At 53.0% G+C, this 69,287-nt stretch overlaps 4 protein-coding genes and 2 pseudogenes across 4 annotated transcripts; 5 read left to right on the plus strand and 1 right to left on the minus strand.

Annotated features, from left to right (window-relative positions):
- Window positions 1-2,127: 2,127 nt before the first annotated feature.
- LOC142074926 (prostate-associated microseminoprotein-like) lies at window positions 2,128-3,320 on the plus strand. The gene is made up of 3 exons (XM_075135935.1): window positions 2,128-2,239; window positions 2,590-2,698; window positions 3,131-3,320. The coding sequence occupies exons 1-3, from the start codon at window positions 2,128-2,130 to the stop codon at window positions 3,318-3,320; spliced, it is 411 nt and encodes a 136-aa protein (XP_074992036.1).
- Window positions 3,321-5,192: 1,872 nt separating this feature from the next.
- On the minus strand, window positions 5,193-9,657 carry LOC142074968 (RAB6A-GEF complex partner protein 2-like). Its single transcript, XM_075135973.1, has 6 exons — window positions 9,627-9,657; window positions 6,839-6,988; window positions 6,610-6,759; window positions 6,078-6,205; window positions 5,642-5,819; window positions 5,193-5,416 (listed from the first exon to the last, which is right to left on the minus strand). Exons 1-6 carry the CDS (start codon window positions 9,655-9,657, stop codon window positions 5,193-5,195), a joined length of 861 nt encoding a protein of 286 aa, XP_074992074.1.
- Window positions 9,658-15,490: 5,833 nt separating this feature from the next.
- On the plus strand, window positions 15,491-25,755 carry LOC142074969 (non-lysosomal glucosylceramidase-like; annotated as a pseudogene).
- Window positions 25,756-32,067: 6,312 nt separating this feature from the next.
- LOC142074780 (avidin-like) lies at window positions 32,068-33,346 on the plus strand. The gene is made up of 4 exons (XM_075135651.1): window positions 32,068-32,148; window positions 32,280-32,490; window positions 32,883-32,999; window positions 33,297-33,346. Exons 1-4 carry the CDS (start codon window positions 32,077-32,079, stop codon window positions 33,344-33,346), a joined length of 450 nt encoding a protein of 149 aa, XP_074991752.1. The 5' UTR covers window positions 32,068-32,076.
- Window positions 33,347-36,973: 3,627 nt separating this feature from the next.
- On the plus strand, window positions 36,974-37,860 carry LOC142075108 (avidin-like; annotated as a pseudogene).
- Window positions 37,861-40,713: 2,853 nt separating this feature from the next.
- LOC142074970 (avidin-like) lies at window positions 40,714-42,830 on the plus strand. The gene is made up of 4 exons (XM_075135974.1): window positions 40,714-40,806; window positions 41,950-42,193; window positions 42,541-42,661; window positions 42,743-42,830. The coding sequence occupies exons 1-4, from the start codon at window positions 40,714-40,716 to the stop codon at window positions 42,774-42,776; spliced, it is 492 nt and encodes a 163-aa protein (XP_074992075.1). The 3' UTR covers window positions 42,777-42,830.
- The last annotated feature ends 26,457 nt before the right edge of the window (window positions 42,831-69,287 follow it).

The following is a 69,287-nucleotide window of genomic DNA, read 5'->3' on the forward strand; positions in this document are numbered from 1 at the left end:
ACCCAGGGAAGCAAAAGGCAGGGAAGGAGAGTGGCCGGGAGGGGGAAGAGTGGGACTGACAGGCTGCGAGGGACCACCATCCCCCAACGCACAGACATGGCACAGAGGGTGCTTCGCCGCCTGGGTCCCTCTGCAATGCGTCGAGGGGTGTTCTGACCCCCTTTCCTCCTCCTCTGCATTTACCCAGCAGACCGCTTTGATGAAATACTCGAAGGCCGTGAGCGGGCTGGTAACCTTTGGGAAACCATAATGGCCGAGCTACAGAAATCCCGGGAATGCCTCTCCGCATCCCCAGCGGAGCAGGGACAGTGCCCCTCCATGCGGCTGAGAGATGCTCTCGCCCCAGATTTTTGGCGCCCTTCTGGAAGCCTGGTCAAATTACGTGGGCCTCCAAATGAAACCCACTGCTTTTGTTTAACGTTTGCTCTACTCGGTGATGAAACAATGATGGATTATTTCATTGTGGTTGCTAGTGTGCCAGACTTCTTTTTCCAAACACACAATAGGAATATTAATTTACTGCTCTGACGACGAAAGCTTTTATCCTCCTTACATAGTAACAACTGCACCAGAGTGAGTTTCATTTGTCACTGATGATACACTTCACCATCCTGGCTCATGGCCCCACAGTTAGCAGGTTATTCACGGGTGCCCCGAGCTTCTCTGATTTATTATCAGCCTTTTCCAACTGATCTCACCCTCACTGCCATCTGGCCACCCTGCCCAGAGGGCACAGCAGCATCCAGGGCACTACGAGAGGGCTGGGGTAACTTTCCGAGGGGGAGGGGGGATGCAAAGCCAGGGCTGCTCCCTTGGAGGTGAGACTATGAGATGCAGGATGGGGATGCAACGGGACGGCAAGGGGGCCTAGAGCACCAGTGTGAAGGGACTATGCCTTCAAATCTGAAGGTGGCGAATCCAAAGTGGATAAAAGGAAGCTTTTTTTTTTTTCACTCCATGCTTAATTAGACTGCCACAGGAAAATGCTCAGGCCAAAATTTAGTGGGATTCAAGGAGGGATTGGGCATTTATGGGGATAACAAAAATATCCAGCTATAATAGCGGATGCCAACACAAATTCTGGAAGGAATATTAAGCCTCACGTGTCAGGGTGTAAACCTATCCCAAACTCTCAGAAAGTAGGGAGCTTAATGCAGGGGCAGATGACCCACATACGCTACTGCTGCCGCCTCGCTGCCAACACAGCCCCGTGCTGGCCGAGCTGCCGGCTGGACTGTCCCGGGAGCCCTGTTGTTTCCTGCTGCCGGCAGCGCCTCTGAAGAGGGCTGCGAATTTCTTCTGGCAATTCAGCCCTTCACTTGTAGCTCCCTGATCTCCTCCACCTTGCCCATCCCCTCGCTTTGCCCACTGATAACAGACTTATCACTTCAACCTGGAGGCAACCGCTCTGGGCAAGGGTCTGTGTGGATCACAGGCACGTCCCTGGGTGGTGTGGCATCTTCCCACAGTTTCTTGCTTCCAGCCAAGCCCCTCATTTCCCTCTCAGGTCACTTGTTGCCCAAATCTACCTTTGTCTCCTGTATTTCATCCCTTCTGTTCCCTGTTTCTGCCCTTGTGTCCCACACTGGTTATTAATGGGATGCCTGTGCTGCTCTGGTCCCTCACAGATAGGATGCTCCCAAGACCTCAGTTGCTGTGAGGGATCAGAGATGGCTCAGCACAACCAGAGGGGAGCCTGGAGCTCTCATCCTGGTCGGGGGCCAGGGGCTCCCATGCTTGCCGCTTGCATGCCCACCACCCTGCTGAGGGCAACCCCACTGGGGTCCCTTGGATCTCCCCTCGCTGTGGCACCTTGCACCCACAGGGGCTTCCAACTGGAGACATTTCTGGAGGGCATGAATCAGCTTTTCACAGCTTGTTAAAAATCTTGATCCTACCTCTTGTTTTCATGCCTTTCAAATCAGGAAATGAGTTTTACAACTTTTCCAGTGGGGCACAGCTGGTGGCCAGGATCGTAAAGCTGAACTTTATAAATATCTCTTGTTGGGATCAGGGGAAGAGCATTAAAAAGGCAGAGAGAGAGAGAGAGAAGGGAAAGGAGCAAAGGCAATAGAGAAGCAAGGCAACCTTGGCAGGACAGTGAAGCAACCCAGCTCAATGACGACCATGGCCATGCGAGTGCAGAAGACGGGGTGTGCTTGGGGCAGGCTTTGCCTGCTGCTCTCCCTCCTCCTCCAGCTGCCGGGCTCCCAGGCCAAATGCTACTTCCAGGCTAAAGGTAAGTGGGGAGGTGAACCGGGAAGATGCCGATGGGAAGAGGAGGCCTCAGCTTTCCCCGGGCTGCGTGCCTGCAAAGCATGGAAGAGACTGCACTGAGCTTAGGAGCACGATCGTGGGCCAGTGATGAGTGGAAGGAGCAGTCTATAAATCACAGAACAGCTCCCCAGGGCTCTGGCTGAGAAACAGCTCGCTGGGCCATGAAGAACTCCTGGCAGGAGCCTGGCTGGGGCCGAGCGCACAGGACTAGCAGCAAAGGGAGGAGGGCTGCCCATCTTTCCTCTGCTGCCTCCTTTCAGGGCTGCAGAGATGCAGGCCCGTGGGTGCTCATCGCCGCCATTTCCTTTGCAGCTCTCTGCAAGTACGAGGGGAAGCAGTTCTCCCTTGGGGAGTCGTGGCTGAGCACCAACTGCCTGCTCTGTACCTGCCTGCACCCCATCGGTGTGGGCTGCTGCGAGACGTGAGTGAGGGGCCAAGGGGCGCTGAGGGTGGGCTACTGCCAGCAATGCTGCCCTGCCACAGCACCTCTGCGCCTGCAGTGGGGAGGAGGTCATGTGGGTCTGGCAGCCGCACACGCAGCAGAGCAAATGTCAGAGCCCCTGAGGGGCTGTGGGGTGCCAGGCCCTGGGGGACAAGGGGCAGAGGTGGGCAGGAGCCCACCAGGGTGCTGAGGGCGGCAGGGTGAGTCAGGGAGCAAGGTACAGCAGGCAGCAGGGGCATCTCAGCATAGCGAGATGCCCAGACGTGCCAGGAGCTGTGGCCCAGCCTGCCCAAGCTGGCCTGGGAGACACCCTGGTGGGCTGGACTGGCAGCAGAGGAAGCCACCTGGCCCTGCCAGCAGCCCCCTGGCACAAACCAGGGGGAACTGATGGTGCTGTGCCCTCTCCTGCAGCACCCAGCACCCCATCGACTTCCCTGACTGGTGCGAGGCCCACTACAACTCACAGACCTGCCAGATCTCAGTGGTGCAGAAGGCCAACCCCAGCCTGCCCTGCGTGAAGAGCATGGAGCACGAATGGGGCTTGGCCGGCACCCCTGAGCCGCTGAGCAACAAGGTGCTGGGCGCAGGGCTAAGCAGATAGAGGCTCGTCGGTGCCCTGTGCCCCCCAGCATCACCTCCCTCCTCCAGAGCACACCTCCCGCATGCTCCAGACCTGCCCCATCCTGTAGAGATGTCACTGCCGCCACCTTCGAGGGAAACCACTATCCACACACTATGGTACTGAGTTAACATTTACACCCTAGCGCTGCCACGGTACGGCTTTGCTTCCACCTTCAGCTTCCTGAACCAAACCAGGGCCCCCCTCCCTGCGCAACTCCCTGTGCACCATGGGAACACAGATCCTACGGGATCTCCTCCCAGGCGGGCAGGAAAGCTCCAGCTACTAAAGAAAGGGCTACAGGACCAAATTAGCCTGCATTGCAGCAGTCTTGTACTCCCACATCCTGATGCGGGCTAAGCAGCTCCCTCCTCCCTCCAGGATCCCTGGCCCCCTGCACAGCAGCTGCTGGGAGCTCACTGGGGAGCACTGCAGCTCTTCGTGCAGGACCCACGCACCCTGGCCAGCCCCTTCTCTGCCCTGGAGCATGAGGGGCACAACCCACCTCTGGAACCACTAATGCCCCTGCTCCTGCAGCTCCTGGGGCTGAAGGGGGTCCGTGGCACTGCAGGCCAGCCCTGGGCAACACTGCAACGGAGCCATCCTGGGGCAGGCAGAAGAGCGCTGGGTGAGTGGGGGGAACCATTAGAAGGTGTCCCCAGGAGGAGCTCAGCCTCCCCCATGCTGGCTGCCCCATCCCAGCTGCAGGGGAGTGGGGTGGGGAGCCAGGTGCCCTGCTAGGGTTCAGGGAGCTGAAGCAATGCACCAGGGTGGAGCCAACCGCCCTGGCAGCCTGCCCCAGCTGGTGCCATGCCTGTGTTGTGCAGAGCCTTGTGTAGATATTTCTGTTCTTGCAATAAAGTTATTAAACAAATAGGAGGTCTCCAGCTTGTGACTGTCATGCAGGGCAGGCTGTGTCCAGCACCGGGAACGGTGTAGGAATAAGGCTCTTTGGAAGGCCAAGTTTTGCACATTCAGATGTTTATTAGATTTCCATGCAAAGAGGAAAACTCTTTGAAAGGTTTGGTAGAAATGGGGAGCTGGCTGTTGAGCAGGGAGATCTCTATCCCAGCTCCTGAATGCACAGCATGCATTCGGTCCAGCTCCCCAAGGATCCCAAGACTAGCAGGATGCCTTCGTGCCCAGGAGCGCAGGCAGAGAACAGCCCAGGCGCTCAGTGCTTCTCAGTTTTGGATCATCACTATCGTGCTGCCACAGCATGCAGCCACATCCAGGACACCAGCACATGTGGCAGCGCAGGGCTGGCCTGCCAGGACCTGCCTCCTCCGGGCGAGGGTAACAGGGGAGCTAGGCTGTGCGCATGAGACATCCTTCCCAAGAGGCAGGACATGTGCCAGGGCAGGAGAGCAGGCTCCCATCCAGCCCAGGTGGCCAGCGTGCCTCACCTGGACGCCAGACCTCTGCTTGAGGGGTCTCCGCTGTAGGGGCACGGCCTTCACCCAAGGCTGGTATGGGGCTTCACCAGAAGAGCTCCATTCTCCTTTCCCTGGGCTGGGCCCTTCCCTCTTGGAAGCCCCTCATGGGGTAAAGGCACGTCGGGCCGTTCCCTGGGAGGCAGATTTCCTTTTGGCAAGTGCTGGGACTCGCGCCTTCACCCAGGCAGGAAGGGTCCGGCTCCCAGCCAAAGGCTGCAGCACAAGACACCGCAGCAAGCACAGCGCTCCTCCACCCACAGGCAGGACAGACTCACCTGGTGTCCACCTGGGCGTCGCAGACGAACCCAGGGGGACATTGGGGTGCGCACCCGGCAGCGTGCCGGTGACAGTCCTGCCTGCCATTCCCACTGACAGCACACGCCTGCAGCACCACAGGCCCCTACCAGCTCTCCCCACTTCAGATGGTGATGGAGTTGGTGCTGGAGAACTGAGATACGTAGGAAGCCAGGATGGGGTTGGTGGGAAGGACTTTGATGGGCAAGTCCCAGCTGAAAGTGTCCACTTCAATCTGCTCCACCCCAGTCCAGGTGACGGCCTCCGACTGGCTCCCACGAACCCGGCAAGTCCCTGCCGACTCCCCAGAGGTCACAAACTCAAAGTGCAGTCTCCACTTCAGGGACACTGTGGGCAAGAGGAGGGTCAGCAGCCAACACCACAAGGGACAGGGACAGCAGCTGTCTCAGCACTGGCTGTCCTGGCAAGGGGACAAGCAAATAAGCCCACTCACGCAGGCCAGCTCCCTCCCACACAACACAGCCCTGTGGGGCAGTAAAGGCAGGACTGGGGACATTGCAGTCCTCCTGAAGAGACCAGCAGGGGCAGGTCCCTTCCCTGGTGGCCACTAACCAATGTTGGTGGTGAATCCTGGGGTAGAGCTGAGCGGGATGGGCAGGCTGAAGCTGCTCTGGGCCGTGTGCAGGCAGGCCTCCTGATGGCGGGCGTGTGTGCTGAAGGAGATGGGCTGACCCCGCCAGCACTGGAACTCCTCCTGGATGCTCTCCTCTGTCTGCAGGCTCACGGAGAACTGCAGGGCAATCGTCAGGGTGCTCACTCTCACACACTCGCACAGCCCTGGCCCAAAGCCCTGGGGCCTCTGTTTCCCAAATGAGCTCAGAACTGGAACCCTTCCCCACCTCATACCCCAAGGGGACCTCAGCTGGGTCCCACTAGAAACCCTCACTAGAAACCCCACAGCAGCCCAGTGCCACCTCAATCCCTTCTCCCACTCCCCCACCTGAAACCCCTGCCTCTCCCCACAGTGACCCTGAAGCCAGCACTAAACCTGCAGACACAGAATATCTCCTTCTGAGAAGTTAAAGGTCCCAACGACATCCTCTCCGATCTTATACACGGTCTTAAAGATGCAGAATGTCCCCACCTTCCCACGAGTGTTGCTGATGTTATACAGGTCTGTGGAGCAAGAAGGGGGGACAGGGTTGCAGCAGGATGAGGCTCTGCTCCATACAGCACTCTGGGTTAATCAAAGATCCCAGTAGAAATGACCCCACGCCTGCTGCTTGGGTGTGAAGGACAGGCCCTGGAGGTGGCATTCCCTTTGGGAAACACCTGCAATGAGCAAGAGCAAACCACACGCTGGATACACTGGGGAAAAGGTCTCTCTGGCTGAATTAGGAAGAGCCTGAGACTGGCAGGGAGAGCCTATGGGAAACTCTGATCCGAGCGGGCCCTGATGGAGCTGTTCCACAGCCCCAGTCAGAGCTTCGCTTTGCCAGCAAGAGATTTTTGCAGCGAGCACTGAGCTGTGCTTCATGCCCAGGTTAGGACAGCAGGTTCAAGCAGGGGAAATGACCTACGCAGGCTGCGTTGGGAGGTGGCCACCATGAGCAGTTCTGTCACCAGGTCCGCCAGGTGAGAGTCTTTCTTCAAGCCCTCCTCCTCCTCCTCCAGGAAGGGGTTTGAGGGCACCACGGCCTCATCCTGTGGGAACTGGTAATCCTCGAGCCCTGGGGAGAAGACGAGAGCATCACTGGGGCAGGGTGCAGCCAGGCCTGTGTCTGCAGGGAGAGCAGCGCATGGCCTTACCGTGCAGCACAAGGACACGGAAGGGTACACACAGGAGCTTGATGGGGGAGTTGACACGCTGGCAGCCGATGGTCAGCTTGTACACGTACTTCACTGACTGTCCCCGGAAAGAGGGAGGGCCGTCTATGGGCAGTGTCTCACAATACGAATCTGCAACAAGTGCAGAAAGGTTTGCTTTCCAAGGCCAAAAGGAAGTTCCTGGAGCTGTTGCTTGCAGGCTCCCTGCACTGATGGTTAGGAACAGCAGTGGGGCTGAGCTAGATAGTGCATGGTGCTTTCTGCCATCTCCTCTTTCCCACAGCAGGCCAAGCACATCCCTCGTTTCCCTGCACCAGTGCACTGCTCCTCACCTCACATCACATGTGCTGTCATCCAGACATTGCTTCCAGCACATACAACCGCACACACAAACTCTGCCTCAAAAGAATGTGAAAGATGTAAAATCCAGGAACACAAACACATAAGAGCTAAACTTAATCATCACAAGTTCAACCTGAATTTGCCTCTGCACACTTCCTTCACACGCTGCTTTCAAGATGTGGTCACACGCTGCGGTTTCCTCAGGGCTCTGCCCCATTCACGCACAAACAATACTGAAGGCAGAGAGGTGCTGATTGATACCTCATGTCTCTTTTGATATTCACTTTACACAAACCCCAAACTCAGCAACAAAAATTAGTTTCTTCCTGTGTTTTTCTCTGAAGCACCAGGTCTAAATGGCCAAGAAATAATTAAGAGACCTTCACAACAACCTGTGGCGTATCCCCCTTGACAGACTGATGACTTAGATCACAAAGCCTCTGACTCAGAGACCTCTGAGATGCTGGGGTCTGGCTTTACACTGCATTCAGCCCTCTCGAAGCCCCCTTGGCCACCACACAAACCCCAATGCTTCTCGAGGCAGTGCGAACACTTCTGCAGCTTTCCCAAACTGCACGCTGTATAAGGTAGGTGCAAACAGTGAACTGTGGAAAGTCTCCACCTCCCTAGCTTGCCCACCGTGACGCAGATACATCCTGCCAGAGGAAGGGCAGCATCCTGCTGTGAAACCACAGATCCTTCCCCATGTCTGGCACATTCTAAACATTGAGGCTTAGATTAAAAGCTAGGGTTACACTTTAAATATAACTTCTAGATTTAGAAAACAGGACCGGAAGGAAGTAAAAAGCCCATGCTAGTGCATAGCTCCCTGTCGTGGTTTAACCCCAGCCAGCAAAAATAAACTCCACGCAGCCGCTCGATCTCCCCACCAGCTCCGGTGGGATGGGGGAGAGAATCGGGAGGGCACAAGTAGGAAAAATCCCAGGTTGAGATAAAAACAGTTTAATAATTGAAATAAAACAAAGTAGAACAGTAATAATAACAATGAGAACAACAACAATAACAGAATACACAAAGCAGGCAATGCACAACACAACCGCTCACAGACCGCCGACCGCGTGTCACGAACAGGGAGCGAACCCCCCCACACACCTGGTTTTTATACTGAGCATGATGTCACATGGTATAGAATACCCCATTGGCCAGCTGGGTCCACCACCCCGGCTGTGCTCCCCCCTCCCGGTGCAAGCATCACCCAGCAACAGCCAAAGCATCAATGGGCCATCAACGCTCCTTTCACACTAAACCCAAAACACAGCACACCCCCCAAACTACTGGGAAGAAAGTTAACCCTGTCCCAGCTGGAACCAGGACAATATCCACCCCTTATTCTATACCATCTACATCATGCCCAGGTCTCACATTTTCCCATACATTCCAATTAGTCACCGCTACTTTTCCTGCCTTTTGATATATACACACACAGGGATATCATTCCCTTAGTCCATGGGCCATCCCTCTAAAACGTCCGTTGAGTTCATTTAGTCCATGACTTCGGGTTCCACCTGTCATAACAGTCTTGCAGGGCAGGAGAGATGGTGTGTGGTGTTGGACTCTTGCATGCGGAGGCCAGTTCTGGGCGCTCTTCCGGTTCTATCATCGTTGCAACTTGCTCAGTTTCATCGGAGTTCATCCTACATTAATCTGGGTGATTCTTACTGTAATACTGTTAATATGGCATATGGTAACCATAGAAGTGATGACATACAGTATTATATAGTAACTAACATAATACAATCCAGTTCATTGGCTATTTTCACCCAAAATTAAATCCCCTTGAGGTACACACCGGACTTCCCCATCCTTTTGCATCACCCACCAAGTGCACCCAGGTCCTTGAGCAAAAGCAATCCCACGGATGGGTTTTCCCTTGCCAGAGGCAGGAGTAACCCAGACTATCTTCCCCAGCATATTTCTTATGTGCATGACAGGGACTTTATCTCCATCTACAGTACGTAAGGGTATGGATTGGGCAGGGCCAGCTCGATTGAAAGATCCCCTGGTGTTGACTAACCAGGTGGCCTTTGCTAAATGTGTGTCCCAATGCTTGAATGTCCCACCACCCATTGCCCTCAGTGTTGTCTTTAGCAGCCCGTTGTATCGTTCAATTTTTCCGGAGGCTGGTTCATGATAGGGGATGTGATAGATCCACTCAATGCCATGCTCTTTGGCCCAGGTGTCTATGAGGGTGTTTCAGAAATGAGTCCCGTTGTCTGACTCAATTCTTTCTGGGGTGCCATGTCGCCATAGGACTTGCTTTTCAAGGCCCAGGATGGTGTTCCGGGCAGTGGCATGGGGCACAGGATATGTTTCTAGCCGTCCTGTGGTTGCTTCCACCATGGTGAGCACATAGCGCTTGCCCTGTTGGGTTTGTGGGAGTGTGATATAATCAATCTGCCAAGCTTACCCATATTTATACTGCAGCCATCGTCCTCCATACCAAAGAGGCTTTACTCGCTTGGCTTGCTTGATTGCAGCACATGTTTCACATTCATGGATAACCTGTGCAGTAGCGTCCATGGTTAAGTCCACCCCTCGATCATGAGCCCATCTATATGTTGCATCTCTTCCTTGATGGCCTGAAGTGTCATGGGCCCACCAAGCTATAAATAATTCACCTTTATGTTGCCAGTCCAGATCCACCTGAGCCACTTCAATCTTAGCAGCCTGGTCCACCTGCTGGTTGTTTTGGTGCTCTTCACTGGCCCGACTCGGGTACGTGAGCATCTACGTGACGTACTTTTACAACCAGGTTCTCTACTCGGGCAGCCATATCTTGCCACAGTGCGGCGGCCCAGATGGGTTTCCCTCTGCGCTGCCAGTTGTTCTGCTTCCACTGCTGGAACCACCCCCACAGGGCATTTGCCACCATCCATGAGTCAGTATAGAGATAAAGTACTGGCCATTTTTCTCGTTCAGCAATGTCCAAGGCCAGCTGGATGGCTTTCACATCTGCAAACTGGCTCGATTCACCTTCTCCTTCAGCAGTTTCTGCAGCTTGGCGTATAGGACTCCATACAGCAGCTTTCCACCTCCGATGCTTTCCCACAAGGCGACAGGACCCATCAGTGAACAGGGCATATTGCTTCTCGTTTTCTGGTAGTTTATTATACAGTGGGGCTTCTTCAGTACGTGTCACCTCCTCCTCTGGGGATATTCCGAAATCTTTCCCTTCTGGCCAGTTCGTGATCAATTCCAAGATTCCTGGGCAACTGGGGTTTCCTGTTTGGGCCCGTTGGGTGATCAGCGCGACCCACTTACTCCACGTAGCATCGGTTGCATGATGTGTAGAGGGGACCCTCCCTTTGAACATCCAGCCCAGCACCGGCAGTCGGGGTGCCAGGAGGAGCTGTGCTTCAGTACCAACCACTTCCGAAGCAGCTCGAACCCCTTCATATGCTGCCAATATCTCCTTCTCAGTTGGAGTGTAGCGGGCCTCGGATCCTCTGTATCCCCGACTCCAGAACCCTAAGGGTCGACCTCGAGTCTCCCCTGGTGCTTTCTGCCAGAGGCTCCAGGTAGGACCATTCTCCCCGGCTGCGGTGTAGAGCACATTCTTCACATCTTGTCCTGCCCGGACTGGCCCAAGGGCTACTGCCTGAACTATCTCCTGTTTAATTTGTTCAAAGGCTTGTCGTTGCTCAGGGCCCCATTTGAAGTCGTTCTTCTTCCTGGTCACGTGATAGAGAGGGCTTAGGATCTGACTGTAATTTGGAATATGCATTCTCCAAAAGCCCACCATGCCTAAGGAAGCTTGTGTTTCCTTTTTGCTAGTTGGTGGGGACATGGCTGTTATTTTGTTGGTCACATCCGTTGGGATCTGATGACGTCCATCTTGCCATTTTATTCCTAAAAACTGGATCTCCTGTGCAGGTCCCTTGACCTTACTTTGTTTTATGGCAGAACCGACCTTCAGAAGGATTTGGACTATTCTCTCCCCTTTCTCAAAAACGTCCTCTGCTGTGTTGCCCCACACGATGATGTCATCAATGTATTGCAGGTGTTCTGGAGCCTCACCCTGTTCCAGTGCGGTGTGGATCAGTCCATGGCCAATGGTAGGGCTGTGTTTCCACCCCTGGGGCAGTCGGTTCCAGGTGTACTGGACGCCCCTCCAAGTGAAAGCAAACTGTGGCCTGCACTCTGCTGCCAAAGGGATTGAGAAGAATGCATTAGCGATATCCATTGTGGCGTACCACTTGGCTGCCTTTGACTCCAGTTCGTATTGGAGTTCTGGCATGTCAGGCACGGCAGCACTCAGTGGCGGCGTGACTTCGTTCAGGCCACGGTAGTCTACTGTTAGTCTCCACCCTCCATTGGACTTTCGCACTGGCCATATGGGACTGTTAAAGGCTGAGCGAGTCTTGCTGATCACTCCTTGGCTCTCCAGTCGACGAATCAGCTCATGGATAGGGATCAGGGAGTCTCGGTTGGTGCGATATTGCCACCGGTGCACTGTTGTGGTAGCGATTGGTACCTGCTGTTCTTCAACCCTCAGCAACCCCACAACAGAAGGGTCCTCTGAGAGACCAGGCAAGGTGGACAGCTGTTTAATTTCCTCCGTCTCCAGGGCAGCTATACCAAAAGCCCACCGGTACCCTTTTGGGTCCTTGAAATACCCTCTCCTGAGGTAGCCTATGCCAAGGATGCACGGAGCCTCTGGGCCAGTCACAATGGGGTGCTTCTGCCACTCCTTCCCGGTCAGGCTCACTTCGGCCTCCAATACAGTTAACTCTTGGGATCCCCCTGTCACTCCAGAAATACTGATTGGTTCTGCCCCTTTATAGCCTGATGGCATCAGGGTGCACTGTGCACCGGTGTCTACGAGAGCCTGATACTCCTGTGGGTCTGATGTGCCAGGCCATCGAATCCACACAGTCCAGTAAACCCGGTTGTCCCTTTCCTCCACCTGGCCAGAGGCAGGGCCCCTCTAGTCCTGGTCATAGTATCCGTATCTCACTTCTTGCAAATGTGAGTTAAGAATTCCTTCGTTACAATCCAAAGTAAGATCAGCCCTTCTACTCTGTCTGGGGAACTGTTCATTGGAAACTGGACTGTCATGAGACAGGTTTTTCCTGAAAACTGGAGCAGCATTTTTCCTGGGAGAACCCCCTTGTGTGATTGTTTTTCCTTGCAACTCACGTACACGTGCCTCTAGGATGAAGGTAGGTTTTCCATCCCACTGCCCCATGTCCTCTCTGTGGTCACGCAGGTAAAACCACAGGGTGCCCCGTGGTGTGTACCTTCTGTATCCTCACTCTTGAGCAGAAAAACACTGACTCCTAATGGCTGAGATAATGGTCCATATAGGTGCAGAATAGGACATATCCTCTTTGAGTTGCTGGACCTCCCGGGACAGTTTCTCCACAGCTGAGACAAGGGAGGAGCAGGCAGTTGCTTCGTATTCCCCGAGTCTGCTAATCACGTCATCCACCATTGGTGCTTCTTCCTCTGTCCAGGAAAATGTTGCCAACGAACTGGCATACAACGCTGGTGCGCTCCGTGCAAACTTCCACCACATGGGTCGCATGCACTGGACGTCATCTGGACCTTTGGGCATTTGGTCGTTGTCCAGGTCACTATAAACCACCTCCAGCACGCCTAGTTCTCTCAGGTACTGGATACCTCTCTCCATGGTGGTCCATTTGCCTGGGCGATATATAACATCTTCCTTGAAGGGATACCTTTCCTTCACGCCTGACAGCAGTCGCCTCCAGAGGCTGAGGACCTGTGTCCCTTTTCCAATGGCTTTGTCAATGCCCCCTTCCCTAGCAAGGGATCCCAGCTGTTTGGCCTCCTTCCCCTCTAATTCCAGGATACTGGCCCCATTATCCCAGCATCGGAGCAGCCAGGTAACAATATGCTCGCCTGGGCGACGGCTGAAATCTTTCCACATATCTCGCAACTCACTCAGGGATAGGGATCGGGTGGTTTCCGTCTCGTTTATGAGTTCTTCCTCTTCCTCCTCCCCTCCTCGTGATGGCCCTGCTTTTCCATCACCCCTTTCTAAATGACCTGACTTCCGCTTACAATATTACTACTTCTGTATAGGCGTGACGGATACCAGCAAGGGTTGGTCCTCTGGTTCAGCTGTAGTGCCTGTTGCTGGGGTTTAGGTAGCTGCAGTGCCTGTCGCGGGGGTTGGAGTAACTGTAGTGACTGTTGCCGGGGTTTGAGTGGCTGCAGTGCTTGTGACGGGGGTTGGAGTACCCGCGGTGCCTGTCGTGGGGGTTTGAGTAGCCACCATGTCTGTTGCCGGGGTTGATCTCTGGACAGTATTCCTGAATAGTTGTTTAACCCTAAACAAGACCTGAACCACATTCAGGAGACATAGCAATATGATCATGCTTGTTTGAACATCCCAAGGATATTCAAAATTCTTAGGGAATATTGTGGACGTCTTCATGAAGAGGATAGAAGAAAAAGGACTTTCTGAAGTTATGGAAGGGAAGATGAACAAGTCGGACAAAGTGTCCCATCCTGTCTCCCCCTTAAATTCATTCTCCGAGGAGAAAAAAGTGTAATTACTAATAGTTTCTAAGAGGTGGTTCCCGAGGTACAGAGATGACGGCAGTGCCGAGTGCAGATACCAGATTAGACTCACAAACAATGATTTTATCACCTCATAAAACAGCAGCAAATGATAACCTTGGCCCAGTTCCAAATAATGATAAACAGCACAACCGGGAACATATACTGCAAGCAAGGTATTATATAACCCAACATTGAGAGCCAGCCCCACAACTTTGAGAGCCAATAAATCAGCATTGTGACCAATCAATATAATGAATGCTATGAATGCTTATAACAATTTTGCCTTAACACGCTTTGGTCAGATCTATCGTTATCTCAACCCTTTGTGCCCCACGTTGGGCGCCAAAAAGGACTGTTGTGGTTTAACCTGGCAGGCAGCCAAACACCACAGAGCCGCTCGCTCCCCCCCCCCCCCCCCCCGCCCCACAGTGGGACAGGGAGAGAATTGGAAGGGTAAGAGGGAGTAAAACTCGTGGGTTGAGATAAAGACAGTTTAACAGAACAGAAGAGGGAAAATAATAATGATAATAATAGAATATACAAAATGAGTGATGCACAATGCAATTGCTCACCACCCGCACTGACTGATAACCAAGCAGCGATCGCTACTTCCTGGAACATGCCTACCATTCATATACTGAGCATGATGTCACATGGTATGGAATACCCTGTTGGCCAGCTGGGCTAGCTGTCCTGGCTGTGCTCCCTCCCAGCTTCTTGTAGAGCATGGAAGCTGGATGTCCTTGACTAGTAGACTACTTAGCAACAACTGAAAACATCAGTGTGTTATCAACATTCTTCTCATACTAAATCCAAAACACAGCACTAGGAAGAAATTTAACCCTATCCCAGCAGAAACCAGGACACTGAGTTGAGATTTCTGCTGAGTAGCCAGGATGATGCCCAGCCACCTTCCCCGAGTTCCTGTTGCCAGATCCACGAGCTGGACCCTGTCAGATTTCTTCTAGCAGGCATTTAGCAGTCCTTGGGTTTTGGTGCTACCATCATTTGGTCTCCTCTTTTTACTGCGTGGGTTTTCTGAATGTCTCTGAAATTCCCTTGATACTTCTGCATCATCCTCTGTTGTTTGCTCACTCCCTTGGCAGAAGCCTTGAAGCAGGGTGGCAACTCCCAGCCCTTGCTGCTAACCTGTTATTATGACAAGATGACCATTTGCTTAATGTCTCTGCCAGCTTTTGAACAAGGATCATGCTGACAAACTAGTCATGCTGGCACTGGGTCTCTGCAAGATTTCTTGAAGCTTAAATTATGTAAAGCATTTACCTAAATATTTCTGGAAAATTAAGTTTCCTGCCTGCTCGCCAGCAGATGCACTCGGAGCTCTCCAGGCTGTTGGGATGTGGTTTTCCTTTGTGCGTGCCAGACATTATCATAGTCAGGATCTGCGCTTCTGTTAAAATTGTTGCTTTAATGAGTTTACCTGGTATATATGTCAGAACCAGCATGTAATTATCCAGCTGCCTCAGGGCTTTTCTTAAATACAGGCACAGTTCAAGCACCCTGCAAAAAGTTGGAAGTGATGACTGTCTCTAGAAAGTCACAGCGTCTCCGAGTGCAGCGCAGTTAGTCATGGGGTGCTCTGTCCCTCCCACTCGTGCCTGATGGCTTTTCCTGCCTGATTTGTTCCTCTGCTTTGACTTATTTTATTTTTTTTTTAATCCCTCCACCCATGGCAGGCATTTTTTCCTGCTTGCAAAAAGCAGTTACTTGTGTGCGGTAATGTCATCTCTTAACACTCTGGGCATGTACCCTCCAGGTTGCAAGGGGGCTGGGGCATGCCTGAATAGCCTTGTCCCCCTTGCATGTGGGAGCATCGGTGTCGTCCATCTGTGTGTGTGTCCCCCGTCTTCCCCCCGCTATGTCCTGTCCCATTTTCCCCCCCCTCCATAGGCTTCCTTGGTCACTTATGAATATTTTTTTTCCTGGCAGGTAAAAGTAGCCCAACAGAGAAGGGGGAGGTGATGGCAGCAGCGGTGTGTGCCAGCTGCAGGGTGCCTGCCCAGAGTCACAGGACGCTGGAGCTGGCCCTGGCTTGGGACATGCCCCGTGTTCATTTTGGCTCTAAGGAGAAGCTGCATCTCATGTGGGTGGGTTGTCTCTGCTGGGGCTTGGCTCACGTCCCCAAAGTCCCCTTCTCCCTGCTTCCGGGCTTGAGTGCTGCCTGGGGAGCCTTGTGCCACCCACTCCCTGCGGCCGTGGCCCTGCCAGCTCATGGAGGGGACCTTCTCCCCAGCCCCTGCTCCTCAACACCCCTGCACTAGCAGTCACTTTATTCTGGTGTTCATCATAGCCTAGCCCCTCTCCCGTGGCTGGGTGGGCTTCCCAGCCTGAGCCCACAGTGTACTGACCAAACCCCTGCTTGGCAGGCGGTACACCCACTTCTTTGGCAGCGGAGGCGATGCCGCTCCTGCCCTGTTGCGTCATGCCCTGATGCACTACGAGGAGTGGGAGAGGAAGATCAAAGCGTGGCAGAAGCCCATCCTGGAGAACAGGTAGGGTAGATGGAAGCACCTTCCCGGTGGCCTCCTGCGGTTGTCTGGGGGGTCAGGGCAGGAGCATTACCACCTTGGCCACTGGTTGAGTTTCCCTCTTGCCCACAGCCAGATGCCTTCCTGGTACAAGTCAGCCCTCTTCAATGAGCTGTACTTCGTGATGGATGGGGGGGACCATCTGGGTGGAGCTGCCCCTGGACTGCTGCACTGAGGACCTGCAGGGGCCAGCGGGGTCTGGCCTCTCCCACCTCCTCCCTGTCCTGCAGGAGTATGGAAGGTTTGCTTATTTGGAAGGTAACTTGCAGGGACATGATGGATTGTCCCAACTCAACCCTCCCTGTTGCTGTCACCAGGTGGTCTTTAACCTGCTGTGGGGATGCTTTTCACACCCTGATGGGTAGGGAGCAGCGCCATTCCCAGCAAAACCCCTTGTGGGACCAAGCCCTGTAGGGTACGGCATAAGGTCTTCTCCAGACCCCTGGGTGCTAGAGGTAGAGAATAAAAACCACTTCTAATGGGAGCCCCTGCCTGCGCCAGGAAAGGGCCCAGCCTCCCAGGCTGTGTGGGAGGGAGGACCTGCCCCTCCTTTACCCTCCCTGTGGCAGGTCTCCCATCCCTCACAGTCTCCCCAGTCCTTCCAGGCCAGGAGTACTGGATGTACAACACCTATGATGTCCACTTCTACACCTCCTTCACTCTTGTCATGCTGTGGCCCGAGCTGCAGATCAGCCTGCAGTATGACATTGGTGAGTGACTGTCTTGGTTTCGGCTGGGATAGAGTTAAAATTTCTTCCTAGTGCTGTGTTTTGGATTTAGTATGAGGAGAATGTTGATAACACACTGATGTTTTCAGTTGTTGCTAAGTGCCCTCCTAGTCCAAGGACAGCTCCCGTGCCTACTGACTGAGCTAGGTACACAAGATGGGAGGGAACATAATCAGGACAGCCAGCCCAGCTGGCTAATGGGGTATTCCATACCATGTGACGTCATGCTCAGTATATGAATGGTAGGCGTGATCCAGGAAGTACCGATCGCTACTTGGTTATCGGTCAGCGCGGGTGGTGAGCAATTGCATTGTGCATCACTCATTTTGTATATTCTATCATTATTTATCATTATTATTTTCCCTTTTTCTGTTCTATTAAACTGTCTTTATCTCAACCCACGAGTTTGTTTCCTCACTCTCACCCTTCTGATTCTCTCGCCGCCCCACTGGGGGTGGGGGGAGTGAGTGAGCGGCTGCGTGGTATTTGGGTGCCTGCCAGGTTAAACCACGACAGTTCTTTTTGGCGCCCAACGTGGGGCACGAAGGGTTGAGATAACGATAGATCTGACCAAAGCATGTTAAGGCAAAATTGTTATAAGCATTCATTATATTGATTGGTCACAATGTTGATGTATTGGCTGTCAAAGTTGTGGGGCTGGCTCTCAGTGTTGGGTTATGTAATACCTTGCTTGCAGTATATGTTCCCGGTTGTGCTGTTTATTGCTATTCAGAACTGGGCCAAGATTATCATTTTGCTGCTGTTTTATGATGTGATAAAATCGTTGGTTGTAAGTCTAATCTGGTATCTGTACTCAGTACTGCCGTCACCTCTGTACCTCGGGAACCACCTCTTAGAAACTATTAGTAATTACACTTTTTTCCCCTCGGAGAATGAATCTAAGGGGGAGACAGGATGGGACACTTTGTCCGACTTGTTCATCTTCCCTTCCATAACTTCAGAAAGTCCTTTTTCTTCTATCCTCTTCATAAATACATCCACAATACTCCCTGAGAATTTTGAATATCCCTAGGATGTTCAAACAAGCATGTTCGTATTGCTATGTCTCCTGAATGTGGTTCAGGTCTTGTTTAGGGTTAAACAACTATTTAGGTATATTGTCCAGAGATCAACCCCGGCAACAGACACGGTGGCTACTCAAACCCCCACGACAGGCACTGTGGCTACTTCAACCCCCACGACAGGCACTGTGGCTACTCAAACCCCGGCAACAGTCACCGCAGTTACTCCAACCCCTGCAACAGGCACTGTGGCTACTCAAACCCCAACAACAGACACTGCTGGTACTCCAACCCCCGTCACAGGCACTGCAGCTACCCAAACCCCAGCAACAGGCACTACAGCTGAACCAGAGGATCAACCATGGCTGGTATCCGTTGCCCCTGTACAGAAGAAGAAATCTTTGAAGCGGAAGTCAGGTCGTTTAGAAAAGGATGATGGAAAAGCAGGGCCATCATGAGGAGGGGAGGAGGAAGAGGAAGAACTCATAAACGAGACGGAAACCACCCGATCCCTATCCCTGAATGAGTTGCGAGATATGCGGTAAGATTTCAGCCGTCGTCCAGGCGAGCATATTGTTACCTGGCTGCTCCGATGCTGGGATAATGGGGCCAGTAGCCTGGAATTAGAGGGGAAGGAAGCCAAACAGCTGGGATCCCTTGCTAGGGAAGGAGGCATTGACAAAGCCATTGGAAAAGGGACACAGGTCCTCAGCCTCTGGAGGCGACTGCTGTCAGGCGTGAAGGAAAGGTATCCCTTCAAGGAAGATGTTATATATCGCCCCAGCAAGTGGACCACCATGGAGAGAGGTATCCAGTACCTGAGAGAACTAGGCGTACTGGAGGTGGTTTATAGTGACCTGGACAACGACCAAACGCCCAAAGATCCAGATGACGTCCACTGCACGCGACCATGTGGTGGAAGTTTGCACGGAGCGCACCAGCGTTGTATGCCAGTTCGTTGGCAACATTTTCCTGGACAGAGGAAGAAGCACCAATGGTGGATGACGTGGTTGGCAGACTCCGGGAATATGAAGAAAGTGTCTCCTCCTCTCTTGTCTCGGCTGTGGAGAAACTGTCCTGGAAGGTCCAGCAACTCAAAGAGGATATGTCCTGCTCCCCACCTGCACGGGCCAGTGTCTCAGCCATTAGGAGCAAGCGTCCCTCTGCTCAAGATAGGAGACATCGTGGGTACACACCACGGGGCACCCTGTGGTTTTACCTGCGTGACCACGGAGAGGACATGAGGCAGTGGGATGGAAAACCTACCTTCATCCTAGAGGCACGTGTACGTGAGTTGCAAGGAAAAACAATGACACAAGGGGGTTCTCCCAGGAAAAACGCTGCTCCAGTTTTCAGGAAAAACCTGTCTCATGACGGTCCAGTTTCCAGTGAACATTTCCCCAGGCAGAGTAGAAGGGCTGATCTTACTTTGGATTGTATCCAAAGAATGTTGATAACACACTGATGTTTTCAGTTGTTGCTAAGTGTCTTGTCAAGGACAACTACCCTCCAGGAAGCTACCAAGCTACTACCCCCCCAAGACTGGGAGGAGGGAACACAGCCAGGACAGCTGGCCCAGCTAGCCAACGGGGTATTCCATACCATGTGACATCATGCTCAGTATATGAATGGTAGGCGTGATCCAGGAAGTACCGATCGCTACTTGGTTATCGGTCAGCGCGGGTGGTGAGCAATTGCATAGTGCATCACTCATTTTATATATATTATTAATATTATTATTATTATTATTATTATTATTATTATTATTAGGTTTTTTTTTTTCTCTTTTCTGTTCTATTAAACTATCTTTATCTCAACCCACGAGTTTGTTTCCTCACTCTCACCCTTCCGATTCTCTCCCCGCCCCGCTGGGGGCGGGGGGAGTGAGCGAGCGGCTGCGTGGTATTTGGCTGCCTGCCAGGTTAAACCACGACAGTGACCCAGGAGACCTTGGCTTGACGCTTGCTGATGTCTTGACCTAGGGAAGAGATGGAGGATTTGGGACAGTGTATGCCATAGAAATCTGTGCTGTGGAGCCAGCATCCCCCTCCAGTTCCTCTGCTGGGCCCAGGACTTACAAGCCCCCAATGTTATTGCCTCTCAGCATCTCTCTGCCCAGCGCTGGGATGCCTTCTTGCCACACTGGGGGTGTGCAGCTGGCTCTGCCTGCACTGGGGGAGTCCCTGGTCTTACCAGCTCTCTCTATGCCCCTTGCAGAGAAGCATGGAGCTGTTTGCAGACCCTGATGCTTTAGGTGGGCTTGGAGGCTGCTCGGTGGTGGCCTGGCCAGCAGTGGAGCACAGCCCTTTGCTGGGCAGTGGGAGGGTGCTTGCTTAAGGGGGTGTGACAGTTGCATGTCCCCTGCTGAGGGGAGACTGGGAGCAGCCTGGTATCCCCTCAGCCCTTTGCAGAGGGCTGCGATCTTGCAGTCAGAGCCCCAAAGGGGGAGCCTGGTGTGCCGGTGCTGGTGGCCCTGCCCGTGCCTGTGCTTGGGGCTTGCTGCTGCAGTGCCTGCTGCCTTTCTAACATCCCTCGCTCTGTGCCCTCTCCAGCCATCACAGTGGTGAACGAGGACATCCAGCCCTGGCAGTACTTGATGTGTGGTCAGACAGCCCAGGTGAAGCTGAAGAACGCAGTGCCACATGACATTGAGGACCCAGGTGAGGGGTCTGGCCTGGCCTGCTGGGGGGCAGAGGGGGTGCAGGGCTGCTCGCACAACTTTCTCAGGGTAGCTAACTCTCAAGCTGTGGGAAAGGTATGGTGCATGGAATACGGTGATGTGGTGTGGTGGTGTGTTTTGTGGGTGTTGGTTGTGGGGTTTTTTTGGTTTTTTTTTGTTTGGTTTGGGTTTTTTGGTTTTGGTTTTGGTTTTTTTTGTTTTTTTTTTTTCTTCTTCTGGGAATGAAAGGCTTGGATGGCTTGGGGTGGTGATGGTAATGTAGACCACACTGCATGGAGCTTGCGCAAGGGAGATAGAGGGAAGCTGAGCAGTAGCAAGAAGGCTGCTCTTGCTAGAGATGGCACGGGGTGCAATATGTTATTTTAGTGGTGCTTGATCACAGCACCCTTAGGACCTTGCTCCTGGGTAGGGGAGGGGATGTTCGTTGCTTGCTGCCCTGCTGCATCCACTCTGTCCTTGCTTAGGTGATGAGCCGTGGCAGTGTGTCAATGCCTACCTGATGCATGACACAGCTGACTGGAAGGACCTCAACCTGAAGTTTGTGCTGCAGGTGTACTGCGACTACTACCTGACACACGATTCCCTGTACTTGCGGGACATGTGGCCAGTCTGCCAGGTACTGGGAGGAAATCAGACCATGGGAGATCAGACCATGGGGCATCCCCCCTCCCTGCTTCCCTTGGGAGTCGTGTGACATCCTGAGAGGATGGATGCTCCCAAGCAGAGCATGAGGGGGCAGCTGTGGGAGAGAGCTGCCGAGATGCTTAGGCTGTGTGACCATCTCCTGCCTCTCCTGCAGGCTGTGATGGAGTCGGAGCTGAAGTTTGACACCAATAACGATGGGCTCATCAAAAATGGTGGCTTTGCTGACCAGACATACAATGCACGGGTGGTAAATGGAGCCAGGTGAGCAAGAGAGGCAGATGGGGGTTGGAAATGGGGAGCGTGGGGTGGGGAGGTAGCTTGGAGCTGGGACCGCGGTCCCCGTCTGTTGTGGGAGCTCCATGCAACCCGTGGGGTGTCCCGCATTGCTGATGCTGCTCTCCTTTTGCTCTGGCAGCGCCTACTGCAGCGGACTGTGGCTGGTAGCCATCTGTATGATGTGCAAGATGGCAGAGATGCTAGGGGATGCCGAGATCCAGCAGAAATATGCCATCATCCTGAGCAAGGGCAAGGAGGCATTTGAGAGGATGCTCTGGAACGGTGGGTGCTTGCTGGTGGGAAACCACGCTTGGATGGCCATGCATCCCTTGAGAGGGGGATGGCTCTTCCTTGGGTCACAGAGCCTTGCTGGGAGCAGGGGAAAGAGGGGAGATGCCAGCCCTCCAAGCAGAGGGGAAGGAGCAGGTACCAGGGAGGGAACAGAAAGGGTTTGGGAAAGGAGAGAGAAGAGAGCCTTCTGGAAAAAGCTGCTGTGCTCCTGCCTCATTGGGAGGAGCGTAGGGACAGCACATGTGAGCTGGGGACCTAAACTATCGATTTTAAGCTGTTTCCTGCCTTTTTTCCAGGAAAATACTACAACCATGACAGCAGTGGGAGCAACACCTCCAACAACATCATGTCAGACCAGTGTGCTGGGCAGTGGTTTCTTGGGGCTTGTGGCCTAGACCAGGGGGAGTTTGAGGTAAGAGAAGGGGCAGCCTGGCGTGGGGTGGGGGCGAGATGGGACCTGTGCCTGGAGAAGAACAGCAGGGCTGGCACGTGGCATGGGTTAAACGTTAAGGGCTGGTGCGGGGGGCTCCAGCCTGCTCCCCTGTAGCAGTGCGTGCTTGGTCAGACACACATTGGTGCAACCCACCTTAAACCAAAATCTGCTCATGGAGAGGCCATGCAGCAGGGATGTGTAACTGCGGTCAGCTCTGGCATGCTTGGAGGAAGGTCCCACCGGGGTTTGCCCTCAGCAAAACACTATTTGTTTAAAAATAGGAGAAAAAGTGTATGAAACTTTACACGTGTTATTTGCTGCCCAGTTAAAGTCCTAAATGAATATCTAAGGGGAGTAAGGTTTATTTGGGGCCCTAAAGTCTGTTGCTCTTCAGTTACAAGAGAAGAATTGGCTGAAGACTCATCTTTTCTGATGGGGCAATAAGAGCAGCTGCTAGTGGTGTAACACCTGGAACAGAGCTGGGAAGTGGAGAGCCATCGTATGGATTATTTATGACTGATAGGCAATTGTCAGACCAAAGCTCTGTGGTGGTGATGGACAGGCAAACGCTTTGGGTGACTGAAGGAGGAGGGAATGACTTTCGGTTGAGTGAGGGTGATGGACCACTTCATTGTCTGTTGGTACCAGAGGGGAGCTTCAAGTAACCTTTCCTGGGAGCAGCTTGTGCTGGACGCTGTGGGATTTAATGAGAAATGGGTGCCTGGTCGTGCCCTCCTGCATTTATCCCAGTGTGGGTCCCTAGAGTGTGGGGACTGGGGCTGTGCCTGGGGCTCCAGACAGGATCTCACCCAGACCTCATGCAGCAATACCCAAATATCCCTTTTGGGGGGGAAACAGTAAACTTAGTGCAGTCCAAAAATCTTGTTTGCCTTTCCATAGCCTTGGACTTTCGTTGCTTAAGGTGTCACTCTTCTCTGTCTGGTGAGCTTTGAGCTTTTTCCACATATTTTGATCCCTTGCTTGGCTGGCAGCACTCCTGTTTGTAACCTCATTAATGCATTCTTGCTGCATGCACAGGTCAGTAATGAAATATGAAGTAAGAAAAGCCTGTGGCCCCAGTCCTGAAGAAACTATGCCCCAAAACCTTGTGCCAGAGAAGGCTGCTTCACACCGCCCCTCTGCTGACTCCTGCTCCCTAACAGCGCTTGGGCTTATCTCCAGAGCCACACTGGAAAAAGTTACTGTCGGATGCTTGGCTTTAGCATAGATAAAAGGGATCTGCTGCCTTTCCTTTGAGTCTACCAAAGCTGTCTGGTTAAACTGCCCAGCCTACCTTGGCAAGCTCCTGTCTTGTGTCATCACACCTTCCACTTCCTCTGGCTCTGATGGTACCAGACTTGCAAGAAAAGTCTGACACATCCCTGTGGTTGGGCTGTGCTGATGAGCTGGGAGCCACCTGAGTCTTCCTCTTCTTGCAAATGGATGTCAGGTTTGCTCTGTCCCAGCTCCACAACACTGCTCCTGGTTTGGTCACCCTGAAAAGTTCTTGTTACAGCTTTCTAGCCACTAGGTGGGCATAGGATGGAGATGAGCCAGCCCTCTTGCAACATCACCAAGTCTTGAGCTTTGTTTTTCTCACCGAGGCAGTGACTTCTGCTGAATTAACACTTCCTAGTTTTATTGCCAATAACGAAAGCAGAGGAAAAGCATTATTTACTTTCAGCTGTGCACAGAGGCTTTTCATCTTAATGCAGTCCTCACTGTGCTGCAGCTCCACTGCTTTTTGTTCAGCTGGCAGGCCTTCTCGTGCTCAGGTGGGTTTTTTTTTGTTTGTGGGGTTTCTTTTTTTTTTTTTTCCCCTGTTTTTGGCAAGAGCTTACTCAGCATGATACTTCAGTCTGTCCTCGTAACTGTTTTGAGCTCTTGGCCTTAGTTTGTTGAACAACTTTTTACTTCCTCCTGATAATCTCCTGAAATGGCTGTTTATCCAGCGAGCACTATTGACCTTTCACAAGTCTTTAACTTTTACTTGGGATAAAAGTTTCAAATCTCTCATATCAGATGCAGAAAACCATCAGGCATCCTGTGCATCTCAGTCTGACCTCTTCATCCCCAGGCTGCCCCTTCTCTCACCTCAAACTTGCCTTGGTCCAGGCCATGAACTCTTGCATCACCACCTAATTGCAAAATTTAAGGGATTAAAGTCCTTTTGAAATCACTCAAAACTAAGCCCTGTTTTTCTTCCCCTGAGCTGAAGCTGAATATTCCTCCCCCCTCAAGATTCTGAATGTTTACCCAAACAAACCTACCACTATCCACAACATCCACTTTCCAGCTGCAAGATGCATTCCCATGTCATCTCACCAGCTTTGCCATAATCCTTCCCTTTGGCAGGAAGATACCTCCAGCCTCACTGACCCCAGACCCTCCTTCAGCCACCTCTGGCCAGTGTCCCATCTCTTGTAGGCATTGCAATGCCTCTTGTAGCTGGTGCAGACAGACTGATGGGCTGAGAGAACAGCACAGTGGCTTTACCAGGAGAAAGTCTGGGCCTCAAATAGTCGTTAGCCTGAGAAACAAGCAGTGGTGACCATAAACCAAGACAAGGATGGTGTGGTTGGCTGGGTCCCCAAAGCAAACTCCCAAGAGATGTGGGGGTTTGGCCGGTGACTGAAGGCAAGAGGCTGTTTATGGAGACACACTAGTTGGATGAGCTATCAGCCTCCCCAGAAGAGACTGACTCTTTTCAGGGAAAGAGGCTTTTTTTACTTCCTCCTGCTATTTTCCTTAGGTGGCTATTTACCCAGTGAGCAACATTGACCTCTTTCTAATGAGAAGCTTAACCCTGTGCCCTGGAGACCCAGACTGAGGGCTCTGCATGAGTGCTAAGCCCAAAGTCCTCTCTTTCCATGCAGGTCTTCCCCAAGAGTCATGTGGTCAGTGTGCTCAAGACCATCTTTGAGAAGAATGTCATGAGCTTTGCTGGTGACACTATGGGAGCGGTGAATGGCATGAGGCCTGATGGGGAGCCGGGCACCTCCAGTGTGCAGTCCAACAAGGTATGGATTGTTGTGGTCTATGCCTTGGCTGCCACCATGATCCAGGAGGTGAGTGGCAATGCTGTGCCCCTCGGCATGTGCCATCTCCTTGCTTTCCATGGATGTGCTGATGGTCATCTTCCCCCTGCTGCAGGGTCTGGTGGAGGAAGGCTTTTGTACGGCAGAGGGCTGCTACTGGATGGTTTGGGAGTGACTGGGCATGGCCTTCCAGACACTGGAAGCCTATCAGCAGAAGAAAGTCTACTGCTCACTGGCTTACATGCAGCCCCTTAGCATCTGGAGTGTGCAGCTGGCCCTGGAGCGTAGAGCCAGCCGGGCACCAGCACGCATGCAGCCCCCCTAGGTCCCCATCCACCCTTGAGCCTGGTGGCACTGAGCAGGGCAGCAGGTGCAGCCGGGGGCCTTTCCTCCCCATCTTTGATAATACTCACATTGCTGTTTTCCTTCCCTACTTCCACTACACGCCCTTCACCTTGGGCCCCCTCCAGCCACCAATGCTGAGTACGAGGGGGGACCAGAAGTTGTGGGTGATGTCTCCTTGCCCTCACCTGTGAGAGAAGAGGGGTGGGATAAGGAGGTGCTGCTGGAGCCTGTACCTCCCCTTCCCCATTGCTCAGGGCTCTGATAGCCTGTAGGGCCCCCAGCCATCCTCCACAGGAGCCCTCTCTCCTGCAGTAAGCAGGCTTGGTAAGGTGGGAGCTGGCCTGCAGGGCCAAAAAATGTGTGTGTGAGGGTATTGGCATGTGGATGCTGTAGTTGTCCCTCTGTTGTGTGACACTGTCAATGCAAACTGACTCTGCCCCAAGGCACTGGCTGTGGGAGAGCCTGTGGCAGGTACAATACTCAGGGGACCCCTGACCCCAGCTGGTGGCAATCAGAGCCCAAGTACCAGATCCTGGTCTGGTGCTGTGGCACCCCCTCCCTGCTGGGGGTGGGCAGTGGAGCAGATTTTAGGGGATGAATCACTTTAAGTTCTTAATAAACTCTTGTCCAGCTGTCTGTCCTTCTTCTTGCATGTCTTCTCTGCCATGGGGGACTGTTGCTCTCCCTTTTCCTCCTGGGCTGGGCTGGGGGGGGGGGGCAAGCCCTAATGGCAGGCTGGCTCTTGTAGAGTTTTGCTAATGGGAGCAAGAAGTGGCACCATCCCCTGGGGGGTGGGGGGTGGGAGGGGGCCCTGCCCTAGGTTTGGCTACAAGCTCTTTCTGCCTGCTTTAGTTGCTCCCTGCCCATTAGAGCCACCAGCGTTCAAGGCTGGAGTGGGAAGCATCCTGTCCTTCCCCCTGTAACCATGTTGTCGTTCCCTGCCCTGCCCCCCCTCCCCAGCCCTTGCCTGCCCTGGGAGCTGGTGCAGGTAGGGCATTGCTACGGTGGCCTGGTGCTGTCAGCAGGCGATAAATGGCCTTTTCTTTGCTCCATGGGGGAGCATTCCTGCATGTGCCTGGGCTGAGGAATAATGTTATCCAGGAAGGGCAGGTCATCCCAGATGCGCACCACCCCCAGACCAGCTGGCATTGTCCTCCTGCAGCAGAGCCCACAGCTGGCAGAGAGGGACCAAGATGCTCGCCCTTGGGGTGGAGGATGTCAGCCTGGGCACCAGCTGGGCTGGGCTGCCTGCCTCCATTTGTCTTGTGTAGGCAGCCACTGGGGACGGTGACGTCCAGATCCAGCTGGTGAGGGACAAAAGCTGGTGCTGAAGCCAGCACAGCTTCTGACCGGGCTGGGTTTTATTGCTGTGACCCATCAGCATCGCTCCTTAACCCCAGGCGATAGGCTGCCTGCAGACTTTCTTTCAAAGGTTGGGGTGTTCAGTCTGTATCAAGGGATATTTCTGCTCTTTCCTTTTCTTTTGACTGTATCACATCAATAAAACTTGTATCTGCTTGGCTCAGCTTTTGGCAATTCTGCATGGGCATGGCTGTGAGCTGGGAGGACAATCTTTGGTTACAGATATGATTTTCTCTAATATTTGCCTGTATTACCATTTTTCAAGGCTGACTCAGTCCCAGCTTGAGCAGTGAGTTTAATTATTCATTAACCCTTTCTTGACCCCTCACATATACAAGCTTAAACCACAGCCTTGCCAACTTTTAACTTCTTCAGCACTTTCTGGTTTGGACTTAGAATCATAGAATCATAGAATCATTAAGGTTGGAAAAGACCTCTAAGATCATCGTGTCCAACCGTCAACCCAACACACCATGCCCACTTGTCGTGGTTTAACCTGGCAGGCAGCCAAATACCACGCAGCCGCTCACTCACTCCCCCCACCCCCAGCGGGACGGGGAGAGAATCGGAAGGGTAAGAGTGAGAAAAACTCGTGGGTTGAGATAAAGACAGTTTAATAGAACAGAAAAAGGGAAAATAATAATGATAATGATAGAATATACAAAATGAGTGATGCACAATGCAATTGCTCACCACCCGCGCTGACCGATAACCAAGTAGCGATCGGTACTTCCTGGATCACGCCTACCATTCATATACTGAGCATGACGTCACATGGTATGGAATACCCCATTGGCCAGCTGGGCTGGCTGTCCTGATTATGTTCCCTCCCATCTTGTGTACCTAGCTCAGTCAGTAGGCACGGGAGCTGTCCTTGGACTAGCAGGGCACTTAGCAACAACTGAAAACATCAGTGTGTTATCAACATTCTCCTCATACTAAATCCAAAACACAGCACTAGGAAGAAATTTAACCCTATCCCAGCCGAAACCAAGACACCACTACACCATGTCCCTAAGGGCCTCATCTACATGTCTTTTAAATACTTCCAGGGATGGTGACTCCACCACTTCCCTGGGCAGCCTGTTCCAAGGCCTGACCACTCTTTCAGTAAAGAAATTTCTCCTAATGTCCAATCTAAACCTCCCTTGGCGCAACTTGAGGCCATTTCCTCTCGTTCTATCACTAGTTACTTGGCAGAAGAGACCAACACCCACCTCGCTACAACCTCCTTTCAGGTAGTTGTAGAGCGCGATGAGGTCTCCCCTCAGCCTCCCCTTCTCCAGACTAAACAACCCCAGTTCCCTCAGCCGCTCCTCATAAGGCTTGTGCTCCAGACCCTTCACCAGCTTCGTTGCCCTCCTCTGGACACACTCCAGCACCTCCATGTCCTTCTGGTAGTGAGGGGCCCAAAACTGAACACAGTATTCGAGGTGCGGCCTCACTAGTGCCGAGTACAGGGGCACGATCACCTCCCTAGTCCTGCTGGCCACACTATTTTTGATACAGGCCAGGATGCCGTTGGCCTTCTTGGCCACCTGGGCACTCTGCCGGCTCATGTTCAGCTGGCTGTCAACCAGCACCCCCAGGTCCTTTTCCTCTGGGCAGCTTTCCAGCCACTCTTCCCTGTCGTGGTTTAACCCCAACTGGCCACTGAGCACCACACAGCCGCTCGCTCACCCCCCCCGCCGGGTGGGATGGGGGAGAGAATCAGAAGGGTAAAAGTGAGAAAAACTCGTGGGTTGAGATAAAGACAGTTTAATAGGGAAAGCAAAAGCCGTGCACGCAAGCAAAGCAAAACAAGGAATTCATTCACCACTTCCCATCGGCAGGCAGGTGTTCAGCCATCGCCAGGAAAGCAGGGCTCCATCACGCGTAACGGTTACTTGGGAAGACAAACGCCATCACTCCAAACGCCCCCCCTCCTTCTTCTTCACCCAGCCTTATATGCTGAGCATGACATCATACGGTATGGAATAGCCTATTGGCCAGCTGGGCCAGCCGTCCTGGCCACGCTCCCTCCCAGCCCCCTGCACATCTGGCAGGGCATGGGAAGATGAAAAGTCCTTGACTAGAGTAAACAATACCTAGCAACAACCAAAACATCAGTGTGTCATCAACATTATTCTCACACTACATCCAAAACACAGCACTATACCAGTTAATAGGAAGAAAATCAACTCCATCCCAGCCAAAACCAGGACACTTCCCCAAGCCTGTAGCGTTGCCTGGGGTTGTTGTGGCCGAAGTGCAGGACCCGGCACTTGACCTTGTTGAACCTCATACAGTTGGCCTCAGCCCATCGATCCAGCCTGTCCAGGTCCCTCTGCAGAGCCTTCCTACCCTCGAGCAGTTCAACACTCCCGCCCAGCTTGGTGTCATCTGCAAACTTACTGAGGGAGCACTCGATCCCCTCGTCCAGATCATTGATAAAGATATTGAACAGGACCGGCCCCAGAACTGAGCCCTGGGGAACACCGCTCGTGACCGGACGCCAACTGGATTTAACTCCATTCACCACAACTCTCTGGGCCCGGCCGTCCAGCCAGTTTTTTACCCAGCGAAGAGTGTACCTGTCTAGGCCGTGAGCCGCCAGCTTCTCTAGGAGAATGCTGTGGGAGACAGTGTCAAAGGCTTTACTGAAGTCCAGGTAGACCACATCCACAGCCTTTCCCTCACCCACTAGGCGGGTCACCTGCTCATAGAAGGAGATCAGGTTGGTCAAGCAGGACCTGCCTTCCATGAACCCGTGCTGGCTGGGCCTGATCCCCTGGTTGTCCCGGACATGGCTCATGAGCACCCTCAAAATGAACCTCTCCATAATCTTCCCCGGCACCGAGGTCAGGCTGACCGGCCTGTAGTTCCCCGGATCCTCCTTCTGGCCCTTCTTATAGATGGGCGTCACATTGGCAAGCCTCCAGTCATCCGGGACCTCCCCAGTTGACCAGGACTGCTGGTAAATGATGGAGAGCGGCTCGGCAAGCTCCTCCGCCAGCTCCCTCAGTACCCTCGGGTGGATCCCATCCGGCCCCATAGACTTGTGAGCGTCCAGGTGGCGTAGCAGGTCATTAACTTCTTCCTCTTGAATTATGGGGGGTTTATCCTGCTCGTCGTCCTTGTCTTCCCTGCCTGCCCATTCCCCCTTGCCTGCTCCATGCTGTGCCAGGGCTCAGGTGGGCACATGAAGTGGCATCGCAGGATTTAGCCGTGGTAATGATTGCCAGCCCCAAGCTGCTTCGCTGCCTGCCCTTTGGAGGATGCCTCGGGAGCGCAAATCCCACAGAGATACCCCAGCTCTTGGCTTGTTTTATTTTTGACTCTCTCCAGCTGAAACTGGTCAACAAATCCACCTCCTTAAGCACTGAGCTGATCCCTGCACCTGCAAGATACACCGCTGGGCTAGGGATTGTTAAATATAGGAAAAATAAAGGTTATGGGCAAATAGCAGCAATATTGTGTGTATGATGCTAAAATAAACCTACGGCTGTAAATGAGCTGTGGGTTGCCATCAGCAGCGGTGCCCACATGGGGACCTCGTGTTGCCCATCCCCATGCTTACCGGTGGCTGCGGGGTCTCTGCGGGAGCTCCCTGAGGCAAGGTGATGGCAAGGGTGGCTGCCCCTCCTGCCCCCGCACCCTTCCTAGACAGACCCTGCTTGTTATCACAAACCTCAACGCTCCAGGCAATGCCTGCCTGTGGAAAAACCAGCCAAAGCAAACAGCAGCTGCGTAGGAAAGCATACCTTGTTGTGCAGTTAATTCCTAAAACGGAGGGAAGCAAACACCGGGGCAGGAATTTCCTGCAGGCAGCCAGCTCGCTGGCTGGGGAGCTCCCACAGGCAGGGATACACGAGGGCTGCGGGACTCCTGCAGAGAGGAGAGGGGGGCATTGAGATGCCGCCAGCAGAAATGCGGTGCTCCCCAGCCCAGGTAGTGATGAATTTTACTGCTGGAGAGAAACCGGGGCTCAAACATGAAATTAAAGGGAAAACAAAAATTGGGAAGTATTTCTGAGATGCTGCAAAGAGTTGCCTTGTCTCCATTTTAAGAAAATGAGCATTTTCTGATGAATGGGGCTCCATCAGCTCTTGCTGTGATGACTGGGGGAATCAAAACACACATATTTTAGGAGACTGCCTTGAAAATCATTGAGGAATGGGTGAGAAAATCTGGTGTGAACCGAGCCACTTCAGCCTCCCCAGCCAGCAACAAATATAAGGGGAATTATATAAATACATACTTAAAGTTATTTAAGAATCCCTGTGTAAATACAATTTTTGTCAGCATTAAAATGCGATGTCCAAGATATTCAGGGAATGTTTGTTTTTCATAAACAAAATCATTTCCTTCCGACAAAACCCAGCTTGCCAAAACAGCAGCAAATCTTAACACCAGCCCTGGGCGAGAGGAGACCGGGCGCTTTGTAGCCTGACCTGTGGCCGCTTCAGTGCCAGGGGGGATAAAGCAAATCCCCAAAAGGAGCCCGGTGCTGGGTGGGTTTGCACAAGGATGCCTGGCGAGGAGGAGCGGGGTGAGGCCGTGTGCTGCAGCCAATCCTGGGGTGCATTGGGGTTAAGGCCACTTGGCACCCCTATGCACCCCGGGCACAGCAGTGGGGTGGCAAACAGGTGGCAGAAGGGACAACAGCCCCCAAGAGGGTTTTTTCCTGGCTGAGCATCTGTCCTGGTGGTCACCAACCTGCAGGAGCCAGGGCCTCCCCGCAAGGTGCCAGGGAAGCGTGAGCAAGGAGGGACAGTTTCAGCAGGCACTTCTGGGAATATCTGCCTGCAACCACCCTCTCATATGGCTGGGAACTGCAAATTTAGAAACACTCAGATTGCACAACGCCCTGGCCGGAGCTGCCACCTGCAGCCCTGGCAGCAAGGGAGCAGGTGCATTGGCAGAGCCCTGTGAGGAGCACATCCCCAGGTACGCCAGCTGTCTGCCTGCTGCAGAGATGGTGCAAGCAACTCCCTTCCTCCTGGTGCTCAGCCTGGCCCTGGTGGCTCCCGGCCTCTCTGCAAGAAAGGTAATGGCAGGGCTGGGATGTGCAGGGCAGGGCGGGCATGGGGGCTGCGGCTCCCAGGGGTGCCCGCTCCTGCCTCCCTGCCCGTGCCCAGGCTGCGCTGCAACACCGGCGCTGAGTCCCCTCCGCTTCAGTGCATGCTGATCGGGCGCTGGATCAACGACCTGGGCTCCAACATGACCATAATGGCGGTGAATGGAAAAGGCGACTTCACCAGGTCCTACCACACGGTTGTGATGGCCTCCACGAACAAGGTCCAGGTGTCACTGCTGCAGGGGTCCCAGCACCCCACAAACCAGAAGAGCCAGCACACCTTTGGCTTCACCATCAACTGGAGGTTTTCAGGTGCTTTTCATTTCCCTGCCCTCCCCTGTGGTGTCCCTGATACTCTTCTGCCCTCCCCTGCAGTATCCTTGATGATCCCCTGCCTTCCTCTGCGGTGTCCCCAGTGCTCCCCCATCCTTGACCCCGGAGCTCCTTGGCTGGTGTCACCTCCCAGTCCCAGGGCGCAGAGGATGCACCGGGGGCTGAAGCCCGCTGCTGTCCCCCCATCTCCAAGCAAGACCCCCAGCCCTCTGACCCCTCCTGCCTGCATTCCCCAACACCACTGTCCCCAGAGGACAGGGACAGCCCAGGTCCACCATCCCCAGCACTGGGGGAGGCTGCGGGGCCACGGCTCCAGCACTTCCCTGCTGCCCCGGCCACACTCCCCTCCACCTCCCGTCCCGTCCCTGCAGACTCCGTCACCGTCTTCACAGGCCAGTGCTTCGTGGATGAGGAGGGGAAGGAGGTTTTGAAGACCATGTGGCTCCTGTGGTCACGCATGGACAGCATCAAGAACGACTGGAAAGCCAATGTGAGCCCCCTGTCCCTGCCCTGTGCGGGTCCCCTGCGCATTCCCGGGGGGGGCGTTGGGGCTCTCCCACCCCATGGTGCTCAGTGCCTGGCAGAGCCACTGCCAGCCTGGGGGTACCCAGGGCACATGTGCTCTCGAGGATGGGATGCTCATGCACAGCCTCCCTGGGGGTCCTGCCAAGATGCAAATGCTGCTGGGAGCGAGACGGGGCTGGGGGGGCATTTGGCACTGGAGAGGGGTGCACCCCATGCAGGGGTGCGTTTCCCACCCTTATGTCTTGTCCCTCTGTGCCCCCGCAGGGTCGGCACCAACGTCTTCACCTGCCTGCACCCACAGAAGGAGTGAGGGTGGCAGCGCGGGTGTCCCCGGCCCCACCACCTGCTTCTCCCAATAAAGCTTTGCTGCAAACACCCACCCGGCTCCTGTTGTGTGGTGGCTCAGCACCTGCGCTCCCGCGTCCCCCCTGTGGCATCCCGCAGCCTCTCCTATCACCATCCCCGAGGCCCAGTGTGTGTCCCCTGCCGTGACCCCCCCATGGCCCCGGTTCCTCCAGTGGGCACTGGGTCCCTGTCACAGCCCCCACCACCCCACTGTGCTCCCTCAGGACCCCCGCCTTGCCCAGGGGAACAGGACCCTGCTCGTTTTGGTGCGGTGGCCCATCTCCTGCCGGGGTGGCCCTTGGCAGGAGGCCCGGCATTGGTGGCTGCTGCCCGGCTGCAGCCCCTGCTGCTATAAAAGGGGCAGAGCCCGAGCACCGTGTACGGTCGCCACCGCCACTGCTGCCATGGGGAGCCTCAGCTGCTGCCTCCTGCTCGCCCTACCGCTGCTGCCAAGAAGGTAAGGGCAGCCTGGGGGCAGCACCCAGCCAGGGGGCTGCCCGCTCTCACTGTGCCATGCCGTGCCGCACCATGCCGTGCCGCGCCATGCCGCGCCATGCCGCACCATGCCGTGCCGCGCCATGCCATCCCTGGAGTGCAGGGTGACCAGATGAGGGGCTGCACACTCTGGCTGTGCTGTGCTGTGCTGTGCTGTGCTGTGCTGTGCCATCCCTGGGGTGCAGTGTGAATGGCCAAGGGGCTGCCTGTTCTTGCTGTGCCGTCCGGTGCCACGCTGTGCCATGCTGTGCTGTGCTGCACTGTGCCATGCCATGCTGTGCCATGCTGTGCTGTGCTGTGCCACCCCTGGGGCGCAGTGTGCATGGCTGAGGGGGTTGCATGCTTTTACTGTGCCATGCCATGCAATGCTGTGCCATCCCAGCACTCAGTGTTTGTGGCCAAGGGGCTGCATGCTCTTGCTGTGCCGTGCTGTGCCATCCCAGAGTGTAGCATGTGTGACCGAGGGGGCTGCCAGCTCTGGCTGTGCTGTCCCCAGGGGTAGTGTTGGTCACCTACCCCTGGTATGGGGGGGGTAGAATCATAGAATTCATAGAATCATAGAATCATAGAATCATTAAGGTTGGAAAAGACCTCTAAGATCATCGTGTCCAACCGTCAACCCAACACCACCATGCCCACTAAACCATGTCCCTAAGCACCTCATCTACACGTCTTTTAAATACTTCCAGGGATGGTGACTCCACCACTTCCCTGGGCAGCCTGTTCCAAGGCCTGACCACTCTTTCAGTAAAGAAATTTCTCCTAATGTCCAGTCTAAACCTCCCTTGGCGCAACTTGAGGCCATTTCCTCTCGTCCTATCGCTAGTTACTTGGCAGAAGAGACCAACACCCACCTCACTACAACCTCCTTTCAGGTAGTTGTAGAGCGCGATGAGGTCTCCCCTCAGCCTCCTCTTCTCCAGACTAAACAACCCCAGTTCCCTCAGCCGCTCCTCATAAGGCTTGTGCTCCAGGCCCTTCACCAGCTTCGTTGCCCTCCTCTGGACACGCTCCAGCACCTCCATGTCCTTCTTGTAGTGAGGGGCCCAAAACTGAACACAGTATTCGAGGTGCGGCCTCACCAGGGCCGAGTACAGGGGCACGATCACCTCCCTGCTCCTGCTGGCCACACTATTTCTGATACAGGCCAGGATGCTGTTGGCCTTCTTGGCCACCTGGGCACACTGCCGGCTCATGTTCAGCCGGCTGTCAACCAGCACCCCCAGGTCCTTTTCCTCTGGGCAGCTTTCCAGCCACTCTTCCCCAAGCCTGTAGCGTTGCCTGGGGTTGTTGTGGCCCAAGTGCAGGACCTGGCACTTGGCCTTGTTGAACCTCATACAGTTGGCCTCGGCCCATCGATCCAGCCTGTCCAGGTCCCTCTGCAGAGCCTTCCTACCCTCGAGCAGTTCAACACTCCCGCCCAGCTTGGTGTCATCTGCAAACTTACTGAGGGAGCACTTGATCCCCTCGTCCAGATCATTGATAAAGATATTGAACAGGACCGGCCCCAGAACTGAGCCCTGGGGAACACCGCTCGTGACCGGCCGCCAACTGGATTTAACTCCATTCACCACAACTCTCTGGGCTCGGCCGTCCAGCCAGTTTTTTACCCAGCGAAGAGTGTACCTGTCTAGGCCGTGAGCCGCCAGCTTCTCTAGGAGAATGCTGTGGGAGACAGTGTCAAAGGCTTCACTGAAGTCCAGGTAGACCACATCCACAGCCTTTCCCTCATCCACTAGGCGGGTCACCTGCTCATAGAAGGAGATCAGGTTGGTCAAGCAGGACCTGCCTTCCATGAACCCGTGCTGGCTGGGCCTGATCCCCTGGTTGTCCCGGACATGGCTCGTGAGCACCCTCAAAACGAACCTCTCCATAATCTTCCCTGGCACCGAGGTCAGGCTGACCGGCCTGTAGTTCCCCGGATCCTCCTTCCGGCCCTTCTTGTAGATGGGCATCACATTGGCAAGCCTCCAGTCATCCGGGACCTCCCCAGTTAACCAGGACTGCTGGTAAATGATGGAGAGCGGCTCGGCAAGCTCCTCCGCCAGCTCCCTCAGTACCCTCGGTGGATCCCATCCGGCCCCATAGACTTGTGAGCATCCAGGTGGTGTAGCAGGTCGTTAACTGCTTCCTCTTGGATTATGGGGGGTTTATCCTGCTCACCGTCCCTGTCTTCCAGCTCAGGGGGCTGAGTACCCTGAGGATAACTGCTCTGACTATTGAAGACTTGAGGCAAAGAAGGCGTTAAGTACCTCAGCCTTATCCTCGTCCTCGGTGGCAACGTTCCCCCCCCCACATCCAATAAAGGATGGAGATTCTCCTTGGCTCTCCTTTTGTCATTAACATACTTGTAAAAGCATTTTTTGTTGTCTCTCACGACAGTGGCCAGGTTGAGTTCTAGCTGGGCTTTTGCCTTTCTAATTTCCTCTCTGCACGACCTAACGAGATCCCTGTACTCTTCTTGAGTTGCCTGCCCCTTCTTCCAAAGGTGATAAACTCTCCTTTTTTTCCTGAGTCCCAGCCAGAGCTCCCCGTTCAGCCAGGCCGGTCGTCTTCCCCGCCCGTTCTTCTTGCGGCACATGGGGACAGCCCGCTCCTGCGCCTTTAAGACTTCCTTCTTGAAGAACGTCCAGCCTTCCTGGACCCCTTTGCCCTTCAGGACTGTCTCCCAAGGGACCCTCTCGACCAGTGTCCTGAGCAGGCCAAAGTCCGCCCTCCGGAAGTCCATGGTAGCGGTTTTGCTGGCCCCCCTCCTTACTTCACCAAGAATTGAGAATTCTATCATTTCATGGTCGCTAAGCCCAAGCCGGCCTCCGACCACCACATCTCCCACCAGTCCTTCTCTGTTTGTGAACAGCAGGTCAAGCGAGGCACCTCCCCATTACCCCCAGCTCTGCCCTGCCCTGCCCTGCCATGGGAGGGAGAGGTGCTGGCCTAGCCGGTGCCTGTGCCACTGGTCCCAGCTGCCGTGCAGAGGGGTCGTGCCAGCCCCCAGACACACGGGGCAAGTGTCCTGACGCCCCAGCAAGCTGAAGTGGGGGGGCGGTCACGGCTTGGCGCTGCCCAAGGTGTCAGCATGACCCCTGGCCCCCAGTGCAACCTGCAGGGCCTGTGGAGGAATGAGCTGGGCTCCAACATGACCCTCTTGGCCCTGGACACAGCTGGGACCTTCTCAGGCTCCTACCACACCACCATGGCAGCCACCAACAAGTAGATCCTGGTGTCAACCCTGCAAGGGGCCCAGCAGCACCCCAGCACCAAGGGGCAGCCCACCTTCAGCTTCACTGTGCAGTGGCAGTTCACAGGTACAGCGGTGCATGGCACCGGCGGCATCCCGGGGCAGCCATCAAGCCCCTGTCTGTGCTGGGAGCAGGGTGCCCCCCGGCTGGTCCCCCATACCCCTTGTGGCACCCAGAGAAACCCTGGCTGCGGCCATGGACTGGCCACTCTTGCTCCCACCATGGGATGCGGCAGGGGGACATCTGTCTGTCTGGAGCAGGTGGCAGGGGTGTCTGTCTGTCTGGGAGAGGTGGCAGGAGTATCTATCTGTCTGTCCAGGGGACATGGCAGGGGTGGTACCCATCTATCTGTCCAGGCGATGTGGAAGCGATCCACCCAGGCAATGCAGCAGGGAGGTCCATCTGTCTGTTCGGGGCATGTGGTGGGGGTTTCTGTCTGTCTGCCAGGGGCAGTGGCCCAGATTCCCCTGTCTGGAGATGCAGGCTCTGAGCCCCCTCTGCCCCACTTGAACCCCTGCCAGACTCCACCACTGCCTTTGTGGGCCAGTGTTTTGTGGGCCACTGCAGGAAGGAGATGCTGGAGACCACGTGGCTCCTGTGGGAAGAGGTCCCATCCCACAGGGATGCCTGGAAAGCCACCAGGTGAGCCCTGCCCCTGCCCTGCCACCCTGCAGCCCTCCCTCCCCTCCTGCTGACATGGCTTCCCCACAGGGTCAGCACCTCTGTCTTCACCCACATCAAGTGATGGGGACGCATCAAGTGATGGGGATGGGGACCGGAGCCGCCTGCACCCTGCTGTCCCACCTGCGTCCCTGAGGCTCTCCGCTGCCCTGGCCCCAGGCTGGGCTCCTGCATGCTACCAGCATCCTGGCAGGGAAACAGAGCCTCGCCCTGCCCTGCTTCCTCCCAGTGCCTCCCAGCAGCCTGCTGGCAGGGCCCCCCTCCCAAATCTTGTTGCCCCTGCACAGGGGTCCCAGCCTTCTTCGGGCACATCCACCTGCTCCGGTGTGGGGTCCTCCATGGGCTGCAGGTGGATATCTGCTCCACCATTAACCTCCATGGGCTGCAGGGGGACAACCTGCCTCACCATGGTCCTCACCACAGGCTGCAGGGGAATCTCTGCTCCGGTGCCTGGAGCACCTCCTCCCCCTCCTTCTTCCCTGACCTTGGTGTCTGCAGAGTTGTTTCTCTCACATATTCTCACTCCTCTCTCCCAGCTGCTGTTGCACAGCAGTTTTTTCCTCTTCTTAAATATGTTATCACAGAGGCACTACCACCGTCACTGATTGGCTCGGCCTTGGCTAGTGGTGGGTCCGTCTTGGAGCCAGCTGGCACTGGCTCTATCGGACATGGGGGCAGCTTCTGGCATCTTCTCACAGAAGCCACCCCTGTAGCCCCCCCCGCTACCAAAACCTTGCCATGCAAACCAAATACACTCATTAGGAAAGAAAACAAACAAACATGTCAAACAAGGGCTCAATGCCCTTTGCATGGACTCGTCTAACATGTGAACTCACTAATTCATCACTTCAGCAACTCACAAAGTTTCTCACTCACAAGTTCCCTAATCCCTAACTCTCACATCCTAACTCAGGTGCCCGTGAGCACCCCAGGCAGGAGCCATGCGGGCAGGGAGAGGCACGAAGGACTTGGAGGGGGGATGCTGCCTGGGGGCTGCAGGGCTGCCGGGGGAAGAGACTGTCGGATGGGGCAGGGATTTTGGGGTAGCGAGCACACGGTGCCCTGGGCAAGTGTCAGGGCCTGTCCACCATCCCCTTCCTCTTGCAGGGTGCCCCTGCCTGCCCTTCCCCAGCCTTCCTCACCCTCTGCTCCTCTCCCTCCTTTCCTGCTGGGCTCCAGGGCTGCTTTCAGGCCTTCCGGCTCCTGAGGAGTGCACGGACCAGAGCCTGTCCAGGGTATGCCTTTACTGGCCGAGCCACAACTGGCTGAGGTGTCTGGTGGTTCAGCTTTTGATCAAAAGCCATTCCTGCATCCTCATCCTCACCCCTGTACCCTCATCCTCACCCTCTGCACCCTCATCCTCACCCCTCCACTCTCATCCTCACCCCCGCATCCTCATCCTCACCCCCGCACCCTCATCTTCACCTCCTGCATCCTCATCCTCGCCCCCGCATCCTCATCCTCATCCCTGCACCCTCATCCTCACCTCCTGCATCCTCATCCTCACCCCCACATCCTCATCCTCACCCCCACATCCTCATCCTCACCCCTGCATCCTCATCCTCACCTCCTGCATCCTCATCCTCACCCCCACATCCTCATCCTCACCCCTGCATCCTCATCCTCACCCCCACATCCTCATCCTCACCCCTGCACCCTCATCTTTACCCCTGCATCCTCATCCCTGCACCCTCATCCTCACCCCTGCATCCTCATCCTCACCCCTGCATCGTCATCCTCACCACTGCATCCTCAGGGCTCATTCTCATGCTCACCCTCCCCAAACGCCTGCTGTGGCTGTCACCAGAAGCATGAGCGGGTCCCTTGCAAACCTCTTCTCCAAATGGTCTGTGAGGTTAAAGCCTCGGGAGCCCAGCAGGAGTGGGAGGATGAGGCTGGGAGCCCTGGCAGGGGAGCTCACGGAGGACGCGGGGCCACTGAGAACCATGTGGGACCGGGGAGTAAAACTTCATTTCTGTCCTTTCATCACCCCCATGGCTGGGGGTGTCTCTTGGGGTCTCCTAAAAAGGCAGCCCACGGGATAGGAGATGATGTAAGCAGTCTGCTTGCTTAATTGTGGAACAGAAACAGAAAGCAAAACCACAAGGTTTACAGGAAGCCAGCACCTACAGTGCCATCGCTACTGCCCTTCCCCAAGCTGCATTTATCAGGTGCCCCAAACATCCCCCATCCTAGCCCCACTTCCCATATGGCCCCATCCTTGATCCTTCAGCAGCTGTCCTGCTCCCCCACAGGAACAGCCCACCCTGGCCTGCTCCTGCCCTGACGTTCACTGACCTTTTGCTCTCACCTGGTAAGTGTGACTGGGGCTCCCCACCTCCAGCCTACAACGCCCTGGGGTTTTCCTATTGTTGTTGGGGCAGGTTCGCTTCCTTCATCTGCTGAATCCCTGGAGATGCTGCAGAACACCACCTGTTCCCGCACACATACCCTCACCCTGCCCTCACAACTCCCTGTCCTTCTGTCCATCCCCTGCAACTACTAGGGGGTGGTTTGGGGTGTGGGGGCTCCTGCAGGGCAGGGGTGAAGCCCAGGCACAGCCCTCAGCCAGGGGCTGCCAGGACCCAGGCCAGGGACCCCCAGGCTGGGCCATGTCAGCAGGCAGCTCCAGTCATCCTCGTCTACATCCCCATCCCCGTGCCCATCCCCATCCCCATCCCCATCCCCATTCCCATTCCCATCCCCGTCCCTGTCCCCACCCTCGTCCCCGTTCATGCCCATCCCCATGCCCATCCCTATGCCCATGCACGTCCTTGTCCCCGTCCCAGTCCCTGTCCCTGTCCCTCCCGCCGGTGCCGGCCGGGACTTTCCAGGAAGGCAGCGGCGGGGCCGAGCCGGGCTATAAAGGGGAGGGTGGCCCCGGCACGGTACGCTCCGGTCTCGCCGCTGCAGCCCGATGAGCCACCGCCTCCTCTCCGCCCTCGCCCTGCCCGTCGGGGCGGCCCTGGCCGCGGCCGCGGCGAGGAGCCAGGTGGAAGCGGGGACACGCGTGGGAGCGCCTGCTGCGGGTGGCTGCTGGGGGACGCGCGTGAGAAACTCGGCCCCGGGGGAGGCTGCATGGGGGCACGCGTGGGGATCCCGGTGTCCGGGGAGGGACACGCGTGGGAGACCCACCCCGGGGGGGCACATGTGGGAGCTGCAGCGCTTGGGGGGGAGGGACACGCGTGGAGGACCCACCCGCGGGGGGAGTCCCCGGCAGCAGGGGGACCCTCTGCTCCAGGAGGGACACTGACGGGAGCTCCTGCCGAGGGAGGGGTGCTCCGAGGGGCAGCGATGCTCCGGGGTTATCCGTGTCCCCGGGAGGGATGTGCATGGGGATCCCTTCCCTGGTGCAGGGGGGCATGCATGTGGGGACCCCCGCCCCGGGGGACATGCAGGGGAATTGGGGCAGGGGTAACCTGGGGACCCTGCCCCGGGGGGGTGGCTTGCCCCTGCCCAGGGAGGTGCCGCGTGGGAGGGGACAGGGAGTGCTTGGAGCCGGAGCTGGAGCCTTGCAGGTGGACTGCTGCAGGGCACTGGCTGTGCCACCTCCTTGGCCACGCAAGAGCCTACCATGGACTTGAGGGCTCTGCCCATCCCAGTGGGCTCTCCACTCGTACCACACACTGGTGCTGAGCACAGCACACGTCCCCACAGGCACGGGCAGACGTGTCCTGGGGTCACACATCTCACCTGGCAGGGCTGGAGCGGGGGTCCTGCCTGTGTTCCTGCCTGTCTGGGACTCCTGCCTTTAGCTTTTTCTCTTCACCTCTCCCCTTCTGCTTGGCTTACTCCAGCTTTTGGCCCTCCTGACATGGCTGAGATGGCGTCAACTTTATAAATCATGTCTCTTAAAAACGAGTGCCTGAGCACTCGCAGGGCTCTGGAGAAACCCTGCTGTGCTGCTGCCCGCAGCTTGCCCCTGTGTTTCATTTCTTTTCCAAGCTCCTCTGCCAGGCAGCTGAGGTCCCCGGGCGGGGGGAAAGGCCTGTGTGAAGGAGGCAAAGGCAACCAACACCAAGTGGTGGCCAGGCTGCGAGCAGAAACACCCCGCAAGGAATGGCAAGGTGAGTGCTGGCACCCCGTGGGCATCGGGGGGGCACAGGCAGGGGGCTCAGCCCACAGGGCAGGGGTAGGCGCTGCGTGTGGGCAGCCCCTGGAGACACTCCCACTCGCTCCCTGGCGGTGCGACCTGACCGGCTGGTGGGAGAATGAGCTGGGCTCCAGGATGCACGCGTCCACGGTTGACAGCCAGGGTGACTTCTCCGGCGAGTACCACACCACTGTGTCGAGTGCCCAGAAACCCATCGAGCCATCCCCCCTTGTTGGGTCCCAGCACTTGGACGAGGATGGGCAGCGCACCTTTGGCTTCACTGTCAACTGGAAGAAGTTTTCTGGTCAGTAGCTGCAGTGGCAGCTGTGCCCAGATAGGGCAGGGGATGGGAAGGGAAGCTTAGGCAGGTCCCAGCACCCACCCCACATCCCTCTGTCCCCTCCTCTCCTGTCCCCAGTCTGTCCTTCCCTGACCTCTCCCCCCTCTGGCCGGTGTCTGCAGACAGCAGGAGACCTCCTGAAACACTGTTCAGGCATCAAAAGTTGCTTTGACAGCATGTCTGCCGCAGAGTGTTTCCCTGCAACCACTGGGACCCACCCGGGCTCCATGAGCATTAAACCTGCTGGCACTTGTGAAGCCCCAAAAGCAGCCGGGACCCCACTGGGATGCTAATGGCCGCCACTCCCCCAGACTCCACAGCTGTCTTCGTGAGCCAGTGCTTCGCTGGGACCGGCGGGGAGGAGGTCCTGCAGACCACCTGGCTGCTGTGGGAGAAGGTCAACTCCCTGCCCAGCAACTGGAAAGCCACCAGGTGAGCCACGGGACCCCTGGCCCAGCTGGGATGCATGCCCCTCTGCCGGCCAGGCACCGATGGGCTTCTGCTTCCCCACAGGACTGGCTGCAACATCTTCATTTGGATGGGCTGAAAGGAGGAAGGGGAAGCCTCTCGCCCTCCATTTAGCATTTATCACTCTCGCAACCCAGTGGAAAGCAGAGCAATTCCCGGCTCCAACCGGGCTTGGGGGACTGGGGGACCCCTTAGCAGCATCAGTGTGTACCAGCATCAGGGCTGTTATCAGCTCTGGAGGAAGATGCCCCCAAAAAAACAAATAAAATTAAAGTTTTTTCTTTAAACACAGCCTTGTGCAGTCTGTGGATATGTCCCGGGGAAGCTGGGCTAAAGCACTGCGGTGGGTGTGGGGCGAAGCTCTCACCCCATTACTCTGGGAAGAGACTGGCCCTGAGAAAGCCCCTTTTCCAGCCCAAAGGGGCTTTGCAGCTGCTGCAGATCACTGCAGGTTGCCAAAGAGAGAAGGGTAACCCATGTGGGTAAGGTAAGGACCAGGAAAGGTCTTTGGGAAGCCAGCACAGAGGAGAAGACAGTCTCTACACAGGCACACTTGCTGTCTGGTTTCTCCTGCCAGGTGCTCCTTCTGCCCCAAGAAAGTCTGACTTTATTTTCAGTTCAGATTAGCTGCTAGTGCCAAACAATGTGGCTCCAGCTCAGGACACGGTGTCAGGCTCCAGCCAACCCTAATTCCTGCTGGGGAGGATGGATTCCCTCCCCTCTGGGGGATCCTGCTCCCAAAGGGGCTCCCTCCTCCTGCCAGGCAGAAGCCTGGGGCACTGCATCCGAGAGGCGAGGGGGGGGACAGGGATGGCGCATCCCCAAAGTGACCCTCCGACACCAAGCGCGGGTCAGCACTGGCTCTTCCCTGCTCAATGCTGGACGAGCGTGTGTCCTGGTTTTGGCTGGGACAGAGTTAACTTTCTGGTGGCTGGGGGTGCTGTGTTTTGGGTTTGGTATGAGAGGAGCGTTGATGGCCCATTGATGCTTTGGTTGTTGCTGGGTGGTGCTTGCACTGGGGACTTTTCAGCCTCCCATGCTCTGCTAGGTGCAGGGGAAGCTGGTGGGGGGAGCATAGCCGGGGCGGTTGACCCAGATGGCCAATGGGGTATTCCATACCATGTGACGTCATGCTCAGTATAAAAACTAGTGGGGGGGCTCTTGCATCTCAGGACAGGCTGGGCGTTGGTCGGCGGGTGGTGAGCAGTTGCATTGTACATCGCCTGCTTTGTATATTCTGTTATTGTTGTTGTTATCATTGTTATTATTACTGTTCTACTTTGTTTGATTTCCATTATTAAACTGTTTTTATCTCAACCCGCGAGTTTTCCTACTTGTGCCCTCCTGATTCTCTCCCCCATCCCACCAGAGGCGGGGGGTGAGAGAGCGGCTGCGTGGTGTTCAGTTGCTGGCTGGGGTTAAACCACGACAGCGTGATTGGAGGGTAAGCTGGGGGGCCCTTCTGCACCCCGAAAAGCTGGCTAGGAGCACCCCCAGCTCTGAGGCAGCCCTTGGGCAGGCAGGTGTGGGGTCCCAGCTGTGCCCATGTTCCTGGCAAGCAGCGAGGGCTGCTCCGCACCGGCAGCACAGCACTGGTAGCTGCAGCACGTCCAGCCCCAAACCTATTCCTAGGGAAATGCGTGTGATTTACTGGAAAGGGGAAGCCTGGCAAATCCAGCCCCAAACCCCTGCCTGCTGGACTTTGTGACTTACTGTAAATGGGCAGCACCCGTGCTGCCTGAGTTACCCCTCCCAGCTGTAACGAATGATTTCCAGGAAACTCAGCTGCGGGTCTGAATCCGAAACTTGGTCCTTGAGCTGCCCGGTCCCAAAATAACCCCGGACAGTGCTGCATGCCCAGTGCTGGCATCCTGCCTGGGATTTGGGCAGCCCAAAGGCAGGAGTGGGCTGGCGGGGCTGCCACCTCCCACTGCTCCCCTGGCTTTCCTGCTGTGGATGCTGTGGGAGAGCTTTGCTAACAGCATCCGCGGCTTTAGCAAGTTTTCCACCTGCTCTTTGTGTTGGCCTGCCTTGTTGCAGACTTGCGCGTGGTTTGCTTTTCACATTTTCTCTTGTTGTAGGAATTATACAGCCACCACCTAGACCATGGTAGGAATTATGCCACTACCACCTAGACCGTGGTAGGAATTAAGCGGATGCCACCTCAACAGGGCTCGTCCCTAGGTTCCGCTTTAATAAAAGAATCAGAGTTCCTTCTTCTGCTATGTTTAATATCCAATAGTAGTTACAGCTTGAGCTGGGTGCCTCTCAAGAGGGACCCTGCCTGTGGGTTGTTACTGGATTTTATAGTCTCTATAGGTCGCTTGATTTCCTGATGGCACTTCTGCTCATCCAATCCTGTTCGCGGAGTCTGGGGTCTTCTCTTCTGATTTGCTCTTGCAGCCTCCAGACACCCTTTTTGTCTGTGTCTTGAGACATTTCCTTATCTTTTGTTACAGAATATCCTGTACTTAAAGTTTTACTTATACTTCCTTACCTACCAGTTACATTTTCATAGATAAAAACAAAGGTTAAAGTACAATTCATATGGCCTAAGGCTTCATTTACTTTAGTCACTAGTGCTAAGCTCTGGCACAAATTAGTCTCTCACTACACTCTCTTGGGTGCATCTCCCGCTTCTGGAGCGATGCTGCTGTTTCCTTCTTGGTGCCTCCCTGGAATTTCTCCAGCTTTTTCGGTTCCTTTACAGCCTTTCTAATTAGAGTGCCTTTACATCAGCCCTCTGCTACTGGATCCTTGGGTCCGTGCAGCCTTTTACATGCTTTCGAGGAACCTGGGGATTAGGAAAGAGGGCGGCAGAGGGGCCACGGGACTGTGCTCTCGCCCCGAAGCATGGCCAGCTCAGTGGTGAGGCATCCTGCTAAGCCTGCAGCTTTACCACACGCATCCTCCTGACTTTATTATCGCCTTCACGTCAACATTTCCCCGGGGCAGGGCTCCCAGGAGGCTCTGCAGCAGTCCTGGAGCACTCCAGCAAGGCGGCAGTGTTGACTGCGGTTTGAGCGGTCTGCAAACCCCTGCAGGCAGCCACGGTGCTGGTGAGAAATGCAGCGGGCACGGGCTGGCAGAGCTGTTTGCAAGGCCAGTCCCTATATGAGGGCACCCAGCAAGGCTGTGACACACCTAGCATCTCAGTTTTGGGGTGATAGGATGTGGTGTGCCGGGGGTGCTTGCGGGGGTTTGGGGGGCTGTGGCTGAGGATGCTTCCCTGTGGATGTTGGGCATTCATCAGCACTGGGTTTTACCCAGCTGCAAGACCTGCTCGCAGTGCTTTGCACGCTGCTCATGTCTACTCTGCCTCTCTGAGCCGCAAACCCAGCGCTATTCACCTCCTTCCAGCTTGGGCTCATCGGCACAGCAAAGCTGAGCAGCAGGGTCCCCTTCAGCCCCACTGCAGACCTCCCTCTGGGAGGAAAACCAGCCCTTGCTCCTGCATGGCAGGCCTTGGTCATGGTCGTTTATGCACTGTGAACGCCTTTGGAAGCACAGGGAGCTGGAGGAAGCAGGAAGCACTTTGCAATCACACAAAGCGTATCGCTGCTGCCATGTCTGTGTTGCACAGGTGCTCACAGGTAGTGTATCGGTTAAAAAAAGAAAAACTAATTTATTGGGGTCTTGGCATGGGGTAATGCTCACGTAGGGGATCAGTCGGTCACTCTCTGGATGGAGGAGGAGTCTCCATTGCAGGGGTCCTTGCAGCAGCACCTCCAGCGGGGTCAGGTGAGACTCCCCGAACCACTCCCTGTTCAGTTCTTCTCCGGCTATTGGTCATGCTCCAGTGCATACATGATCCATCGCTACTGCTTGTCTCAGCTACATGGGAAACAGCACTTACATGTCTTAACCGCATGCAGAAGACTGTCCTACGTGACCATTTCTGCAGGGACTGTTCCTAGCAACTGTTTACAAATGTCTCAACACTGAACATCTCAGTGTCCAATGTCTCAGTGCCCAACATCTGTCTCAATCCAGCTGTTGTCCCATTAAGCAGATGGAGCTGGGGATTTCCCAGGTCACCCAGGGACTCCATGGCTGGTCAGTACCAAGCCACGCTGCAGTGACAACAAAAGAATAAATCTGATTTTCAATCCTATAACTTCACTTATAAATGAAGTCCCGTAGCTCCTGCCCCCTCTGCCGTGTCCGCGTGGTCATCGCTCCCGCCAGCCCCCCGGTCAGGACTGCACACCCTGCTCTGCTCCTCTGCCTCTCTCCTTCGCCAATCTCTGGCTGCAGTCTTGCTGAGCATGGACCATCATGCTGGGAGGATGGAGGAGCTCCTCGGCCAGGTCCCCAGGCCTTCCTGGGGCTGACTGGGAGCCGGGGCACGCTCCCACAAAGCCAGGCGGCACCCAGTTCAGCAGCGAGCTCCCACTCCTGAGGACGATGGGCAGGCTTAGCATTGCTCTCCTCCTCATCCTGACCACAGCATCCCTCAGTGCCGCGTTGCAGCCAAAGGTAAGATTTGGTGCCAGGTCTGGGCCGGCACACTGCACAGAGGCAGGCAGCAGGGCTGTAGCTCCCAGGGGTGCCCGCTCCTGCCGCCCTGCCTGCCATCCATCTGCCCTGCCCCATCCCCAACCCCAGAGCTGCATGACTGGTGGCAACTCCCGGTCCCTACTTCTGGCTCTTGTCCGAGCAGGTTCTGCCCAGGATGAGGCGAGGCAGAGCTGGATGCAGGCTCAGCTGGGCTCATCCCCCCATGCCCTGCATATCCCATGCCTGTCCAGTGCCGCATCCCTGGTCCCAGTGGGGCAGGAGGCTGGGGAGGGAAACATCACCCACCCACAAGCAGCCTTTCCCACTCCCAAACTGACAAGCTGGCTGTCTAACAGAGGGAAACCCCTTGTCCTGGCACCCTCTCCCACCTCCCACCCCTTCCACAGACTCCACCACCGCCTTCATGGGCCAGTGCTTTGTGAACAAGGATGGGAAGGAAATACTGAGGACCACTTGGATCACATGAAGTGAGGTTGACAGCCTCAAGGGCAACTGGAAAGCCAGTGGGTGAGCCCTGGGCAGAACAGGGCCATGGGATGCTGCTCCATCCCTGCTCTGTGCTGGGGCTGCACCCATGGGTGCAGCATGGAGCCCCTGGGGGGGAGCACTGAGCCCTGGGGGTGGGTGCCGGTGCTGGGAGCCGGCTGGGCAGCAAACGAGGGAGAGCAGTGCTGGGACCCCAAGGGCTTTTGGAGCAAGTCCCCAGGATGGGATCTGAAGGCAGCTACTATAATTTTCTAATTAAAAACAAAGTCCAATTTGCACATGAGCATCACTGTATCCCGCTCTCCAAGGAGGAGGAGAGTGGCCCTCCTGGTGCCTTCAGCCCTGGGGCAGATGTGTCTCTGGAGGATGCTGTAAGCAGACGCTCATCCCCTGTGCAGGGCAGGGGCCAGAGAGGTCCCTCCTGACCTGGACACAGCCAGGTGCCAGCTCTGTCTTCCCCTGCAGCATCAGCAGCGACATATTCACCTGGTTGGAGAGATGTCTTGGAGGAGATGGCTGTGCCATGTCCCCGTGCAGCAGCCAGGTGGTCCGAGGACCCCTGCCCACCCGCCCATCCTTGGTACAGTCTCATACCATTAAGGACCCCTTGGGAGGGCTCGGACAGGACTCTGCCATGGAGCTGTGCCCTGCTCAGCCTCAAAACACCGTGCATGGGGCATCACCTCCCATGGGGTCTGTGCCCAGGGCACCATGCATCCCCTCCTGCAGGGGCAAGCAGATTTTAATATCTACATATCTTCCAGAAAAGCCCTTCTGCACTTACAAGAGGGATTAATTCAGGGGTGCCCAAGAGCTCCTGCTGCAGTGACAGTCACAGCTCCCAGATGCAGGGAAAACCCAGCACAGCCAGGAGAAAAATGGCTTAGAAACAGCAGCAGAAACTTGTAACACAGGAGGGGACTGCCATGAGGACAAACTCCTGCAGGCAGACACACCACCCTTCAGTGCAGCGGAGAAGAGCTGGTCGGGCTGTGCTTGTTGCAGCGCTGTGTTTGGATGGCAGCAGCGGGATGGTGGCAGTGGGACAGTGTCAGGCTGCTGTGCCCACCCCAAGGGTTCTGTCATGGAGCAAGGAATGGGTTGGCAGAGCCCCTTGGATAGTGGATGTGCAGCCATGTTCAGCCCCACGTTCCTCCGGTGCTGCCCGGGTCACACAGACCTCCTCGCCTTGCCTGTCCCAGGTGCTCTGCCACCCAGCCACCTGCCCCACAGCTGCCAGCCTGGTACCCACAGGGCTCTGGTTACAGCCCTATAAAGGGGGCTGGGACATGGGGCCAGGAGGGAGCTGTGTCAGGCGCTTCGCAGCCTCGTGGCCATGGGGACCGGCACTTTCACCCTGGTCCTCACCCTGGCCCTGGCAGCACGCATTGCCCCCGTGGAGAGGAAGGTACGGGGATGGGTGGTGATGGGGACGTGGCAGACATGGCACTGGGATGCAGCATGGGCAGCTGGAGGTCCTCTCTTAAATGCCATTTTAGGCTGGGGCAAGCAGGAGAGCTTTGCAAGCACCTAGTCCAGGCAATGGGCAGGGTATTTCTGGGTCACCCCCAGCCACCCAGTCACCACCTCCACAAAGCTTCCATCTCCACAGGGGCACTGTGTACTGGGCATCCCTGCCCACAACATCTGTGCCCAGGGGCACCAGGCACAGGTGTTGTAGTTTAACCACACAGCCACTCGCTCCCTCCCCCCACAATGGGATAGGGGAGAGAATCAGAAGAGTAAAAGTGAGAAAACTCGTGGGTTGAGATAAAGACAGTTTAATAGGTAAAGGAAAAGCCACGCACACAAGCAAAGCAAAACAAGGAATCCATTCACTACTTCCCATCAGCAGGCAGGTGTTCAGCCATCTCCAGGAAAGCAGGGCTCCATCACGCGTAACGGTTACTTGGGAAGACAAATGCCATCACTCCGAACGTCCCCTCTTCCTTCTTCTTCCCCCAGCTTTATATGCTGAGCATGACGTCCCACCGGGGGGGAGCGAGCGAGCGAGCGGCTGTGTGGTGCTTAGTTGCCGGCTGGGGTTAACCACGACAACAGGGTGATACCAATTACAAAGGAACAGTGAAGAGACATATGATTCTTTGGTTGAAATGATGTAGATGGGTTAGGAATGCTTTATGAATAGATAGGCCGGACATTCAGTAGATAAAAAGGCCTTGAAACTTTGTATTCTGCGTAAAATAGGTGAGGAAGCTAACCTTGTATCTTGAGTAGAATAGACAAGGGGGTTGTGCCAGCCTAAGCTAGTTTGTGCTAATGAGAATTGTGCTAATTAAGCCAAGGGTTAAAACTGAGCATGCGTAAAGACTGAGTTCAACTAAAGGGCACTGTGAGGAAGACTATCGATGACCACCAGAGGATCCTGAAAGACCACCAGAAGACCCTGAAAGACCACCAATGAACACAAGGGCGCATGCGTCAAAGACTTCTGCATATGTTAATGAATTCCGGGAAATAACATGAATATTTAGATTATTTCTCGGAAATGTAATGAATATGTATATTCTAATTGTATATAACTTCTATGGTTGAGTGATTTGGGGCGCACACTAGGTGGAGTGATCCCCTGTGCGCCCGGCGCCGCATTAAAGAATGCCTGCTTTCTAAAACTCCAAAACGAGTCTTAGAGAGTTCTTATTTCACTGACTTATGGTAACAGTTTTGGCGACCCAGATGGGACATCGCTCTTGAGCCTCAACGGATCCTGGGATCGCGGAACCTCAGCTGGCACCGAGGGATTCTCGGAGAGGATTTCCCCCGATCCCCGGACCGAAGAGCCCCTGAGCAAAGACCGCTAATTGTGAGTATTAAGGCATTCTTTCAGGAATTTGGTTACCTGCCCATCAGTCGCAGCGAAAGCTCCACAGGGTTGGGTTGAGAACCTGTGTGGGGGTTAGAGACCCCATTTGGTCACGGTTAGAGTCCCCACTTGGTTCAAAAGGGGTTAGAGTCCCCGCTTAAGGTAAAATCTGAATAAGCCCGCGGTAACTATTATAAATATTTGTCTGTGTCCTGGTTTCGGCTGGGATAGGGTTAAATTTCTTCCTAGTGCTGTGTTTTGGATTTAGTACGAGGAGAATGTTGATAACACACTGATGTTTTCAGTTGTTGCTAAGTGCCCTCCTAGTCTAAGGACAGCTCCCGTGCCTACTGACTGAGCTAGGTACACAAGATGGGAGGGAACATAATCAGGACAGCCAGCCCAGCTGGCTAATGGGGTATTCCATACCATGTGACATCATGCTCAGTATATGAATGGTAGGCGTGATCCAGGAAGTACCGATCGCTACTTGGTTATCGGTCAGCGCGGGTGGTGAGCAATTGCATTGTGCATCACTCATTTTGTATATTCTATCATTATTTATTATCATTATTTTCTCTTTTCTGTTCTATTAAACTGTCTTTATCTCAACCCACGAGTTTTTCTCACACTTACCCTTCCGATTCTCTCCCCGTCCCACTGGGGGGGCGGGGGGAGTGAGTGAGCGGCTGCGTGGTATTTGGCTGCCTGCCAGGTTAAACCACGACAGTTCTTTTTGGCGCCCAACGTGGGGCTCGAAGAGTTGAGATAACGATAGATCTGACCAAAGTGTGTTAAGGCAAAATTGTTATAAGCATCCATTATATTGATTGGTCACAATGTTGATGTATTGGCTGTCAAAGTTGTGGGGCTGGCTCTCAATGTTGGGTCATGTAATACCTTGCTTGCAGTATGTGTTCCCTTTTGTGCTGTTTATCATCAGTCGGAACTGGGCCAAGATTATCATTTTGTTGCTGTTTTATGAGGTGATAAAATCATTGGTCGTAAGTCTAATCTGGTATCTGTACTCGGCACTGCCGTCATTTCTGTACCTCGGGAACCACCTCTTAGAAATTATTGGTAATTGCACTTGTTCCTCCTCGGAGAATGAATTTAAGGGGGAGACGGGATGGGACACTCTCTCCCACTTGTTCATCTTCCCTTCCATATCGTCAGAAACTCCTTTTTCTTCTATCCTCTTCACAAAGATGTCCACAATATTCCCTGAGAATTTTGAATATCCTTGGGATGCTCAAACAAGCATGTTCATATTGCTATGTCTCCTGAATGTGGTTCAGGCCTTGTTTAGGGTTAAACAACTATTCAGGAATACTGTCCAGAGATCAACCCTCAGGAGCAAGAAAAGAGGGAGGGCAAGCAGCGGTGCCTCATCGGGGCGGGCGGAGCGGCGAGTCTCGGGGGCGGCTACAGACACAGTGGTTACTCAAAACCCCACGACAGGCACTGCGGCTACTCCAACCCCCATGACAACCCCTGTGGCTACTCAAACCCCGGCAACAGTCACCGTAGCTTCTCCAACCCCTGCAACAGGCACTGCAGCCACTCAAACTCCGGCAACAGGCACTACAGTTACTCCAGCCCCCGCGACAGGCACTGCAGCTACCCAAACCCCAGCAACAGGCACTGCAGCTGAACCAGAGGACCAACCCTTGCTGGTATCCATTGCCCCTGTACAGAAGAGGAAATCTTGGAAGCGGAGATCAGGTCGTTTAGAAAGGGATGATGAAAGACCAGGGCCATCACGAGGAGGGGAGGAGGAAGAGGAAGAACTCATAAACGAGACGGAAACCACCCGATCCCTATCCCTGAGTGAGCTGCGAGATATGCGGAAAGATTTCAGCCGTCATCCAGGCGAGCATATTGTTACCTGGCTGCTCCGATGCTGGGATAATGGGGCCAGTAGCCTGGAATTGGAGGGGAAGGAAGCCAAACAGCTGGGATCCCTTGCTAGGGAAGGAGGCATTGACAAAGCGATTGGAAAAGGGACACAGGTCCTCAGCCTCTGGAGGCGACTGCTGTCAGGTGTGAAGGAAAGGTATCCCTTCAAGGAAGATGTTATATATCGCCTAGGCAAATGGACCACTATGGAGAGAGGTATCCAGTACCTGAGAGAACTAGGCGTGCTGGAGGTGGTTTATAGTGACCTGGACAACGACCAAACACCCAAAGATCCAGATGACGTTCAGTGCACGCGACCCATGTGGCGGAAGTTGGTACGGAGCGCACCAGCATCGTATGCCAGTTCGTTGGCAGTACTGTGCTGGAAAGAGGAAGAAGCACCAACGGTGGATGAGGTGGTTAGCAGACTTCGGGATTTTGAAGAAACTATCTCCTCCTCCCTTGTCTCGGCTGTAGAGAAACTGTCCCGAAAGGTCCAACAACTCGAAGAGGATATGTCCTATTCCCCACCTGCACGGACCAGTATCTCAGCCATTAGGAGTCAGCGTTTTTCTCCTCAAGAGAGAGGATATCGAAAGTACACACCACGGGGCACCCTGTGGTTTTACCTGCGTGACCACGGAGAGGACATGGGGCAGTGGGATGGAAAACCTACCTTCATCCTAGAGGCACGGGTACGTGAGTTGCAAGGAAAAACAATCACACAAGGGGGTTCTCTCAGGAAAAATGCTGCTCCAGTTTTCAGGAAAAACCTGTCTCACGATGATCCAGTTTCCAGTGAACAGTTCCCCAGACAGAGTAGAAGGGCTGATCTTACTTTGGACTGTAATGAAGGAATTCTTGACTCATGTTTGCAAGAAGTGAGAAGCGGATACTATGATCAGAACTAGAGGGGCCCTGCCTCCGGCCAGGTGGAGGAAAGGGACAACCGGATTTACTGGACTGTGTGGATTCGATGGCCTGGCACATCAGACCCACAGGAGTATAAGGCTCTCGTAGACACCGGTGCACAGTGCACCTTAATGCCATCAAGCTATAAAGGGGCAGAACCCATTTGTATTTCTGGAGTGACAGGGGGATCCCAAGAGTTAACTGTATTGGAGGCCGAAGTGAACCTAACCGGGAATGAGTGGCAGAAGCACCCCATTGTGACTGGCCCAGAGGCTCCGTGCATCCTTGGCATAGACTACCTCAGGAGAGGGTATTTCAAGGACCCAAAAGGGTACCGGTGGGCTTTTGGTATAGCTGCCCTGGAGACGGAGGAAATTAAACAGCTGTCCACCTTGCCCGGTCTCTCAGAGGACCCTTCTGTTGTGGGGTTGCTGAGGGTTGAAGAACAGCAGGTACCAATCGCTACCACAACAGTGCACCGGCGACAATATCGCACCAACCGAGATTCCCTGATCCCTATCCATGAGCTGATTTGTCGACTGGAGAGCCAAGGAGTGATCAGCAAGACTCGCTCACCCTTCAACAGTCCCATATCGCCAGTGCGAAAGTCCAATGGAGAGTGGAGACTAACAGTAGACTACCGTGGCCTGAACGAAGTCACGCCGCCACTGAGTGCTGCCGTGCCGGACATGCTGGAACTTCAATACGAACTGGAGTCAAAGGCAGCCAAGTGGTATGCCACCATTGACATTGCTAATGCCTTCTTCTCCATCCCTTTGGCAGCAGAGTGCAGGCCACAGTTTGCTTTCACTTGGAGGGGCGTCCAGTACACCTGGAACCGACTGCCCCAGGGGTGGAAACACAGCCCTACCATTTGCCATGGAGTAATCCACACCGCACTGGAACAGGGTGAGGCTCCAGAACACTTGCACAAGTCTTATGAGGAGCGGCTGAGGGAACTGGGGTTGTTTAGTCTGGAGAAGAGGAGGCTGAGGGGAGACCTCATCGCGCTCTACAACTACCTGAAAGGAGGTTGTAGTGAGGCGGGCGTTGGTCTCTTCTGCCAAGTAACTAGCGATAGGACAAGAGGAAATGGCCTCAAGTTGCACCAAGGGAGGTTTAGATTGAACATTAGGAAAAATTTCTTTACTGAAAGAGTGGTCAGGCCTTGGAACAGGCTGCCCAGGGAAGTGGTTGAGTCACCATCCCTGGAGGTATTTAAAAGACGTGTAGATGAGGCCCTTAGGGACATGGTGTAGTGGACATGGTGGTGTTGGGTTGACGGTTGGACACGATGATCTTAGAGGTCTTTTCCAACCTGTATGATTCTATGATTCTATGATTCTAATACATTGATGACATCATCGTGTGGGGCAACACAGCAGAGGAAGTTTTTGAGAAAGGGGAGAGAATAATTCAAATCCTTCTGAAAGCCGGTTTTGCCATAAAACAAAGTAAGGTCAAGGGACCTGCACAGGAGATCCAGTTTTTAGGAATAAAATGGCAAGATGGACGTCGTCAGATCCCAATGGATGTGGTCAACAAAATAACAGCCATGTCCCCACCAACTAACAAAAAGGAAACACAAGCTTTCTTAGGCGTTGTGGGCTTTTGGAGAATGCATATTCCAGATTACAGCCTGATTGTAAGCCCCCTCTATCAAGTGACTTGGAAGAAGAACGATTTCAAATGGGGCCCTGAACAACAACAAGCCTTTGAACAAATTAAACGGGAGATAGTTCATGCAGTAGCCCTTGGGCCAGTCCGCGCAGGACAAGATGTGAAGAATATGTGCTCTACACGGCAGCCGGGGAGAATGGCCCTACCTGGAGCCTCTGGCAGAAAGCACCAGGGGAGACTCGAGGTCGACCCTTAGGGTTCTGGAGTCGGGGATACAGAGGATCCGAGGCCCGCTACACTCCAACTGAGAAGGAGATATTGGCAGCCTATGAAGGGATTCAAGCTGCTTCGGAAGTGGTTGGTACTGAAGCACAGCTCCTCCTGGCACCCCGACTGCCGGTGCTGGGCTGGATGTTCAAAGGGAGGGTCCCCTCTACACATCATGCAACCAGTGCTACGTGGAGTAAGTGGGTCGCACTGATCACACAACGGGCCCGAATAGGAAACCCCAGTCGCCCAGGAATCTTGGAGGTGATCACGAACTGGCCAGAAGGCAAAGATTTTGGAATATCCCCAGAGGAGGAGGTGACACGTGCTGAAGAAGCCCCACTGTATAATAAACTACCAGAAAGCGAGAAGCAATATGCCCTGTTCACTGATGGGTCCTGTCGCCTTGTGGGAAAGCATCGGAGGTGGAAGGCTGCTGTATGGAGTCCTATACGCCAAGTTGCAGAAACTGCTGAAGGAGAAGGTGAATCGAGCCAGTTTGCAGAGGTAAAAGCCATCCAGCTGGCCTTGGACATTGCTGAACGAGGAAAATGGCCAGTACTTTATCTCTATACTGACTCATGGATGGTGGCAAATGCCCTGTGGGGGTGGTTGCAGCAGTGGAAGCAGAACAACTGGCAGCGCAGAGGTAAACCCATCTGGGCTGCCGCATTGTGGCAAGATATTGCTGCCCGAGTAGAGAACCTGACTGTAAAAGTACGTCACGTAGATGCTCACGTGCCCAAGAGTCCGGCCACTGAAGAACACCAAAACAACCAGCAGGTGGACCAGGCTGCTAAGATTGAAGTGGCTCAGGTGGATCTGGACTGGCAACATAAGGGTGAATTATTTATAGCTCGGTGGGCCCATGATGCCTCAGGCCATCAAGGAAGAGATGCAACATATAGATGGGCTCGTGATCGAGGGGTGGACTTAACCATGGACACTATTGCACAGGTTATCCATGAATGTGAAACGTGCGCTGCAATCAAACAAGCCAAGCGAGTAAAGCCTCTTTGGTATGGGGGACGATGGTTGAAATACAAGTATGGGGAGGCCTGGCAGATTGATTATATCACACTCCCACAAACCCGGCACGGCAAGCGCTATGTGCTCACCATGGTGGAAGCAACCACCGGCTGGCTGGAGACATACCCTGTGCCCCATGCCACTGCCTGGAACACCATCCTGGGCCTTGAAAAGCAAGTCTTATGGCGACATGGCACCCCAGAAAGAATTGAGTCAGACAACGGGACTCATTTCCGAAACACCCTCATAGACACCTGGGCCAAAGAGCACGGCATTGAGTGGGTCTATCACATCCCCTACCATGCACCAGCTTCCGGAAAAATTGAACGATACAACGGGCTGCTAAAAACAACACTGAGGGCAATGGGTGGTGGGACATTGAAGCATTGGGACACACATTTAGCAAAAGCCACCTGGTTAGTCAACACTAGGGGGTCTGTTAATCGAGCTGGCCCTGCCCAATCAAGACTCTTACGTACTGTAGATGGAGATAAAGTCCCTGTCGTGCACATAAGAAATATGCTGGGGAAGACAGTCTGGGTTACTCCTGCCTCTGGCAAGGGAAAACCCATCCGTGGGATTGCTTTTGCTCAAGGACCTGGGTACACTTGGTGGGTGATGCGAAAGGATGGGGAAGTCCGGTGTGTACCTCAAGGGGATTTGATTTTGGGTGAAAATAGCTAATGAACTGAATTTTATGATGTCAGTTGTTACATGATATTGTATATCATTATTTCTATGGTTGCTATCAATGGTATAGCAGTGAAAATCACCCAGATTAATGAAGAATGAACTAACTCCGATGAAACCGAGCAAAGTGCAACGATGATAGAACTAAACGAGTGCAGCAGTACCGAAATGAGAACTGGCTTCAGGATGCAACAGCCCAACACCACACACCATCCTTCTGGCCCTGAAAGACTGTTATGACAGATGGACCCCAAAGTTGTGGACTAAAAGAACTCAATGGACATTTGTATATATTTATGTATATATATGTATGTATATGTATTATATGTATATATATGTATGTATATGTATTATATATGTGTATATATATATAAAAGATAGTGGTGATTAATTGAAATGTATCGAAAAATGTGAGACCTAAGCATAACGTAAATGGTATGGAATAAGGGGTGGATACTGTCCTGGTTTCGGCTGGGATAGGGTTAAATTTCTTCCTAGTGCTGTGTTTTGGATTTAGTATGAGGAGAATGTTGATAACACACTGATGTTTTCAGTTGTTGCTAAGTGCCCTCCTAGTCCAAGGACAGCTCCCGTGCCTACTGACTGAGCTAGGTACACAAGATGGGAGGGAACACAATCAGGACAGCCAGCCCAGCTGGCTAATGGGGTATTCCATACCATGTGACGTCATGCTCAGTATATGAAGGGTAGGCGTGATCCAGGAAGTACCGATCGCTACTTGGTTATCGGTCAGCGCGGGTGGTGAGCAATTGCATTGTGCATCACTCATTTTGTATATTCTATCATTATTTATTATCATTATTTTCTCTTTTCTGTTCTATTAAACTGTCTTTATCTCAACCCACGAGTTTTTCTCACTCTTACCCTTCCGATTCTCTCCCCGTCCCACTGGGGGGGTGGGGGGAGTGAGTGAGCGGCTGCGTGGTATTTGGCTGCCTGCCAGGTTAAACCACGAGTTGAGTAATTTGGGGCGCACACTAGGTGGAGTGATCCCCTGTGCGCCCGGCGCCGCATTAAAGAATGCCTGCTTTCTAAAACTCCAAAACGAGTCTTAGAGAGTTCTTATTTCACTGACTTATGGTAACAGTTTTGGCGACCCAGATGGGACATCGCTCTTGTGCCTCAACGGATCCTGGGATCGCGGAACCTCAGCTGGCACCGAGGGATTCTCGGAGAGGATTTCCCCCGATCCCCGGACCGAAGAGCCCCTGAGCAAAGACCGCTAATTGTGAGTATTAAGGCATTCTTTCAGGAATTTGGTTACCTGCCCATCAGTCGCAGCGAAAGCTCCACAGGGTTGGGTTGAGAACCTGTGTGGGGGTTAGAGACCCCATTTGGTCACGGTTAGAGTCCCCACTTGGTTCAAAAGGGGTTAGAGTCCCCGCTTAAGGTAAAATCTGAATAAGCCCGCGGTAACTATTATAAATATTTGTCTGTTTACTGAGAGCGACACAGGGGTTCATGTCCCCTTCGATTGTTTTGTGTAAAGGTATTGTCTATTGTCATAGTGATTGAATATTTGTGGTGGTGGTGTTGTGTGAAAAGCTTGCTTGTTTTTGTGATTTCCTGTGTGTAAAATGGGTGGCGGATCGTCTACGGGTGGGGGAATTTTAAGAAAATCACCTTTGGGTTGTATTTTAACACATTGGAGACAAATTGCAGGATCCCCTGGAGGGACCACAGAAAGAAATGATCTGATTAAGTATTGTAATCAATGGTGGCCATTATATAAACTAGAAGACGGAGAAAAGTGGCCAATGAATGGAACTTTGAACTATAATACTTTGTTGCAATTAATGCTGTTTCTAAGGAGGGAAGGAAAATGGGATGAGGTATTGTATGCTGATATGCTCTTTACTCTGAGGCAACATCCTGAGTGGCAAAAGAAATGTAAACTGATGATGAATGATGCAAATGGAATGTGTATGTTAGCAAGAAGTGCTAATGGGAAAAGAAAGAAAAAGAATTGTTGTGAGAGATGTGAAAAAGGAAAGGAATGTGTTAAGGACTGTGGGGAGGCTGAAGATGTGTAAACATGAAATAAGGCAGGGGTCAGAGGAGAATCCCTCGGCCTTTTATGAAAGATTCTGTGAAACTGCTCATAGATGGACGGATTTAGATCTGGAGGATGAGGCTAATAGATGTATGGGACAATCGGCCTCTGATATTAGAAAGAAACTGCAGCGAGTAGATGGAGCTGGGGAAATGTCTGCATCACAATTAATTGAAATAGAATACAAGGTATACAATAATAGAGATGAGAAGAAGAAGAAGAAAAAAAAAAAGAAAAAAGAGAAAAACTTAAAGAAAAACAGAAAGGAATAAAATTACAAGCCGCTTTGCTAGCAGCTGCAATCGCTGAAAATTCAGGCAGAGAGAGAGGAGGAAGTGGATGGAACAGGGTAGGGCGAGGACAGAATCCCTCAAACCATGCCCCTTTGGGCCCTAACCAGTGTGCTTTTTGTAAAAAGGAGGGACATTGGAAAAATGAATGTCCCGGAGGGAAAAACTGTTTGTTGAATCTATGAAGAAAGGGGGGCAAGAGACAGTTGCTAACCTGATTATGTTGGGAACCTCTGACTCTGAATGAAGAGGACCGGGGGAAAGTATTAAGATCTCCCCAGCTGATCCCCTGGTTCCAGTAAAGCTGGGGAATGAAGTTATAGATTTCTTAGTAGATAGTGGAGCAACACACTCTGTAGTAACTAGTTGTAAAAGGACCCCTAAAGTAAAACTTACATGCCAATTGTTGGGGTCACAGGAAAATGAGCCCTTAGACCATTTTTAAAACCTATGGAATGTACAATTGGAAAAACTACCTTGACTCATGAATTTCTATATAAGCCAGAATGCCCTCTACCATTATTGGGATGCAACTTATTGTGTAAATTAAAGGCTCAACTAACGTTCTCTGATAAGTCTGTTCAGCTACATGTGCCTGAGGAGAGGAAGGCCCAATTGTGTTTGCTGACTAAGGAGAGAAAAAGACCGGGATCCCAGAAGAAATCCTGGACGCTGTGATACCCCTAGTATGGGCTTCTAAGAAACCAGGACGAGCCAAGAACGCCATTCCGGTAAAAATAGAGTTGAAACTGGGAGCTCAGCCGGTAAGGAAAAGACAATATGCTATGATAATACTCCCATCTTACCGGTTAAGAAGCCCTGAACCCAAGAATATCAACTGGTACAAGATTTGAGAGAAATTAATAAGATTACTGTTGACGTGCATCCTGTGGTACCTAATCCATATACCTTACTCTCTGCTATTCCTGAGTGTGGAAGGATTTTTATTAAATAACGGACATCCTATGAACATTCCAAGCACTGAGGATTTGTTAGCAATAGTATAAGGCAAAGGGTTGCTAAAGAGCAATTGTAGTTTTAGAGTCTCTGAAGCGATAGCAGAATAGGGAAAACAGGCTGAGGAATGTAACTATCAGTAGATTAGGTAACAGAATGCAGGTGGGGAAAGCGTTCGCGTGGACACCTGCTTTTGACCAACCTGTGTATATTAAGATTTGTGTGCTTGCTGACTGTAACCAATAGAGGATTCGTAGGTGCGCGTGTTAATGTGGCTGGCTTATAAAAGTAGCGTAGTATTTTGAAATAAACGAGAATGATCATACCCATATTGGGACTCATCATTACTCCGGGAACGCACTCCCACTCCGACCCATGGTCACTCCGACATCTGGTAGCAGAGGATGCGGAAACATGCTGGGCTCGTAACCCAGAGGTCTGGTAGCAGAGACTACAATTCTTCGAGACTGCGGTAAGCGCAGCGAGAGAAGGGGAGTGGGAAACAAGTGACTGGGAGAAGTACTATTCTATTGCTCAAACAGATAGAATAGATATCGGTGCAGAGTGGCCAACTGCCTCCCAGAGGGTGAGCTGCTATCATGGAGAATGAGGCAGCAGCTGCGTTGCTCGTAGGACTACTCTCTAAGAGAGGGATCGAGACAACGGTGAAACAGCTTATCAAGCTAATTGAGTTAGGACAACGTTTGGGACTTTTTAAGGACACTCACACGTTGTTTTCTGTGCTTGAATGGCGGGAGCTGGGGGAACTAATGTGGCAGAAGCTTACTGAAGGTGATAAAAAATTGGAGAAGGAGATTGAGTCTGTGACAGACTTGTGGGGAGACGTACTAGAAACTTTAAAAGCTATGAAAGCTGAACGGGAGGTGGCGTGTGCGGCTGTTCAGATGCTGGCTCCGGACCCCATGCCGGAACAGTCTAAGAGCATGGAATCCAAGGCGGGACCTATCGCGCGATTTTTTGGGCTGCCTGCTGTGAAGGGTATGACGGGGTCCACCTGTAAGACTGTTGCCGAATTGCGCGATAGAGTTGAGCAGGACTTAAAAACGCCCGACAGTCTATGTTCGCCATCTTCCCCGACAATATCATCTACGCCACAGCAGCCGGAAGTTGCCGGGGCTGTAGCACAGCAGCAGTGTGAGGCAAAAGCGGAAGAGCAACCGCTGGGCATGAAGGGGGAGGAGTGGCCAGCTCCACCCACCCCCCCAATTCAAGGCGGGGAAAGGTGCCGCCCTCCTCCCACTGCCCCTCCTCTCCACCCGCCCTTGCCACGCTTCAATGATTCCTCCGGTGCTGCCACACCGCCATCTAGCGGAAAAGAGAAAAATTCAACAGACAGTATTAATCAGCTGTTAAAAGAGGTTGTGCAACAACTAAAGGACTTAACTACACAGACTCAGAAAAAAGGAGAACCTTGGTCAACCGCCGGTTCGAGACACAACTTGCCACCCTGTTTCTCCAGACCTACCGCGGCTACCCATCCCGGCCGATGGAGTGGAGTTGTTCGGGATGCTATTTTGGAAGGACAGTGGGGAGTTGTATCCAACATTGGCCCCATGGCTTCTCCGGTGGTACAGGACAACGGTCAAGGAAAATGGGAACCGCATGATTGGAAGATTCTACAACAAGCCAAAAATACTATATCGCAGTATGGTGTTAAATCGGAAGCCTCACGACAGATCGTTATTTGGATTTTTTCTGCTGATTTGATGTGTCCCCATGATTGTCAAAGTCTGATGAGGCTTCTGTTGACACCTACACAGTTTTTGTTATGGGGATCGTCATGGTCTCAGAGGGCAGTGAATGCTGCTGCCCAACATCAACAACAAGGGGATCCATTATTTGGGATCACAGCTGAAATGCTCATTGGGGGGGGACGTTATGCGGATATAAATGTCCAACTAACTTTTCCTGTCAATATGTTACAGTTATCTTCTAAGCTTGCTTTAGATGCGTTTCTTTCCTTACCAGGATCGGCAGCCCCTTCTTTCAGCTCGGTGACGCAAGGTGCAACTGAGAAGTATAGCAACTTTATTGATAGGCTTTGGGATGCAGTAATGAACCACCCGGATTTGGGAGAGGACAATAAACAACAAATGTTTAGAATTTTGGCCTTTGATAACGCCAATAAAACTACCAGGGCCATTCTAGCCAGTCTGCCCAAAGGGGCAGGAGTGGAAGAAATGCTTTCTCGGGTGGAAAGAGCAGGGGTTCAAAAAAAAAATGAGTCGATGGCAGCTGTGGTGCAAAGTGCTGTCCAAGAAGTAGTACAACCATTAGCAGCTGTTGTTAGGCAGCAACATGCTCCAGGAATAGTCCAGCCCTTTAAAGGCATCTGCTATCGTTGTGGGGAACAGGGGCATAGCAGGCGAAATTTTCGTGCTCCCGTATGGTGTGATAGGTGTCAAAAAAATACCCATGCTACTAAGGTCTGTTCGGGAAACTTCAAATTGAGCGCGGGGAGAGGCCGCGCGCAGAAACAAATGCCCCCTCAGAACAACAGCAGCAATCAGGGTTTTTACAAAAACACTCGGCTGCCACCAAAGGAAGTTTGGGGGTCGACCTGGAAACAACAATAGATTTCACTTTAACCAATACAGAAGTGTGCAAAATCCCTAGCAATGCAGTAGGGCCTTTAGTAGCTGATAGTAATAGGATAGGTGGAATCCTTTTAGGTCGATCTTCTGCAGGAATAAAAGGATTGATCGTAATTCCTGGAGTCATTGATGCAGACTATACCGGTCAAATTCATATTATGGCCTATACAATAAGTCCTCCTCTCTTCGTCCCAAAAGGCAGTCGGATAGCCCAGATATTAGCTTTTAAAAATCCTTTAAGTCAATCAAACCAAGATTGGGAAGAACGTGGGTGTAAAGGATTTGGTTCTACTGGGCCTGCTGTATGTTTCACTACAAAATTAGACCACCGCCCACTTGAAACTGTGACTTTGAGTCAGGAGAACCTTTCAATAAGAATAAATGCAATGTTGGACACTGGGGCCGACATAACTATTATAAATCGAGCAAATTGGCCGTTGCAGTGGGAAATAGAAACCCCAAAGGCATTAATCGCAGGAGTGGGAGGGAACTCAGCCCCATATATAAGTAGTAAACCGGTTCAAGTGAGTTTCCCAGAAGGCCAGAGGGCAACACTGAAGGTCCATGTTTTGTCGCTCCCTGGAAATTTGGAGGCATTAATCGGACGTGATGTTCTCAGTCAGATCGGGGCAATGCTGACTACAAAGCATTTTTAGTCATGGGCACTGGGGAGCAATCGCCCAACCCACCGTTAACATGGATCTCCAATGACCCTGTTTGGGTTGACCAGTGGCCCATGACTAAAGAGCGATTGCAAATAACTAAACAACTGGTATCCGAACAACTTATAGAGGGACATATCAAACCGTCTGTCAGTCCATGGAATACTCCTATTTTTGTCATCCCTAAGAAAAGTGGGAAGTGGCGTTTACTACATGATTTGAGGAAAATAAATGACCAAATGTTGCCTATGGGAGCCTTACAACCTGGAATGCCATCACCTAATATGTTACCTGAAAATTGGCACATACTTATAGTTGACTTAAAGGACTGCTTTTTCACAATCCCATTGCACCCTCAGGACACTCAGAGATTTGCCTTTTCCATACCCTCGATAAATAAAGCAGCACCAGCAGAGCGGTATGAGTGGGTGGTACTTCCACAAGGGATGAAAAACTCTCCTACATTGTGTCAATTATATGTCGCCTGGGCGCTGCAACCGATAAGAGAAAAATGGCCTGAAACTATCATCTATCATTATATGGATGATATTTTGTGTTGTCAACAAGTTCCTTTTGAAGTGCATCATATACAACAATTAACAACCATGCTAGCAGACAAGGGACTTGTAATTGCACCAGAAAAGATTCAAAGGTCTCCACCTTGGAAATACCTAGGGTGGATCATTGAACAGGCAAAAATTCGTCCTCAAAAAATAGCATTAAAAACTCCACTTAAAACATTGGCTGATGTGCAAACGGTCTTAGGCGACATCCAATGGGTTCGCAATTGTGCTGGCATTACCAATGCAGACATTAAACCACTAATTGAATTACTGCGAGGCACTCAGCCTGCAGCTGAAATTCATATGACGCACAAACATCATGTAGCCTTACAGCACATTATAAACAAACTTACTATAGCCTGGACCGCAAGAAGAATCCTTGAACTGCCACTTTCTTTGCTTATCTGTAACACCGAAGAATCACCTTTTGCCGTTATATGTCAATGGCAAAACAAGAAGGGGGAGATGAAGGGACAACAGGGAATGAACTCTGTGACTGCCATTGACAACAAGAATAATGATAATTCGCCAAATTCCTCCCTTTTTCAAATTTTGGAATGGGTTTTCTTACGGGTACAACCACGTTTCAGTATACAAACTCGTCCTGAAGCCGTAGGGGAATTAATCCGAAAAGGGAGAACGCGAATTATAGAGCTGACAGGACAGGAGCCAGCGGACATCAGTATTCCTGTTAACGCTGTAGATTTAGAGTGGTGGATACGTCATGTGTTGGCCATTCAAGAATCTTTGTTAGGATTTAGCGGAAAGGTGCACTCTCAGCAACCTCAAGGGAAACTGTGGCAGATTCTAAAACGAAATCAGTGGCTAGAAAAACCTAAAGTGGTTGATAGCCCGATACTCGAGGGGTTGACGGTATACACAGATGCGGGAAAACGCTCTAGACAAGCTGCATGCGTATGGTGGGAAACAGATCAATGGTGCAAAAAGATTTTGCAAGGGCAAGCTGGAGATACCTTACAGACTTTAGAATTAATGGCGGTGGTATGGGCATTAGGGAATTGGCCTGATCATCCTTTGAATGTGGTGACTGATTCTCTATATGTAGCTGGGCTTATACCAAGAATTCAAGACGCACTGATTAGGGAAACAAATAATCCTCAGCTAGGGAAACTATTTATTCAATTAAGATCGACCATCTCCCAGCGAGCGGCTCCGTGTTGTGTCATTCATATCCGTAGCCATCAATGGGAGTTGGGTTTAGGACAAGGCAATCAGATAGTGGACAATCTTGTCAGTCCAGCGTGTCATGTACCACCTGTAGATAAATTTTTACAAGCTAGGCAGGGTCATGAAATATTTCATCAAAACTCAAAGGGTTTAAGAAGGCAATATGGGTTATCAGAAAACGAAGCTCGCTCTATCATACAGGCCTGTCCCAAGTGTGGAAATCATGGACCTGGAATAGGGCTGGGCGTTAATCCAAAAGGTCTCAAGGCTTTAGAGCTCTGGCAGACTGATGTAACTCATATCGCTGAATTTGGGCAGCTCAAATATGTACATGTCACCATAGATACCTTCTCTAAAGTAATATGGGCCATGGCTTTATCGGGTGAGAAGGCTCATCATGTGTGTAAGCACCTCCTTGCTTGCTTCGCGGTGTTGGGTGTGCCAGAACAACTGAAAACAGACAATGGCCCTGCTTACACCAGTCAGAAGTTGAGAACCTTCCTGATGAGATGGGGGGTCAAGCATATTACTGGCATCCCACACTCACCGATGGGGCAGAGCCTTGTAGAACGCACGCATCAGGTATTGAAGGACTATCTAACAAAGCAAAAGGAGGAAGAAAAGGACCCGCAAATGAGACTGCATAAAGTCCTATTTACTCTAAATTATTTGTGTCTGATGGGAGACAGAAGAGCCATCGATTATAATCCATCACCAAAACCTTAAGTTTAACTCTCATACAACGCTTCCAAAACTAAAAGTAATGTATCGAGACCCAATCACTGGCATGTGGCTGGGCCCAGTTTTGGTAATATTTAATGGGAGGGGATACATGTGTGTTTCCACAGATAAGGGACCAATATGGGTGCCTAGCCGAGCGGTGAAGCCTGCACTCTCACAAGAAGAGGAAGACGTATCAAAGGAATTGTAACGACCGAGACTGTACGTTGTTATGAACTCTCCTTATGAAATAGAAAAAAGCAAAATCAGATACAAAGACTGTCACCGATGTAAACCCTGGGTGTTATGTGTATGTTATCAATGTGGAAAAAAAAATGGTGGGTTCGGCTTAATCACGCTAATCGATGGTGTGATCACTGTTATCAAAAGAAATTGATTTGACTAAAATATTGTTGATTACTGGGCATGAGATAACTAACACACTTTCATATCAGATCAGCTGTAACCAGTGGACTAGATTAACTGCTGAAAGAGCTTGCTTGCCTATTATTTTAAGTGTTGAGTGTAAACGACATAACCTGGTGCCAGAGATCTGGAAAGTACCCTTTAACCAATGGGTTGCAACAAAAGAAAAATGTCAAAAGCGGTTCGCATGGAAAGTAAAGCAAAACAATTACGAAACCTGGTGATTGGAACATTAGTAGTAGTGATGGTAGTCCCCGTGACCATGTCCATACATCACATAGAGCCTAGGAAAATATGTGGGTTACCTGGGCAAACAAAACAGATCAATCTGTGTTTTGTTTGTCTCTTGCTACGGCAACTGAGCCTTTCAGAACCTGTTTGGTGGGCGTGCCTGGTTTTTGGGTAGAAGAGTTTATGTGTTGCATGAACCTATCCGATCATGATGAGTCTACACATAAACAATTACAATGGTTAAAAAACCATGTAAGCATGATACCACAAAATCATGGCATTTTAGATGAATGGCTCATGAATATTTTTAGAGAGTTGCCGTAATGGCTGATAGCTTTGATAAAAGAAGGCTTGCGTATATTGATTATCATCTTAATATTGGGTGTATGCTTTTTGTATTGCTTTTGGTTGTATAAAAAAAAAAAGCTGTATCGAAAGTAGTAAATCAGGCTTGGATTGTTCAAAAACAAAAAGGGGAATTTGTGGAAGGATTTTTATTAAATAACGGACATCCCATGAACATTCCAAGCACTGAGGATTTGTTAGCAATAGTATAAGGCAAAGGGTTGCTAAAGAGCAATTGTAGTTTTAGAGTCTCTGAAGCGATAGCAGAAAAGGGAAAACAGGCTGAGGAATGTAACTATCAGTAGATTAGGTAACGGAATGCAGGCGCAGGAAGTGTTCGCGTGGACACCTGCTTTTGACCAATCTGTGTATGTTAAGATTCGTGTGCTTGCTGACTGTAACCAATAGAGGATTCGTAGGTGCGCGTGTTAATGTGGCTGGCTTATAAAAGTAGTGTAGTATTTTGAAATAAACGAGAATGATCATACCCATATTGGGACTCATCATTACTCTGGGAACGCACTCCCACTCCGACCCATGGTCACTCCGACACCTGAGAATAAGGTATATTTTACTGTATTGGATTTAAAAGATGCATTCTTTTGCATTCCCTTAGAAGAAAAAAGTCAGAAAATATTTAGAATCATAGAATCATAGAATCATACAGGTTGGAAAAGACCTCTAAGATCATCGTGTCCAACCGTCAACCCAACACCACCATGCCCACTAAACCATGTCCCTAAGGGCCTCATCTACACGTCTTTTAAATACTTCCAGGGATGGTGACTCCACCACTTCCCTGGGCAGCCTGTTCCAAGGCCTGATCACTCTTTCAGTAAAGAAATTTCTCCTAATGTCCAATCTAAACCTCCCTTGGCGCAACTTGAGGCCATTTCCTCTTGTCCTATCGCTTGTTACTTGGGAGAAGAGACCAACACCCACCTCACTACAACCTCCTTTCAGGTAGTTGTAGAGCACGATGAGGTCTCCCCTCAGCCTCCTCTTCTCCAGACTAAACAACCCCAGTTCCCTCAGCCGCTCCTCATAGGACTTGTGCTCCAGGCCCTTCACCAGCTTCGTTGCCCTCCTCTGGACACGCTCCAGCACCTCCATGTCCTTCTGGTAGTGAGGGGCCCAAAACTGAACACAGTATTCGAGGTGTGGCCTCACCAGTGCCGAGTACAGGGGCACGATCACCTCCCTGCTCCTTCTGGCCACACCATTTCTGATACAGGCCAGGATGCCGTTGGCCACCTTGGCCACCTGAGCACACTGCCGGCTCATGTTCAGCCGGCTGTCAACCAGCACCCCCAGGTCCTTTTCCTCTGGGCAGCTTTCCAGCCACTCTTCCCCAAGCCTGTAGCCTTGCATGGGGTTGTTGTGGCCCAAGTGCAGGACCCGGCACTTGGCCTTGTTGAACCTCATACAGTTGGCCTCAGCCCATCGATCCAGCCTGTCCAGGTCCCTCTGCAGAGCCTTCCTACCCTCCAGCAGATCAACACTCCCGCCCAACTTGGTGTCATCTGCAAACTTACTGAGGGAGCACTCGATCCCCTCGTCCAGATCATTGATAAAGATATTGAACAAGACCGGCCCCAGTACTGAGCCCTGGGGAACACCGCTCGTGACCGGCCGCCAACTGGATTTAACTCCGTTGACCACAACTCTCTGGGCTCGGCCGTCCAGCCAGTTTTTTACCCAGCGAAGAGTGTACCTGTCTAGGCCGTGAGCCGCCACCTTCTCTAGGAGAATGCCGTGGGAGACAGTGTCAAAGGCTTCACTGAAGTCCAGGTAGACCACATCCACAGCCTTTCCCTCATCCACTAGGCGGGTCACCTGCTCATAGAAGGAGATCAGGTTGGTCAAGCAGGACCTGCCTTCCATGAACCCGTGCTGGCTGGGCCTGATCCCCTGGTTGTCCCGGACATGGCTCATGAGCACCCTCAAAACCAACCGCTCCATGATCTTCCCTGGCACCGAGGTCAGGCTGACCGGCCTGTAGTTCCCCGGATCCTCCTTCTGGCCCTTCTTATAGATCGGCGTCACATTGGCGAGCCTCCAGTCATCCGGGACTTCCCCAGTTAACCAGGACTGCTGGTAAATGATGGAGAGCGGCTCGGCAAGCTCCTCCGCCAGCTCCCTCAGTACCCTCGGGTGGATCCCATCCGGCCCCATAGACTTGTGAGCGTCCAGGTGGCGTAGAATGGGAGAGCCCTACCACCAGGAGGAAAATACAGTTTTGCTGGACTGTGTTACCACAAGGATTCAAGA

This window comes from Calonectris borealis, chromosome W (assembly GCF_964195595.1).
Source record: "Calonectris borealis chromosome W, bCalBor7.hap1.2, whole genome shotgun sequence".
NCBI lineage: Eukaryota > Metazoa > Chordata > Aves > Procellariiformes > Procellariidae > Calonectris > Calonectris borealis.

What these genes read in the sequence shown, in the direction of transcription:
- LOC142074926 (XM_075135935.1), top strand. Translation starts at nt 2,128, where the DNA reads ATGGCCATGCGAGTGCAGAAGACGGGGTGTGCTTGGGGCAGGCTTTGC. An exon ending in ATGCTACTTCCAGGCTAAAG is followed by an intron (nt 2,240 to 2,589) that starts GTAAGTGGGGAG and finishes TTTCCTTTGCAG; the next exon opens with CTCTCTGCAAGTACGAGGGG. An exon ending in GGTGTGGGCTGCTGCGAGAC is followed by an intron (nt 2,699 to 3,130) that starts GTGAGTGAGGGG and finishes CCTCTCCTGCAG; the next exon opens with CACCCAGCACCCCATCGACT.
- LOC142074968 (XM_075135973.1), bottom strand. Translation starts at nt 9,657, where the DNA reads ATGGAGGACGATGGCTGCAGTATAAATATGG. An exon ending in TGGCTGCAGTATAAATATGG is followed by an intron (nt 6,989 to 9,626) that starts GTAAGCTTGGCA and finishes CACTTGTTGCAG; the next exon opens with ATTCGTATTGTGAGACACTG. An exon ending in GAGATATTCTGTGTCTGCAG is followed by an intron (nt 5,820 to 6,077) that starts GTTTAGTGCTGG and finishes ATTGCCCTGCAG; the next exon opens with TTCTCCGTGAGCCTGCAGAC.
- LOC142074780 (XM_075135651.1), top strand. Translation starts at nt 32,077, where the DNA reads ATGGTGCAAGCAACTCCCTTCCTCCTGGTGCTCAGCCTGGCCCTGGTG. An exon ending in CATCAACTGGAGGTTTTCAG is followed by an intron (nt 32,491 to 32,882) that starts GTGCTTTTCATT and finishes CCGTCCCTGCAG; the next exon opens with ACTCCGTCACCGTCTTCACA. An exon ending in CAAGAACGACTGGAAAGCCA is followed by an intron (nt 33,000 to 33,296) that starts ATGTGAGCCCCC and finishes CTCTGTGCCCCC; the next exon opens with GCAGGGTCGGCACCAACGTC.
- LOC142074970 (XM_075135974.1), top strand. Translation starts at nt 40,714, where the DNA reads ATGAGCCACCGCCTCCTCTCCGCCCTCGCCCTGCCCGTCGGGGCGGCC. An exon ending in AGGTGGAAGCGGGGACACGC is followed by an intron (nt 40,807 to 41,949) that starts GTGGGAGCGCCT and finishes GCGTGTGGGCAG; the next exon opens with CCCCTGGAGACACTCCCACT. An exon ending in CAACTGGAAGAAGTTTTCTG is followed by an intron (nt 42,194 to 42,540) that starts GTCAGTAGCTGC and finishes CCACTCCCCCAG; the next exon opens with ACTCCACAGCTGTCTTCGTG.